Genomic DNA, 72,089 nt, shown 5'->3' with positions numbered 1-72,089 from the left:
TACTACTACAGGTAGTAGTAGATTTTACTACTACTAGTCGTAGTAGGTACTACTTTTAGTACTGGTACTCAGTGGCGGCTCCTGCAAAATCTCTCAGGGGGGGCAAATGTCTGGATGATTGATAAGGATAAGGTCCACCCATGCAATGGATAAATTAACAGCTTAAGCATGTAAAGGCAACTTCACTTCTTTAATATTAATGAAAAATAAAGTGACTCTTACAATACATCTTGTTTGTTTCTATACTCACTATTAATACAATCCACTCAAGTTTCTTTTATTAAAGATTCCACTAGGTGGCGACAAATAATATTGTTGGATGAAACGTGCTTACGTATGATGACGTAAGCACGTTAGTGCGAGCCCTCCTGGAAGCCATAGAGAATGCATTGCAGTGCCCCCCGTTCGAAAAAAAACATCTTTGAATGTAAGTCTATGGGGCCACTCGGGGCGATTCTCAGCCAGAGTGAAATCGCCCAAAAAGAGGCGGTACTCCACAGAACGTGACATGACGCTGATTGGACTATATCCAGAGGCACAGTGACGGCTAGCGTGACTCTGTGGTTGAATTACATTGGTGGTGCGTCGCCCAATCGCCCTAATGAAGAAACCGCCCCTGCTGGTACTACTGTTACAGATGGGATGGTGGATCATAACGTGGTACAGTACCTAAACAGATCATGCTCAGTTACCCATTGCAAATGTATACTGCACAACCATCGGTGTGAAAAGTAAATCTATATTATTGATATATTAAGGAATACCACTCTCTATTCTACTTTATGTATTATTTGTTTGTCAAATAAGAGCAGTTTACACTAGTCTATAAAAATTGTCGCCATAAATACTTTTTTTTTTTAGCAGGAAAGGCTCCACTGAGCGTATTTTTTTAAAGCACACAAATGAGAGCTCAACGAAGTGGATTATATCATTATCATCGTCGTGTGGAAATGTATAGCAGCAGCCAAACACTCTCTGAACGCCATGACATTGATTTTAAATGTGGAGGGAACAAACCGGAGGACCCGGAGAAAAATCCACGCGACCATTATGACCACCACGAGGAGAGAGAAGAGACGCAAACTCCAAATATACAGCAACAGGCATCAGGGTCGGGATCGAACGCACGACTTCCTGTATACCAGGCGAGGTAGTTAACATCTCCTAGACACCGTGGCACCCCTAGTCAGGAAAGCATCCTGACATCTTGACTAGAGAGAGAGGAGGACCAATGCAACGACACAATGAAGGGTGGTCGCCGTAGAATGAGAAACTGCAACACATCCGTGAAGCAGTGGGTTTGGACGTAATAATAATACAACCCATGCAGGTTTTGCCCATTACCACAGCTATATTCTTGTACAGGGAAATTGAGTTTTTAGGTCCATACGGCATACAGCCGTTTCAATACGGGCAAATGCTATTTTTGCCTATTTGTTTGTGTTTCTCCCTTGTGATGGGACTGTAGTATGGACGTTGAGATTTATAAGGGGCACGGGGTGACCAATATGGTCTGAATTGGTCTGTGGTAAGGTAGGGGCACTCATAAGGGGTTGACATGTATGGGAGTCCACTCAGGAGCAGCTCTGATTGGCCGAAATCGGCGTGTCCACGTGATGTCGTAAAACACACACGCACGCGAGTCATTGATCGAAAATGTACCGTTAATGAGAAACAACGTGGACCCCCCCGATGGGAGGCGGCTCTAAATATCGTTAATCGATGGCGTCGTAAACCAAAAGGACCGCTGTTTTGCTTTACATCTTTTAGGACGGAGCGTTGCGCTTACCGTGCTGGTACGTGCGTCTTAATGTGGGCAAGTCTCGTCCCTTGAAGACGATCACTCCTAATTTCAGCACGAGTATGCTTACGAAGGCGAACGCCAATCCAATGGCAGCTGTGCGTGTTGAATAAAAGAAGATAAAAAAATTAAAGATTATACGAGAAAACCAAAACATTCAACTTTCACATTCAGAGGGAAGTCAGTGCAATTCACAGGTGTAAACTTCATCATCATCATCACGTGCAGACGTTTGGAGACAATGTGCAGTCCGTATTCTCCTATAACACGCAGTAGAGTAGTTGTGTTCCTGAAGAACATACCCACCCCAATATCTATATATATAAAAGTCAAAAGTTGTGTGTGGATTTCTGGTGGGGTTTGTGTGTGAGTGTGTGGCGGTGTTTGTTTGTGGCGGGGTTTGTGTGTGGTCACCCGCTTGCCACTCCAACGGTGGGGTTTACGTAAAAAAAAAATAGCGAGGTACAACGCCGTAAGCCCCACGGTGAGCAAGCACTATTCCTTTTTCCCATCCGTCAACTTTAAATTAGTTTAATTAGCGATTTAGTGCGATTTCTGTGCACTTTCTTACATATTTATTTATGACGCGTGCACGACCATACCAACTCACGTGCCTTTGGTGGGGAGGACGGCCCATGCCAAATCGCACTCCTCCAGTGGGAGTGAGGGGGACATTTTCATTCGCGTTAAAAATGCTATAAAAATACACTAAATGCTCAGGTAAATTCGTCACTGTCTCATGTCCGCCCCACCCCGATGCGTGCAGTTATTACTACTATACAGTCGCTAGATGCTACCACTACAGACCTGTAGATATTACTGCAGGGCGGCCGGGGACATCGTGCCTGGCGGGGGGGGGGGGGTCAGGGGTAGCAGCCCAGCCCCAGCCTGCCAAGGTGCCACCTCGGCCGGCTGGACAATCTAGGCGAGGCCAGAGGCTCTGCACAGGACTAGGCCTCACCACGCCACTCTGTCAGGTGAGTACTTTGTGCTATAGAGTCCATAAATACTACTATAGAGTCAGCATGTACTATTGTAGTGATAGCAGGTACCACCACAGTCGGTCTGCACTGCTGTAATCATAGCAGGTACCACCGCAGTAAGTATGCACTGCTGTAATCATAGCAGGTACCACCACAGTATGCATTGCTGCAGTGAAAGCAGGTACCACCACAGTATGCACTGCTGTAATCATAGCAGGTACCACCACAGTATGCACTTCCGTAATCATAGCAGGTACCACCACAGTCAGTACGCACTGCTGTTAGATTTTTAAGAGTAGTTTTGAAATATTTGTAAGACTCGGGCAACGCCGGGTACTTCCCGCTAGTTATATAGAATATATAAAGTGCAGTCCTTGATAACTCGCGAGACTATGCAAAACTAAGGGCCTGAACAAAGACCAAGGCACATGTAGGGTAGCAGCGTCTAGAAGCATCCAGCAGCATCCCAATGCCTCGTGTGACAATGATGATTATGATGATGCTATGCCGAGGCTGCTGTTACAAACTGCTCATTCCTACTTACCCTGCGACGTCGTAGTTCTGTTCACTCAATCGCGTATATCCAGTTTGCATCCGGGTTATAACTAAAAATATATTTCCCTAATATACATTCATCACGTTATATATCCAATTGGCATCATGAAAACGACTGCGTTGTGGCAGAACACGAGTTGCGTCGTCGTTAAACCCGCCACCATCACCCGACACAGCCAGTGAGTGAAGCGTCAGTGTCAGATAACACAAAACGTGGCCAATTAGTATTTCGGCACTAAAACCGGTTGTTGTGTGTTGGAGAGTTAAACCCACAACAGCATTTACAATTGGAGTTACTGTGATGTTTCGCTGGCTGATTACAACAACAACAACCACCAGCTTCATCAGGCAGTATAGAGGGGAGTAAAGGTGATGGCATCACTGAGAAACTATCAGCTGCGAAGATCAGAGGCATACGATCCCGACCCCTGAAGATGCCTGCTGCTGTATATTTGGATACTCTTTGGTTCTTTCGGTAAAGTCACGTAGGTATAAAATAAAATAAATTAAATCATGACGTTTCGATTACAGCACAAGCAATCATCATCTGATAATTATTTATTATTATTTTCTTGCTGTGGTTTTCCCACCTGATGTTGATTGCTTGTGTTGCAATCAAAACGTCGTGATTTAATTTATTTTATACCTACATGACTTTACCGAAAGAACCAAACAGTATGCCTAGATCCTACAAGAACCATAATCCGGCCGTGAGTAGTTGGGCTTTACGCCTGTTGAAGTAAAAGAAAAACATGTTTAATGGTTTTTAGTTTGTACGGCCTAACCTGTCTTATACCCTTGATGGACACCGGTCCGTGAGTCGTCGGGAACACAGCGCTGTGAGTCATCGGCGTCTCTCTTAAGCCCTTCCCTGCACCAACACTCGGTGTCCTGAGCCATGGAGCAGTTCACGACCGCCTCCTCGTCTGAAGACAGAGAGACGCAGACAGCACCTCGTCACTGTTAACGCGAGTAAGGAACACGCGAGTAGCAACGCAGCCGCCTCGGCGTAGCGGCAGCAGCATCGTCACCATTGCACGAGGCACTGGGATACTGCTGGATACTCCTAGTAGACGCAGCTACCCTCTGCAAGCGCCTTCCTCAGTCTTCGTCCAGGCACTGCGTTACGTGGATTGTGCTTCATACCCCCACATTATTTGTTGTTTATTCTAACTCGATTTTTTTTCATAGCGCGGTGTTCTTCAGGAACTCAATTACTACTCCTACTGGAACCGCGTTATAGGAGAACATGGTCTGCACTGGCAGATGTTAGGGGTTTTATCCTTGAGTCTGAGCCAGTTTTACCACTGATTTAAAACGGTGCTATTACAAAGAGATCACTGATCAGTGTGGATTTTGCGAGGTGCCACGGTGACTATGAAATGTTAACTACCTCGCTTCATATGCAAGAGATCGTGGGTCCGATCTTGAACCTGACGATGCCTGATGCTGTGTATTGGGAGCCTGCTTTTCTCTCTCCCCGTGGTGGTCACTGCGTGTATTTTTATCCGGGTCCTCCAGTTTTATTTCCCCCCACATTTAGAATCAACGTCACCCGTTTGGAGTATTTGGCTGCTGCTACAAATGTCCGGACGTGATAATGGTATCAGCCAATTCGTTGAGCTGATATGATTTGTGATGGCCCGGTCGCTATGTAGCTCAGTGGGCTTTATACCTGGTTAAATAAAAGAAATAGTTTTTTTATTTAATACACGCTTTTATTTAACTCACTCTGTCTGTTGTATCCTCAACTATGCCTGTTGTCGTATCCTCTAATCTTGTAACTCAATTTTAACCCACTTACCAATGTCATACTGATGACAATACTATATTCCATCATGAAAAATAACAATATATATATTTTTAAGCAATCTTTTTTATATGTTATGTTTTGGCTTGGGTCTAATTGTCCACGCTCAACTCACGTTGGCTGTAATTGGCCACAGTCCCTTACGTTCTGACAAACCTCGGGGCCACTTCCTGGAGTCGTGGAGTTCTGCCATTACTCGTACGGTACATTTCATTAAAGCGTGTTTAAAAAAAAGAATTTTTAAATATTACTTTTTTGTTTATAGTGATGGACTGGACTCGTAAGAATGTGCAATCGCAATTGATCAGTCTCGCTCGCTTTTTTTGTCAAATCCTTGATGAGTTTTGTTGTTATAGTTGCACGTGCGGTGAAACCAGAATGTGCAGATTAGTCCGACCACACGGAAAATAATAATGATGATACATTTTAAGCAAACATCTAATTACTGCACACACACACACACACATATTCAGATCCGGCAACAGCCTACTTTCTGTGCAGTCATCTCTATACCTGGTCCGCAGCTGCTACATGGCATGCAAATCTCCTCGCTGTTGTCTCTGCTCATGAATGAGCCCTTGGGGCACAGATCGCACACGCCATTCCCTCCACCGCTGATGCAGTCCATGACCTTGTACGTCCCTGGAGGAAGAGGAGTCACTAACGACTATTGAGATCCACAACCCCATCATCATCAGCAGCAACATCATCATCGGCATCAGCGGCAGCAGCAGACGAGGGGGAGGAGGAGGAGCAGGATGAGGAGGAGGATGAGGAAGATGAGGAGGATGAGGAGGATGAGGAGGAGGATGAGGAGGAGGATGAGGAGGAGGAGGATGAGGAGGACGAGGGGGGAGGAGGAGGAGCAGGATGAGCAGGATGAGGAGGAGGAGGATGAGGAGGAGGATGAGGAGGATGAGGATGAGGAGGAGGATGAGGAGGATGAGGAGCAGGATGAGGAGGAGCAGGATGAGGAGGATGAGGAGGAGGAGGAGGATGAGGATGAAAAGGAGGATGAGGATGAGGAGCAGGATGAGGAGGATGAGGAGGAGAATGAGGAGGAGCAGGATGATGAGGAGCAGGAGGAGGATGAGGATGAGGAGGAGGATGAGGAGGAGGAGCAGGATGAGGAGCAGGAGGAGGATGAGGAGGATGAGGAGGAGGATGAGGAGGAGGAGCAGGAGGATTAGTAGGAGGAACAGGAGGGTGGTCACGTTTTTTCGGAGTTCTGCAAAAGCGTGAAAACTTCACATTTCCCAGTGGTTATTTTCTCGTTCTTTTTGTGTTTCACATTTTTTATAAAGTGAAGGTGCTTCCCTCGATGTACTCTTTCGTTATTTGTGGTGCTGTGTTTTGTGTTTATTTGGTCATATTTTGGCGTGTTATTTTTCCTTTGCGAAGAGCAGAGCGTGGTGGCCTGGCCGGAACACTCCGACCTGTCCCACCTTGCCCTCTGCTGCACTGTCTTTCGCTGCTGCGTTGTGTGGTGCGTGTTTCTATCAAGGCCGTAATTGTAATATATATTGGGGGGGACGCATCCCCCCCAATAAATATTCAAATATGCTCAAAATGTCCCCCCCACCAACATATTGCTATAAAAAATATAATTGCTATGCTATGTAAATAAAAATAACAATTTGCTAAACCTTGGCCACAATATCTGGACTTGTCTTCATATAAATCAATGCATAGATTTCTGTTCATATGATTGTGGTTATGGCTGTACTTTAATAATCCCTCATCTCTGCCATTACATACAACAAAACAAGAAAATGTAAAAAAGTAAAAACAGAGCAATGTAATACAATACACTATTAGACATTATTGTAAAAAATATATACAAAGTCCATCCTATGTGTTAGTGAATTAGTTTTCAAATTTAGATATTTTTCTGGGTTGGGACCCCCAGACACCCTGGAAGATTTGGTCCCCCCCAATATTGACTTCATGGCGACGGCCTTGGTTTCTATGGTGTGATTTCGCTATAATCTTCAACACATTTTTGTTGCATCTTGTGCCTTGTCAGACAGCGCAGCCATTATCTCCCCCCCCCCCTCTACAGCAAGAGCAAACGATCGCCTCTGCCAGTCGGGACGGACGCCTCGCGCTCGGGGAAGCAGCGAATGAGCTTCAGGAGCAAGGTTTCACAGCGAGTGACCTAGACGCAAAGTCCCTTGGAAAAAAATTAATGTCTGGGCATCGACGGGCTCATAATTTTGGCCAACGCTGCACGAGGACTACGGAGCAGTTCTTGAATAGGCAGTGGCCACAGGAGCCGCGCCTCAGTCGTGGAGGAGGACGGTGCTCACCTTGCTCCCTAACAAGGACGACCTGGAGGCATCTGAAGAATTGTCGACCAGTGTACGGATTGTAAACTCCTGGCCAAAGCGCTGTCCCCAAAATTCAAGTCGGTGCTGGCTCAGGGGTGGAGAGTGACCAGGCTTGCGCGGTCCCGGGAAGAACCATCCACGATGGCGTCTTCCTTGTAAGGCACTTCATCGCCCTCTCCGAGAGGATGGGGCTCCCACTCGTGCTCCTCTCTCTCGACCAGGAGGAGGCGTTCGACAGGGTTGACCGTGGGTATCTGCTGGGAACGCTCAGGGCTTTTGGAGTCGGTGTCGGATTCATTGGTTTGGTCTGCCTGCTTCTCGCTGAAGCCCAGTGCCTGATCAAAAGGGTGTTCGACAGGGGGTGTCCCATGTAGGGGCAATTGTACACCCTCGTTGTGGAGCCCTTTCTGTGCCTTCTCAGGCAGAAGCTGAGTGGCCTCGTCCTCCACGAGCCGAGCCTCAGAGTGGTGCTCAAACCATATGCCGATGACATCCTCCTCACCATGGGCTCACTGCAAAAACGAACTGGGGAAAGTGCTGTGGGATGCTGGTCGGAAGGTGGGACCCAACCCAATTTCCATAGCAGACCAAGAACATCACGTGGAGCACTGCTTGGTGCCGCCTACAGGACCTTCATGAGGTTCACTTTGACAAAGCCGAACAGAAAAAAACCGTACTAGTTCATGGTCCAGTTCCACCACCAAGACACGCGGAGGACCCACAAGGACCACGCCTGGAGAGTGACCCTCCCCCTTTGATGGCCAAGAGAAACCTCCTTGGAGGAGTTTCTACTCCAAGCCGTCCTACAAGTGCCAGAGGGACTTCAGTTGGAGCCTGGCCCATGGCACCATCACCACCAACGCCTTTCCTAGCGAAGTTCACCGACACTGACCCTCAGTATTTCCTATGCGGCGAGCAGGTGGAAATGGTCGCACACACCTGTAGTACACCCAGGGCAAAGGCTCTGGATTCGCTCTTCCAAGCCCCTGCAAAATATCTTGCTGAAGTTGTCTGCACTTCTCCCTCACAGCACTCGTCTTTGGCCAGAGGGGAGACAGGGGGATCTCACATGCACCAGGAAGGCCTTGTGAATGCCCCGATGAGCTACGCCCAGTGCCGGATTATCCTAGCAGCAAAAGTAGCTAAATATGCTACGGGCACCGCACTTTCAAGGGCCCCATGCTAAATGCTTTCAAGCTATCATTTCCGATTCAGTGATTCTGCACTTACTATAGTACTATACTGCCTTTAATTTTTATGAACGACTGGGTGTTTAAGGTTAGCGATTTGTCATATTATCTGGCTATATAGCAAATGAAAAAATTCAATTACTTTACTATGCAAGTTAAACATTTATGTGTTTTAATATTTATGTTTTTAAAATGTAGGGCCCCTTCATAACATATGCTACAGGCCCCACACTAGCTTTATCTGGCACTGGCTCCGCCAAGCTGGCGATCTGCAGGGCGAGGAAGGTGGCGGTGGACGGCAGCCGGTCACCAAACGCCCGCAGCATCCTTGGGGCCCTGCTCCTCCGCCAGGGTGTGGCTGGGGAGTTCTGCCACTCTAAGCTCAACGGGGATGCCCGAACCTTCTTGGAGCAGTGGGCGGCAGAGGGAGCTGTGTGCTCCGTACTGGACAGTGGAGAGTTGGTTGTGAAGGACTGCGCTGGGCCTCCCCCTCCTGGCTGAAGCTCGTTATTTACATGTATACCGCACACTTGTTTTCATTACGGGCACATCGATTTCATTCGGTGCACTCACGTCCAAGGCTATGGACACTCATGAGCAAAACAACAAAAACGCAATAGGGGAAATGGTGACTGAAGGGTGCTCACGATGGTGAAAAACCTGAGACTGATCGGAAAAAAGGAGGAACAGGAGGAGGAGCGAGGATGGGAGGGAGTAGGGAGGGAGTAGGGAGGGAGGGAGAAAATGGGGAGGGAATGGGGCGGGTGTAAGCGAGCAATTGGAGTTGTTTACAGACACGCGACAGAAAGTTGGTTGAGTGAGACCCGACGTGCAGAGAAGCGGTCGATGCATGTCCGAGTGTGATTCTGTTATAGCAGTACAATAAATAGGTCGGCTAAAATCCTCATTTAATTCGGCAACAATCACTTGTGCCCTGATTGTCATCGTGAGGTCATTGGGACAAAACAAAACTGAGTTTGGTTCCTTTCCACATGAGCGGGGCTGTAACTTGGTGGCAAACGTAAATAAAACTAAACCTATATAACCTCTTGCTGCAGTAGTTCTCTCGCTATATGTCTCCAGTCTCAGCAGTTCGTCTGCTGTATTTTTTCACCTGAAGACGATTGCTTGTGTTGCGATCGAAACGTCGTGATTTTTTTTATATATCTACGTGACTTTACCGAAAGACCCAAAGAGTATGGATTCCTGCAGTCACGAAAGCTTCAAATCAAAATAATATGTAGTTTGCATGTGTAATGACAGGGTGACACCTGCCGGCCTATACGGGTAATTACGGTTATAGATAGTTTATCTTTATTTCAACCAGATAAGGCCCCACTGCGCTATGTCACTCTTTTATCAGCAGCGACCTGACCATGACAAATGATAGCTCAAAGAAGTGACTGATATCTTTAGGTGGACATTTATAGCAACAGACAAATGCTCTAAAAGCACTTTCGTACAGACTCACAGAGACCCACATAGAACCATCCAGACCCCCACAAAAACCCACATAGACCCATAGAGACCCATTACTCAGTTTAACACGTAGGCTTACGCGACCAGTATTATTTACTTCAAGAATGTCTGTGTCCCGCACGTGACGTCACTCCACGTCGGCCAGCCCCCCTCATTAATACTGATTAACAGGTGACGCCCTCCACATGGACCCCCCCTCATTAATAATTATGAGCAGGTGACGTCACTTCACATGTAGCACCCCCCCCCCCCACTCATAATAATCATGAGCGGGTGACGTCACTCCACGTCGAACAGCCCCCCACATTAATAATCATGAAGAGGTGATGTCTTCCAAATGGACACCCCCCCCTCCATTAATATTAATTAGCGGGTGACGTCACTCCATATAGGGGGGAGATGCACCTCCTCCCCCCCTCCTCAGCGTCAATTTACAACCCTCACTACAAAGGCAGAACCCTCACGTCACGTGATCTCCGTAACGCTATTGAGACATAGAAGTAAAAAGGACGTCATGATGAACAAGGGATTATAACCTTCAAATTAAGTAAGTTTGTGTCACCGCGGCCTTAAAAATTGCACGCGAATTAATGCAATATATATCACGTCGCGGTCTGCTTTTCGATTCCGATTTACTGAAATACACCCGTCCTTGGACGGGCAGAAGGCTAGCTCATAATAAAGGCTTTTGGGTTTGATCGCGTAAGTATAAATGTGTCGCAACCGTCCACCACCCGGCATGGCCATTCAGTAAAAAATGTGTCACATTAACAAAACGCCAATTAGTTACTTCTTCAGCCCACCGGTGTGTCTGAAGCGTGAATCCACAATTCTAAATGTCGTGGATATTCATATTCATTTTACTGATTGGCCGTGTCAGGTGGTGGAGGGTTGCGACACATTTATACTTACGCGATCTGACCCAAAAGTCTCTATTATGAGACCCATACTCATCGAGACTTATACTCACTCAACTTTTTTTTTTACCAGGTGCAAGGCCACACTGAGCTGCTGCGTAGCTCTTTTAACACGCTTTCTATTAACTCACTCTGTCTGTTGTTGTATCCTCAAATCTTGCAACTAAATTTGTACCCACTTCCAAATGTGTAAACTTGGTATACTTATGTCATACTGATGACAATACTATATTCTATCATAAAAAGTAAAAAAGAACATATTTTTAAACATTATTTTTTATGTGTTATGTTTCGGCTTGGCTCTAATTGTCCACGGTAAACGGACTTTGGCTCTAAATGACCACGGTCCCTTACGTTATGGCAAGCTTCGGGGCCACTTCCTAGAGTCGTGGAGTTCTTCCATTAAGAGTACTGTATAATTTCATTAAAGCGTGTTTAAAAAAAAGTTTTTTTCAAATAACACTTTTCAAAAGCGACCTGCCCATCACAAATGATGGACATTAATAGCAGCAGCGAAATACGCGCAATGTTGATTCTAAATGTGCAGTGGACACCTACGACCTATCTGCCCATGGATTGTTATGATACACTACACTACACCACTATACACTACGCTATGCACTACACAACTATACACTCCGCTATAATCTACGCTACTATACATTACTCTATACACTATACTGTATACTACACACTACACGATGCACTACACTATACACCATGCTTTCCACTATGCTATACACTACTATGTTGTTCACTACCTGAGCATATCGGCACAAGGCAGAGAGAAGTGGAGAGAAATGGCGAGCGAGAGAGTTTCATTTCATTTCAGTTTCATTTATTAGGTATAGCCCTGTGAGCCATTCGGCTCTTGAATCGGGTGCAACCGCAACAAACAAAAACATGAACAAGAAACATTTTAAAGTGACTATGCGCAAACAGAAAAATCCAGGAAAAAACAGCAAAGTCTTCCAAAAAAAGCACCGTACATCAACGCTGTGTGCAAAAATCCCAGTGGGATGCAAGTCAAACAATAACAACCATAGAGATAGAAAGACACGCAAACTCCAAATATGCAGAAGAGCAGGCAGGCGTTCAGGGTCGGGATCGAACCCACGGACCTCCTGGGCACCTGGTCACCGCAGCAGCAGGTGCAGGGGTTTGTGTCTCGATGCTGCCTCCCCCCCACCCCACCCAGCCGTTTGCTTTACCTGCACGGCAGAGTACGCAGCAGAAACCTTCTGGCGACTTGTAGAACTCGTCGCTGCACTCGTCGGCGAGAGACGGCTCGTGCAGGGAACCCTCCAAGGCGAGCGGTAGCCAGGGAGAAAGAGAGAGAGAGACGCTGACTCCAAATATATTGCAGCAGGCATCGTCAGGGGTCGGGATGAAATCCACGACCTCCTGTAGACCAGGCGAGGTAGTTAACATCTCATCACAGGGACGGAGAGAGAGACGTAGACTCCAATATACTGCAGCAGGCATCGTTCGGGGTCGGGATCGAATCCACGACCTCCGGTAGACCAGGCGAGGTAGTTAACATCTCATCACAGAGAGAGAGAAACGCAGACTCCAAATATACAGCAGCAGGCATTGTCAGGGATCTGGATCGAACCCACGACCTCCTGTAGACCAGGCGAGGTAGTTAACATCTCATCACAGAGAGAGAGAGACACAGACTCCAAATATACTGCGGCAGGCATCGTCAGGGATCTGGATCGAACCCACGACTTCCTGTATACCAGGCGAGGTAGTTAACATCTCATCACAGAGAGAGAGAGACACAGACTCCAAATATACTGCAGCAGGCATCGTCAGGTGTCGGGATCGAACCCACGACCTCCTGTATACTCGGCGATGTAGTTAACATCTCATCACAGAGAGAGAGAAACGTAGACTCCAAATATACTGCAGCAGGCATCGTCAGGTGTCGGGATCGAACCCACGACCTCCTGTACACCAGGCGAGGTAGTTAACATCTCCTAGCCACCGTGGCGGCCCCTGCGCGTGTATCACCGCCGCTGTGTCCGCTGCGAACCGAAACGGCACCGAGGTGGCTTACGCGCGCCAGGCGTGATCACAATGACGTCCCATGACGATGATGATGATGATGATGTTGACGACGACGACGATGATGATGACGACGATGATGACGACGATGATGATGATGATGACAATGACAACGATGATGATGACGATGATGACAACGATGATGACGATGATGATGACGATGATGACAACGATGGTGATGATGATCACGATAACGACGATGATGACAACGATGATGATGACAACGATAATGATGATGACGACGATGATCACGATGACGACGATGATGACGTCACATGACGACTACGATGATGAGAGATACAGAAGCAGAGGGGTTGAGATAAATCCACCTGGCGGCCTATTCATCCAGCAGTGGATTGATCACGGCAGGGGACAATGATGATGGTGGTGATGGTGGCGGTGGTGATGATGATGGTGGTGATGGTGGTGATGGTGATGATGGTGGTGGTGGTGATGATGGTGATAATGATGATGGTGATGATGGTGATAATGATGATGGTGGTGATGGTGGTGATGGTGATGATGGTGGTGGTGATGATGGTGATAATGATGATGGTGGTGATGGTGGTGATGGTGATGATGGTGGTGGTGATGGTGATGATGGTGGTGGTGATGGTGGTGATGATGATGGTGGTGATGATGGTGATGATGGTGGTGGTGATGGTGGTGTGGTGATGATGGTGGTGGTGATGGTGCTGATGATGGTGTTGATGGTGGTGATGATGGTGATGGTGGTGAATTAATGAGTGGTGGCGCAGCGGTTAGAGCTATGCTGCGCTACGAACCCGGCGACCCAAGTTCGATTACCCGCTCACGGCCACCAACACCACCAGTGGCGATTTTAGAACCGGTCCTGGGCCTCCCCTGGATCGACTCAGCCTCAAATGAGTTACCTGGTGCGGTGTGGTAAACATCGCCACTGGGGGAGACAAAGGCGGCCGGGCGTGACTGTTGGCCACCCATCCCCTCGTGTGTCACAGCGCCGGTCGCCTTCATCGGCGCTGCTACTCGCTAACAGCAGTTGCCCCGACAGTCTGTTCCAGGTTACACGGGGGATCTCTGCCTTTGAATTAATGAATGGAGGAGCGGCCCTCCTCACCAGCAGTAGCAGCAGCAGCAGGAGCAGACGACGCATCGCTGTCCACGGGGCCATGCCGCTGTTCTGCTCCTCGTCACCGGACTGCACTCAGAGTCTCCCAGTCACTCGCCACACTTTGTTGACCGCAAAATATGTGGTTGAACGTGGGTGGGTGTCCGTGTGTGTGTATGGTTGAGGGGGGTGGGGGTGAATGTCTGTGTGTGTGTGAGATTGAGCATGGGTGAGTGTTTGCGTGTGTGGATGAGAGATTGAGTGTGAGTGTCTGTGTGTGTGTGAGATTGAGCGTGGGTGAGTGTCTGTGTGTGTGGATGAGAGATTGAGTGTGAGTGTCTGTCTGTGTGTCTGTGTGTGTGAGATTGAGTGTGCGTGAGTGTGTTTGTTTGATAGTGAATGAGTGCGTGGGTGAGTGTGTGTATTTGAGATTGGATGAGTGAGTGGGTGAGTGTGTGTGTCTGTGTAAGAAGTGTGGTTTTTGAGAATGGATTTCTGTGTGTGTGTGAGATTGGGATCTGTGTGTGTATGAGTATGAACGAGTGCCTGAGTCTGTCTGTCTCTGTCACTACTCTTTGCCGAACATCGTCGGCTATGATCGTCCGGGGTGTTCAACAAAGCGTAGAACAAACGAATCACGTTGGCATGGCGATATACAGAGAAGAATCAATGTGACAACAAGCGACGTGTCATGCTCCTTTTCACAATTGGAATGCGGTCAGGTGATTGTGTTTCTATTGCTCACTTGATGTCGTTGAGGGAGATGGTGGAGGGGGGGTGTACCTAGGGTGCCGTAGTGGCTAGGTAGAAGTTAACTACCTCGTCTGGTATACAGGTCGTGGGTTCGACCCTGACGCCTGCTGAGTTTGCGTGCCTCTCTCTTTTTTATGATCAGAGGAAACAAGAAGATGCTCGGTGTCGTCGGCACTTTGCTTCGTTCATAAATTCGTGTCTCTCTCCCAGTGGTCGCGTGAATTCTTCTCCGAGTCTTCCGGTTTTATATATCCCACGATAGAGGTTTTTTGGATCAGATCGTGCAAATACGAATGTGTCGTTAAACCCGCCACCACCCGACACAGCCAACCTGCCAGGGTTCGTTACAAAACGTGGCCAATTCGTTACGAGTACAGCACTTACCGATTGTGTGTTGGTGGAGTAAACCCACTGCAACATTTACAATTTGAGTACCGTGACGTTTCGCCGGTGATTACAACAGCCACAAAAACAACAACAACAACAACAACAACCAGCATCGTCAGACGACAGCCACAGAGTTGTCGAGAATTCCTCCTCCTGTTTCAGCCTCATCAAATCTGTCTGTCGCCTGATGAAGCTGGTTGTCATTGCTGGCAAAACGTCGTCCTCAAAATGTAAATGTTGCGGATTTGCTCTCCAACACAGTGGTGTGCGTCTCATCACAGAGAGAGAGAGAGTCTGCGTTTCTGTGAAGAGATGTTAACTACCTCGCCTGGTCTACAGGTGGTCTTGGGTTCGATCATGAACCTGACGATGCCTGCTGCTGTATATTTGGAGTTTGCGTCTCTCTCTGTCTCTCCCCCCGTGGTCGCGTGGATTTTTCTTACGGATCCTAAATGGGTTTTCCCCTCCACATTCAGAATCAACATCACCACGCGTTTAGAGTGATTTCACTGCTGCTAAAAAATATCCACGTGATGATATAAGCTACTTGGCTGAGCTGCCTTCATTTGTGATGGCCAGGTCGCTTCTACGACAAGAGTTACACAGCAGCTCAGTGGGGCCTTACAGCTGGTAAAATAAAAAAAACAGGTTGCTATTTTTGTCTACCTTAGCTGCAACTAATCCAAAGTTATTTCACAATATCTCATATTTCGTATAGGAGGGCTTTATCTCCAAACTGAACAAACCAGTAAAGCAGCATTGGAGGTTTACAAAAAAGATCACATCCGTCAATAACAAGGCCTTGAAATGAAATATATAAATTGATGTAAGTGATAATAATGGATGTGTAGTGTGATTCAGAGACAGAGTTTCTAGGAGACACTTTCTTTTTTAACAACTTCCACGGTCTCGTCCGCACACTCTCCACTGTATCTCAGCCTAGCCTGTACAAAACACTAGCCGTCTAACACTGACGACGCTGACTGAGATATTCAACTACTATCCTTCATAGCGCAATATCTAGTGGAGTCGTTTAGCGACGATGGAAACGAGATGACAGCAACGACGAGACGAGTCCACTCCCAGAACCAGCAGCCTCGAGCCCCTGCTCTCGGCTCCTTTTATGCTCCCAGCGCAGCCTGGCTCCGCCCTGACCGCGCCTGCCTTCTCGAACCCGCTAGCAGGTTCCAGGGGACTCCAGACGAGGTCCTCCTTGACCCTTGCCCTAGTTCCTCCGCTCTGCCAACGCACCGTGCATACGCTCACCGGCGTGCGTAGTCTGTCTACGACAGTTGCCGCTGCTGTCCACCAGCCGGCGTTACTACACTACATATGTATGGTGTGTGGAACTTCTTTACACTACCATACGTAGCCAACCGTGCTCATCTGTAGGTCTCTATGGGTCTGCGTGTCTGTGTGTCTCTGTGTATGAATGGTATGTTGAACTTCTTTGGCACCTTACATAGCAAACCATGCTAATTGGAGGTGCTATGAAGAAGGGACACTGCCCAAAACGTCGTCTATGATATTTTGGTGCCACTGTGGCTAGAAGATGTTATCTCCCTCGTCTTGTATACAGGAGGTCGTGGTCTTCTTGGTTCTTTCGGTAAAGTCACGTCGAAGGGAAGTAATACAATAATAAAAATAAAACATAATAAAATTATTCTCACGACGTTTAGGCCACAACGCAAGCAGCCATCCTCAGGTGAGAACCAGGTTTGTCGGGGAGACGCTGTCTCTATTTTATTATGTTTTATTTGTATTATTTTATTATTTCCATTCTACGTGACTTTACCGAAAGAACCAAGAAGATGAATCCCTGCAGTCACGAAAGCTTTAAATCGAAGGATGTCGTGGGTTCAACCCTGACATTGACCATGCCTGCTGCTGTATATTTGGAGTCTGCATATCTCTCCCTCTCTCTATCTCTCATCATCACGGTGGCTAGATGTTAACTACCTCGGCTAGTATGGAGGAGGTCATGGTTTCGATCCCGACCCCCTAACGATGCCTGCTGCTGTATATTTGGAGTTTGCGGTGTGGCGAGATGTTAACTACCTCGCCTGGTATACAGGAAGTTGTGGGTTCGATGCCGACCCCTGAAAATGCATGCTGCTGTATATTTGGAGTTTGCATCTCTTCTCTCCCTCTCTCTCCCCGTGGTCGCGTGAAATTTTCTCCGAGTCCTCCGGTTTTTCTCCTCCACATTTATTTATCTTCATCGCGCATTTAGATTAACACGTAGTAGTAGTAGTACTTGGCTTTCGCGACCAATATTACCCACAATAGAGGTTTTTTGGATCAGAGCGTGCAAATACGAATGTGGCGTTAAACCCGCCACCACCCGACACAGCCAACCTGTCAGGGTTCGTTCAAAACGTGGCCAATTCATTACGAGTACAGCACTTACCGATTGTGTGTTGGTGGAGTAAACCCACTGCAACATTTACAATTTGAGTACCGTGACATTTCGCCGGTAATTTCAACAACCACAAAAACAACAACAACCAGCATTGTCAGGCGACAGCCGCAGAGTTGTCGAGAATTCCTCCTGTTTCAGCCTCATCAAATCTGGCTGTCGCCTGTTGAAGCTGGTTGTCATTGCTGGCGAAACGTCGTCCTCACGTTGTAAATGTTGCGGATTTGCTCTCCAACACAGTGGTGTGCGTCTCATCACAGGAAGAGAGAGAGTCTGCGTCTCTGTGATGAGATGTTAACTACCTCGCCTGGTCTACATGTGGTCTTGGGTTCGATCATGACCCTGACGATGCCTGCTGCTGTATATTTGGAGTTTTCGTTTCTCTCTGTCTCTCCCCCCGTGGTCGTGTGGATTTTTCTTACGGATCCTAAATGGGTTTTCCCCTCCACATTTAGAATCAACATCACCACGCGTTTAGAATGATTTCGCTGCTGCTAAAAAATATCCACGTGATGATATCAGCCACTTGGCTGAGCTGCCTTCATTTGTGATGGCCAGGTCGCTTCTACGAAAAGAGTTACACAGCAGCTCAGTGGGGCCTTACAGCTGGTAAAATAAAAAAAACAGGTTGCTATTTTTGTCTACCTTAGCTGCAACTAATCCAAAGTTATTTCACAATATCTCATATTTCGTATAGGAGGGCTTTATCTCCAAACTGAACAAACCAGTAAAGCAGCATTGGAGGTTTACAAAAAAAATCACATCCGGTAATAACAAGGCCTTGAAATGAAATATATAAATTGATGTAAGTGATAATAATGGATGTGTAGTGTGATTCAGAGACAGAGTTTCTAGGAGACACTTTCTTTTTTAACAACTTCCACGGTCTCGTCCGCACACTCTCCACTGTATCTCAGCCTAGCCTGTACAAAACACTAGCCGTCTAACACTGACGACGCTGACTGAGATATTCAACTACTATCCTTCATAGCGCAATATCTAGTGGAGTCGTTTAGCGACGATGGAAACGAGATGACAGCAACGACGAGACGAGTCCACTCCCAGAACCAGCAGCCTCGAGCCCCTGCTCTCGGCTCCTTTTATGCTCCCAGCGCAGCCTGGCTCCGCCCTGACCGCGCCTGCCTTCTCGAACCCGCTAGCAGGTTCCAGGGGACTCCAGACGAGGTCCTCCTTGACCTTTGCCCTAGTTCCTCCGCTCTGCCAACGCACTGTGCTCACGCTCACCGGCGTGCGTAGTCTGTCCACGACAGTTGCCGCTGCTGTCCACCAGCCGGCGTTACTACAGTACATACGCATGGTGTGTGGAACTTCTTTACACTACCATACGTAGCCAACCGTGCTCATCTGTAGGTCTCTATGGGTCTGCGTGTCTGTGTGTCTCTGTGTATGAATGGTATGTTGAACTTCTTTGGCACCTTGCATAGCCAACCATGCTAATTGGAGGTGCTATGAAGAAGGGACACTGCCAAAAACGTCGTCTACGATATTTTGGTGCCACGGTAGCTAGAAGATGTTATCTCCCTCGTCTTGTATACAGGAGGTCGTGGGTTCAACCCTGACATTGGCCATGCCTGCTGCTGTATATTTGGAGTCTGCATCTCTCTCCCTCTGTCTGTCTCTCATCATCATCACGGCGGCTAGATGTTAACTACCTCGGTTGGTATAGAGGAGGTCATGGATTCGATCCCGACCCCCTGACGATGCCTGCTGCTGTATATTTGGAGTTTGCGGTGTGGCGAGATGTTAACTCCCTCACCTGATATACAGGAAGTTGTGGGTTCGATGCCGGCCCCTGAAAATGCATGCTGCTGTATATTTGGAGTTTGCGGTGTGGCGAGATGTTAACTACCTCACTTGGTTTACAGGAAGTTGTGGGTTCGATGCCGATCCCAGAAAATACCTGCTGCTGTATATTTGGAGTTTGCGGTGTGGCGAGATGTTAACTACCTCGCCTGGTATACAGGAAGTTGTGGGTTCGATGCCGACCCCTGAAAATGCATGCTGCTGTATATTTGGAGTTTGCGGTGTGGCGAGATGTTAACTACCTCGCCTGGTATACAGGAAGTTGTGGGTTCGATGCCGACCCCTGAAAATGCATGCTGCTGTTTATTTGGAGTTTGCGTCTCTTCTCTCTCTCTCTCTCTCCCTGTGGTCGCGTGAATTCTTCTCCGAGTCCTCTGGGTTTTCTCCTCCACATTTAAAAATCAACATCGCGCATTTATCTTCTTGGTTCTTTCGGTAAAGTCGCGTAGAAGGGAAATAATAAAATAATAAAAATAAAACATAATAAAATAATTCTCACGACGTTTCGTCCTCAGGTGAAGAACAGGTCTGTCGGAAAGACAGCGTCTCAATGAAACACCACCAGGCTTGGGGAGTACATTCCACAAGTAATGACTAATCCTATATCTGCATTTCCCATAAATATGCTAAATTCCTCTTGATATGCAAATTCTTTTGTCAAGGCGCTCTTCCCCCTCCAACCCAGCTTAAATATACGCTCCAAGCCTGGTGGTGTTTCATTCAGACGCTGTCTTTCCGACAGACCTGTTCTTCACCTGAGGACGGCTGCTTGCGTTGTGGCCGAAACGTCGTGAGAATTATTTTATTATGTTTTATTTTTATTATTTTGTTATTTCCCTTCTACGTGACTTTACCGAAAGAACCAAGAAGATGAATCCCTGCAGTCACGAAAGCTTGAAATCGAAATCGCGCATTTAGTTTAACACGTAGTAGTACTTGGTTTTTCCGACCAATATTACCCATGAGAGAGTTTTTTTATCAGATCGTGCAAATACGAATGTGTCATTAAACCCGCCACCACCAGACATAGCCAACCTGTCAGGGTTCGTTACAAAACTTGGCCAATTCATTACTATTTCGATTTAAAGCTTTCGTGACTGCATGGATTAATCTTCTTGGTTCTTTCGGTAAAGTCACGTGGTCGCGTGGATCTTTCTCCAGGTCCTCCGTTTTTTCCCCTCCACATTTAGAATCAAGGTCACAAATTTAGAGAGTATTTGAATTTCCACGTGATGATGATGATGATGATTATATCAGCCACTTCGTTGAGCTATCAATTGTTATAGCCAGGTCGCGTCTGCAAAAGAGCTACATAGATCAGTAGATCCTTACCTGGTGAAAACAAATAGCGGTAATACATCACACAAATCCTTCCGATGATAGGAAGACACTGGAGCTATGTACTTTTAAATCTAGATTGAAAACGAATTTCTTTGGAACAGATTATTGTGTTTAGTTTGTTGTCCTTCCCCCGCACATCCGATTCACACGGTTGGTTACATACGGTGCAAAATAATTTCAACATACACACACACACAGAGACCCACAGACACCCATAGACCCATAGAGATCCACAGAGACCCAAATATTAGCACGGTTGGCTATGGACGGTGCGAAAGAAGTTCAACACACATATGTAAAATAAACAAAGATCCACCGTGCAGCCTTAACAGACTGCTGGGGTAAGTGATGTTCGCGAGCAGCAGCGCCAATGAAGGCCGGCACGCCACACCAGGGGGTAGGTGGCCAGCACCACACCCGGCCGCCTTTGTCTCCTCAGTGGCGATGTTTACTACACACCGCACACCAGTTTCTAATTTGAGGCTGAGTCGATCTAGGGGAAACCCATGACCGGTTCAGATAACACTGCGTAACACATTTTTTTGTTCCTGGCTAGTAAGTGTTATTTCCTAATTGCTTATGCCTCAAAAGTACAGAAAATTTATATTATTCCACACAAACTTTGCTTTTGTGACCAGGACAGTGATACTTAGAGATTTCCTATTTTCCAGAACATTACAGATATATTCAGTGCTGAGTAAACTTGAAGTAACTTCTAGAACATTCTAGAAATGTCCAGTAATATAAATAGTAGTATAAATACAGGGGCCTTAAGCCCACCAGTTCAGTTTAATCCCAACTGCCTTAGTGGATATATATCTGCATTTTTCTGAGATGGCATCCAGAGGCTGCAAGCATCCGGCAGACGAATTTTGCTATGTCTGCGGCCAATTTAGTTCAAAGTTCAAAGTTAATTTATTAGGTATAGCCCTGTGAGCCATTCGGCTCTTGAATCGGGTGCAACCGCAACAAACAAAAAAACATGAACAAGAAAACATCTTAAAGTGACTATGTGCAAACAGAAAATCCAAGAAAAGACAGCAAAATATTGCAGAAAAATCACCGTACACCAACCCTGTGCAAATATCCCAGTGGGATGCAAGTCAAACAACAACAACCACAAGACAACTTAGATTAAGGCCATCAGTCTAACTCTGTACTACAACAAACAAACATGGCCAAACCAAAAAACTTTTCGAAAATCACCAAAATAATACAATAAAAGCAATGAAACAGTGGTCATATGAACTGTGACCGAATTTTCACAATAAACGACGTAAACAACATGTACTACCAAACTCTGCAGCCATAGCTGGCTGCATGAGTCACTCCACAACAGTAGGAGCATCAGTCGGAGTATCAACATTTTTCAATGCACCTTTAAGATCAGCACACTAAATAAAAACACAGATCATACTTTGCATACTTTGCATACTTTGCAGCGATCATCCGGAGCGAAACATTGTATTTTAGGCCAATAAATTGCAGTGGCAGCTAGGGGTGTACAACTCCTCTAGAGCAGTTTTGAGTGAAGATCTCATAGGTAGTGATTCAAGTTGCAGTTTATTGGCAATAGCATTCCAGACCCTGGGGGCATCAATAGCAAAGGCCCTTCTTCCAGTATTTGTACGCAATAGGGAATGTGAAGCTGGTAAATGAGCGAAGACCTTAGGTCACATTTGTTCTTTGAAACAGAGAGGAGATCCAGCAGGTAATCTGCGGGTTTTTTTGTAAGTACATCATGAATAAATAAGATATGATGCACAAGCCGTCGAACATTGAGAGATGTTAAGTTTGACCCAATGTAGAGATCACAGTGGTGAGTCTATATGGGCAGTTCAATGCAAATCTTAAGGCCGAGTGATACATTGAGTCAAGACATGAGCGAAAACGTACTCTGTGGAAGCATCTGCTAAGATGTGTGAGGCCTAAAATGAATATTTTGGCATGCCTGTCGGGGATCAAGACAAACCCTGGGCACCTCTATTCACCTGCGAGCAATGCAAACAAAACTCTAGAAGGTAAGATGGACAATTGTTGCTCGAAATTAAGTTATAAAAAAAAATGTATTGTAAAAATGTTTTTTTATACAGTATTTGACAATTTTCAATGTTATTGAAAAAATATATCATATATGAAAAATGTTGTGAGAAGCTCTTACACATTAGTCATGGGTGAAATAAATGTAATTTTGTAGGATGGTACAGAGGGGAAAAAAATCCATGAAGTTCGCTATTCCAAGAATTTGGCGGGAACCCACTGACCACTCAAGCAACTACTACTTCTGCATGGTGGACCCTTCCAAACGTCGGACTGACAAGAATGCACCTGCTATCACGTATCTGGACCTTCCTTCATCTATCGCCAAGGTGCCACACTGCCATGAGCTCCCCATACCCACTCATCCGGAGAGAGAGCAGCCATCTTTAGAAGAGAGCAAGTCAGAGAGAGAGAAAGACGTTGTAGATCCAGATGACAATTTCACAGGTGGAGCTGAGGAGAGAAACCCATACTACCCCAAGCAAAAAGACCTCAACGACTTGATCAGAGATCTTGGTCTCACCAAGTACAATGCCGAGCTTTTGACGTCTAGGCTCAAGCAGTGGAACTTGTTAGATAAAAGTGTGCAAGTCGCAGATCAGAGGAAGCGTCAATGACCTTTTTGCAGCTTTTTCACCCGTTAACATGGGCTCTGCTTATGCCACAATGTGACCATTCTGTTCGAGGCAATTGGAATCGCCTGTAACCAAAATGAGTGGTGCCTCTTCATTGACAGCTCATCCAGGAGCCTCAAAACCGTACTGCTCCATAATGGTAACAAGTACCCATCTCTTCGCCTGGCTCACTCGGTGCACCTCAAAGAGGATTACAACAGCATCAAGACCTTGCTGGATGCCTTAAAGTATGATGAGTACGGCTGGGAGGTCATCGGAGACTTCAAAATGGTGGCATTCCTGATGGGTCTCCAAGGCGGTTTTACTAAGTTTCCCTGCTATTTTTGCCTTTGGGACAGCACGGACACCAAGGCGCACTACCACAGGCAGGACTGGCCACAACGGACCGAGTTCTGTGTGGGGAGGAACAACGTCAAGTGGGAGCCACTGGTGGACTCCCGGAAGGTGCTGATGCCACCACTGCACATCAAATTGGGCCTTATGAAACAATTTGGCAGAGCTGTAGATAAGGAGTCAGTAGCCTGCAAGCACTTTCAATACTTCTTTCCTAAGCTGTCTGAGGCAAAGGTCAAAGCCGGTGTCTTTGTCGGACAACAGATGAAGAAGATCCTGGAGTGCAATTAATTCCCAAAGAAGCTCACTTAGTCAGGAGAAAGCGGCTTGGGACAGCTTTGTCGCAGTGGTTCGTGGCTTCCTGGGCAATCACAAGGTCGAAAACTACGTGGAGCTGATTGAGACTCTGGTGAAGAACTCTGGCACAATGAGCTGTATGGTGTCCCTCAAAGTCCATATCCTTGATGCTCATCTTGATAAATTCAAGGAGAACATGTGAGCGTATTCGGAGGAGCAAGGCGAGTGCTTCCACCAAGATATACTGGACTTTGAACGCCGCTACCAAGGACAGTATAACGAGAACATGATGGGAGACTACATTTGTGGGCTGATTTGTGAAAGTTATTTACAGTATAATCGTAAATCTCGAAAAACTATTTACTTCTAAATCTTTTGTAGTCATTTTTGTATTACTTTAATATAAATACATGTTAATTATGATTCATATGTTTTTTTCTGACTTTGTGAACTAAAATACACAAATTTGCCCGTTTTCTCATTGCAAATAGGTAAATTTCATAATATCAATGTTCTGGTCACTAAAGCAAAGTTTGTGGGGAATAATAGCCATTTTCTATACTTTTTAGACATAAGCAATTACGAAATAACACTTACTACCTAGGAACAAAAATTGTGTTACATAGTGTAATCGTTGGCCGTGAGCGGGAATCGAACTCGGGTCAACGGGTTCGTAGCGCAGCGTAGCGCTTACCGCTACACTACTGCCGATGGCTCTTCTAAACAACCCATCGTGCTAAATAAAGACAAAGATAAAGCTCCCCCGTGTAGCCTTGTAACAGACTGTAGGGGCAAGTGCTATTAGCGAGCACCTACGAAGGCCGGCACAGCACATGAGGGGGTGGGTGGGTGGCCAACACCACGCCCGGCCTCTTTTGTCCTCCTAGTGGCGATGTTTACACATCGCACCAGGTACTCATTTGAGGCTGAGTCAACCTAGGAGAGGCTCATGATCGGTTAAGATAATCGTCAGTGGTGTTGGTGGCCGTGAGCGGGAATCGAACTCGGGTCGCCAGGTTCGTGGCGTAGCGTAGCGATAACCGCTACACCACCACTGATGGTTCATCTAATCAACCCATCACGCTCAGCACACAAACACCAAGTGGCTCGCCGCAAATGAGCCACGATGCCTCGCCGCCGATGTCGTCAAGGAGGATAAACTCCACTCATCCACGCAGCAGTGTCTTTTTATTACAGTATTACATGCAAATGTACAATGTCTTCTTAGTCGTGAGTTTAACAATGGCAAGACCCAACCGTGGTCCGTCCGTTGCTCACCGAGCTGCATTGCCTTCCGCTTGCCAAACGAATACAGCAGCAGCCTTGTTATCGGGGTCGCGCTCATTACACACACACAAAGTCGCTCGCCACCAAATAAACCGCAACTACTCCGCCGATCATCTCGTCAAGGAGCGTTTAAACCATCATCGCTCAAACTCCGCTCTCCCTCGCAGCGTACAGCCAACTCAGTGGCGGCATGCCGTGCAGTTGCTACATCGTCAAGGCTCGTATATTGCAACTCACTACTCTACAGGACGTCTGGGAAAAAAAAAACATTTTCAACCTGCAGGTTGTGTCCAAAATGATTTGGCACGTGGTCATGACGGGGTAACGCAAGATCCGAACCGTGTGTATCCGGTGCTCACCGACCTGCATTGGCTCCCGGTTGCCAGACAAATACAGCAGCAGCAGCAGATTTGTTATCGGGGTCGCGCTCATTACACACACAAAGTCGTCCTCGACCAAATGATCCGCAACGACCCCGCCGATGATCTCGTCAAGGTAGCGTTAAACCATCATCGCTCAAACTCCGGTCGTCATCCTCACGGCAGTAGCAGCAGCGGCTTCTGGCTGGCACGTCGCTTTTAGATGTGCGGTGCTTCTGCGGCCGTCTGGAACGCTCTTCCCTTCCAATATTAGGAAGCCCCTGGGAGCTATGGTGCACTTTTAAATCATCTACATTGACAATCTCATTCCTTTACAACTGCTGGTTGTTGTTGTGTTTAGTTTGTTGTCCTTCCCCATCGCACCTCCAATCAGCGACGGGTTGGCTATGCACGGTGCAACAGAAGTTCAACGTACGTACCTACACACATTTTCTAATGCTGACCGTGTGCGCATTTAAATGCGGTACATATGTAGAGGAGTAAAATAGGGACGTGACGTCATGTGTGCCGTTCAGTGCGATGACGTCACGTCTCCTAGAGTACTTAAGGGAGACCCCGTGACGAAAGCAGGGTCACTGTGGGAACTGGGTAGAGTAAGAAGGGTGAAGAGGAAACCAGGGGTAGAGAGGGATCGAGTAGCGAGTCTGGGGAGAAGCCGGTGGTAGCCGATAGAGGTGCTTCTCTCTCCGGTCGGTGGAGTCGGCAGAGTCCCCGATCCGACACGAGAGAGACCAGAGCTAGCCGGGCAGGGACCAGGACTCAGTGTAGGAGCCCTAGCCCCTGGGAGTTGTGTACCCTTGTGTGTTATTGTTAACCAGTAATAAACCCTTGGCGAAAGCCCATAACTTACCTCCGTCTCCGAGTGCGTCCGTGGCAGCTCCTCAACACATATGTAGTGTTCCAAATTAAGAACCGCTAGACTCACGAGCAGGGGGGGGTCTCAGGGAATGCGTTCATAAGTGGGGGATTCCTCCCGTCCACGCGGTCCTCGGTCCTATGTCAGGTGACCTAACTCCAAAAAGTAATTTTAAGAAACTTTTTTAAACATGCTTTTATGAAATGTACTAGTAATGGCAGAACTCCATGATTCCAGGAAGTGGCCCAAAGCTTGCCATAACGTTAGGGACCGTGGCCAATTACAGCCAACATCAGTTGACCGTGGACAATAACATAAAAAAGAATGTTTAAAATATATTTTTTATGATAGAATATAGTATTGTCATCAGTATGACATAAGTATACCAAGTTTGCAGTCGATACCACATTGGGAAGTAGATAAAAATTGAGTTACAAGATTTGAGGATACAACAACGACAACAACAATGACAACAACAGAGTGAGTTAAAAGAAAGCGTGTAAAAAGGCGACGCGGTGTCGAAACGACGTAAGTCGAGATCCATTCTCCCAGAGAAACGACCACACGATTTGGGGTTACGTTCCTGACCAAGGGTCCGATATGAAGCTGTTATTATTTTGTTTAAGACGGTGAACACAAAGAGCACATTGAATCAACTACCAATCGTGTATCGAGTACAATGACAGTGTTTAAAACGGTTTCTTGCGCCTTTTTTTGTTCCGTAAGGATGACGTAAATCAAACGAATCTAAAATGCACCATTGGAACCTCATTTGCCAGTAGAAAAATATGATAATTGTTTTTTACCCTTTTATCTGGCAACAAAACTGACACCTTTTTTTACAAGGAGTCATATTTGCATAGACCACAATACCTGCAGTCGGAATGCAAACAAAAAACATAACTCTGATATTTAATGTATGCACATTATACATTATCAGAGTTGTGTTTTTTGTTTGCATTCCGGAATGCAAAAAAAAACATAACTCTGATAATTAATGTATGCACATTATACATTATCAGAGTTATGTTTTTTGTTTGCATTCCGACTGCAGGTATTGTGGTCTATGCAAACATGAATCCTTGTAAAAAAAGATGTCAGTTTTGTTGCCAGATAGAAGGGTAAAAAAAACAATTATTAAATCTAAAATGCTTGAGAATCGCTAAAAATTCACGGAGGTTGAGCAACGGAGCGTGTCGGACGGCAGACTGACTGGGCCAAGGAACTTCACGTTTAAATAAGGGTCGGCTTCATTACCCTTAATAGATGTATTTTTTGGGTTATATCGCGTAAATATATAAATGTGTCATTAAAACCTGCCACCACCTGACACAGCCAACTAGTAAGGGTTGTCACGTAAACAGAACATGCCAATTAGTCACTAGTACAGCACGCTGGTGTGTTGGAGAGCCAAGCCACAACATTTACAATCTGAGTACGATATATATTCATGCGATCTAACCTAAAACAACCTCTATTATGGATGATATTGGTCGCGAAAGAGAAAAATCCACGCAGTGACCACCACAGGGGAGAGAGATTCGCAGACTCCAAATATACAGCAGCAGCAGATATGGCCAGGGTCGGGATCGAACCCACGACGTCCTGTATCCAAAGCGAGGTGGTTACCATCTCCATAGGCACCATGGCGCCCCCATCTGGTTCAAGCCAATTGCCTGACTGCTACTGACGATGAAACTAAACTATAAACTAGTTTTATTTTATTTACTTTATCAGGTTAAGACCCCACTGAGCTGTTATGAAAACATTTCAGCTCGCGGCCTGACCACAAAGGATAGTCCAATTAATATCCTATAATAATATGAATATTCTAAATTTATATTAATATCCTATAATATTAATATCCTCTAGTGGGTATTAATATCTTATATTAATATCCCATATTGAGATTAATATCCTGTAATATTATCCTATATTCTTATATAAATTTATATTAATATCCTATACCATCCTATATGAATATCCGATAGTAATAATCCTATATTATTTATTTATTTTACGAATAAAGTAGAATCGATAGAATTCGCTCCATTGAATCCAAAACGAAAAATCGATTTCGATATTTCACTGAAAGAATCTAAAAGTCGGATTCGGTCGATTGAATCCAACCTAACGGGAAGAATCGATTTCGATAAATATTGTTCGGAGTCCGGAATCGCTAAACTTAACTTTGCAGAGGAAACAATTCCTCGATTATATCTTTGAATCTGTAGGGGAAATCGCCACAGAAACTTTCAGAAGAATCGATGCCTCAATAAACTCTTGGGAATCGGTTGGAAGTAATCGCCACCCTCAAACTTAACAGAGGATTGGAATCCTCGATTACATCGTTACAAATCCTTGTCGTTTAAATTGTGTAAATATATTTAAAGCGATGTATTTACCCTTCCTATTGCTTTGTACTCCTATCGCTGTTGTTTGTGTCTGGTATTGTTTGTTCTTGTAACGTTCTGGCCCCGTGTGCCTTCTACTGGAACATCTCTAAACAAAGAGCTTTACAGCGTTTCAGATTTCCCACTCCTACCACAGTATAAATTATGACTTGTCCTGACAGTCTGTTAACAGAATAGGTTTAGATAATTTTGGCAGCTCTACATTCCTACAGTGGTGGTGGCGATGATGATATCAGCCATTCGGTTGAGCTGCTATCATTTCGGCTTGCCTGCCGGACCGATCTCAGTGGCCGGCTACACCATCGCGTCAACGGCGGAACGCTTTCGTTTCGTCGCACGAGTGGGGCCTCCTTCAGGCAATGCATGGTCGTCGATCTGCGAGCTGATCTCGCTCGGGACAGCCGGATAGTACGGCAGGTGTTCGGGTGGAATCGAGAAGTACTTCTTCGATAGGGAGGCCAGCTTCTTATTTGATAGGCTGCTGACAGGAGCCGTCGGCAATCGGATCGACTCAAACGTCCCCTCCTCGATCGTGTTGACGTTGGTGCCAAAAAGATCCTGTAGAATGGATCGCCGAACGAGATCGATGTTCTCCGGCACGATCAGCGGGACGCAGGTGACCTCGTTGTCCGGAGTCGAACTCAGGTGTCTCATGCTGAGCACTCCTTCATCGACCTCAAAGAAGTAGTTGGAAGTGTATCGGGGCGGCATAGACTTGAAGTGCTTCTTCAAAAGACTCTCCCAGCCCGTGTAAAAAGGGCGTTGGGCATCCTGATGATCGATGAACGTCGCCTCGACACTGTTGATCAGGTTGACAGTATCGACGATATCCGACGGCGTGTAGAAGTTCTTGCCCTTCATCGAATTGCGACACCATGTAACAACTCGATCGGCTTGGTTGTGCGAGTGCCCCGGCATGAGGTACAACAGAACGACTTTGCGGTAGAACAAGAGCGACAGCAGCGCAAAGAACATTAACACGACTTGAGACTTGTTCTGGCCAACACAGTTGTCCAGAATCACCACCAGGGTCTTGGGCATCGCCCCCGGGTTCTTGGCGAGCAGCCGCATGTGGTACACGAAGCGGAGACTACACAATGCGTCCGCATCCTTTCTTTGGGCGCGCTCATCGTAGAAGATCACATTGTTGATGCCGCTCGTGATATCCGCCAGCACGAAATTCTGCAACATCAGGTTTGAATTAAAGTAATCGGCGGATGGCCGCATGTGACCATAGTGTGGCATGGCGAAGCTACCGCCAAATTCCTCAATCTGAATCTGAATCGTCGGCAGGTGACTCGATTCGTGAGCAGAATCGACAACGTCGGGTTCGGCGTCGTCGTAGTGGTCCAGAATTATGGTGACGGGGATGTTCTGATCAGGAGCGTGCTGCTTTATGTACTCCTTGACGAAAGTGGACACCGTCCGGCGCTGGTCGATGGCCGCATCGAGATGCAAATTCTTCTCCTCCAGTAGGCGCTTGCGCTCATCTGCTGGAAGATCCTCGCACGCGAGCCGGACGTCGAGGCGAACGCAGCAGTCGCAGACGTCTTCCGTGGTGCGCGTCAAGCGCAGTCCGGGATAGAACATGTGAACGTATTGAATCCATCGCGAATATGACACGACTCGACACCCCTTGACTGCATCCAAATTGGCCTTGTATCGGCGATAAAGCTTGGTCCAGGTGATGTTGGGCTCAACAAAGTACTGTCGAGGCCGACGATGAGAGCAGGGAAAGTCATCCTCGACCTCCCACGTGTAGGCATTCTCCTTGATGGCGTCAAGATCATCATCAGCAAGGGCGTGATGTGGAACTTTTGGCGGGCGTCGCGTATGCAGCGTTTCGATGCCATTCTCGAGGACTTTCCGCAATCGATGGATCCTGGAACCGCCGACCGGGATGATTGCACGAATCACGCTCTCCGACAGGCCCTGCTGAAGCATCTGCAAGACAATCCTCTCCGACTGTTGCCATTCAGATCCGTTCCGGTCGGTCTCCATTAACTGCCAATCGTCCCGAATTTTGCGAACAGCGTCATCACCGAGAATGCTGATGGCGCGGGCCATTGCAGTGTCCTTGCGATTGCAACGTTCACGAACTTGACGAAGCGGGATGGTTTGCTGCGATCCACCACTGCCGCCCGCCCGACGACTGCTTTCGCTGCCAAACAGAGTTGACAATTGTGAGGACGAAAGTGCTGTCACGCGAGACGACGCAGCAGGTGATGGCGCTGTCGCCGGCACCGATGATGTCTGGCACGAGGCCGTAGCCGTCGACGTCGACGCTGGGAACGTGCCATTGGAAAGGCTCACGTACTCAATGATGCGCTCCCTCCACCGACTCGCGACGAAATTGCTGCCGAATGTTTTCCGGAAGTCCTCGAGAATGGCCAGCGATTCGCCAAAGGTGGACGCGGGCAGGGATTGCCAATGATCCTGCCCATACCCGAGCATGGAGTGCATTCGCTTGTTCAGCTCTGCTGCCCTTTTGTTCTCGCTGCGCTTGGACATGATGGCAGAATGGTCGACGCCGGGTGGGTCGCGGTGTTTATGTACACGGTGGGACGGAGTCGCCAAAAATAAATAAATTACGATTTTGACTTACGTTCGTTCAGGATCCCCGGGGGTCCCGCCATGAGGTTCAAATGTCCACGTGATGATGATGATACCAGCCTCTTGGTTGACCTGCCATCATTGTGGTGATGGCAGGTCGCTTTGTCTGAAACACAGAGCTACACAGCAGCTCAGTGAGGGGACCTTACACCTGGAGAAATAATAAAAGTGGTTTAGAGTTTACGGCAAAAGAGCTTCACAGCTCATCGGATTGCTCCTGCTGTCTATCAAAATCGAGATTCTGATCGCCTGAGGATTTCGATTCCCGAAAGCTTCCGATTCCCGGAATATTGATTCTGAATCGATTCTGCCTGCACTTAATAGCAAGAATCGCTCAAAACCTTCACGAAAAAATGAATCGATTCCTGGAATCGATTCGTGTTTGGAGGATAGGGGACAGCGTGTTGAAGAATCGATTTTTCGTAAACAATTCAGCGGGTAGGAGAGCAAATCGTTGAGATAATGAAATCGCTTAATAGGGAGCGGAGTCGTCGTGATTGTGGATCGATTCTTAGGGGGCAGATTCGTCGAGCTAGTGAATTGATTGTTGGCTGGAGGGAGTGGAAATCCCGGGATAGGGAATCGATTCAAGGTTGTGGAATCGTCGAGGTAGCGATTCTATTCTCGGTTTGTAGGGGGGGATCGATTTAATAAAGAACGTATTCCTAGGAGCCGGAATCGTTGAAATAATTGATTCCTCGACTCCCTCCACCCCACTCCTTTCCCCTTACCTACTCCTCCTACCCCCTCCCCCACCTTCCCCACCCCTCCCCCACCCTTAACCCCTCCCCCCACCTCTCCCCTCCCCCCTCCTTATCTCTCTCTGTGCGGCCGAGCGAACGTAGGCTGCGTTGAAACCTCGCGGCATCTTCACCACCACTTTTATCACCTTCCTTGTGTTGTGTTTAAGTCTTCTATGATCATCACCACTACCATCACCACTACCATCACCACCATGACGACTACTGCCACTACCATCACCGCTACCGCCACCATCACCACCACCCAGGGCCGGATCATAGTCCCGTGAGGCCCCTCGGCACATGTCATTTTGGAGGCCCCCACACCCCTCCCTCGCTTTCCTATATTGGTGTCCTTCTTGCCTTTCTCCTCGCAAAATCGGGTCCTGGGTGTACACCCACCACTGGAGTGGAAGAATGGCAGGCGCATCTTACAGATGGCTAGATGGTCAGAGGGCAGATTAGCTCCACGGTAGGTCCTGGTATCAAGGACATGAGCTCGCATCTGTTGGTCCGTCACTATGTAGTCCAGCAGATGTTCTTGCTTGGACCCGGCATGCATCCATGATGTGTGGATATGCCGATGCCAGAAGAGTGTGTTGGTAATTACAAGCCCATGGGCTGCACAAACAACTAGCAACCTCCTACCGTTGTTATTGAGCTGATCTGGCCCATACCTTCCAATCACTCCAGACCAGGTGCCTGCATCATGACCAACTCGGGCATTGAAGTCACCCAACAAGATGACTCTGTCCTGAGTGGCCACTTTAGCCAGCACCTGTGACAGCAGGTCATAGAAGGCATCTGACTCATCGGCTTTGCCTGCATCCCTCCACGAATGTTCGTCTTCAGTGGGGGCATAAGTAACCACGACCACCACTCCTCGCTTCCGGTTGATGGGAAGGCGAGCCCAAAGTATCCTGGGGCTTACAGCTTCCCACACCTCACCGCCACACTCCCACGTCCCCTTCATTCTTTTGTTCAGAATAAGAGCCACACCCTGTTGTTTGGCAGTCTCCTGCCCCGACTAGAGGACTGTCCACCCCTCATGGTGGGAGGAGCCAGAACCGGTCCACCGGACCTCCTGAATGCCACAGAGATCCAGGCGGTACCGGTCTAGTTCCCGACAAAGAAGTGGCGTACCAAGCAAGAAAACAGGCATCTGTCTGTGGCTTTTCCTACCAAGAAATGTCTTATATACCTGCCCGACACAGAGATAATTATGTGGCTTGAAATTCAAAAGATAACTTTTGCCAAACAACCAACAAAGGTTTCTGATAAGTCAGTGAAATTACTTGATGGATACTATGCACATAGGCCACACGCCATAAAAAAAAGACCTCGTAAGAGCTGTCGACAATTTGCATGTCAACGTTAGCATTATCTACTTCCGTGGATCTTAAAACAGACGGTCTGTGTAATAAAACACTACGTCAAGCACTGCTGGTCTCCGTTTGTCTTTTATTCAAGTTCTTTCTCCGCACCCCGCTGGTCTCCTCCGCGGACCAGCGTCGTCTCGCGCGCGCCCCGCACGTGATTCCTCCTCAGCTCCTCCACTCGTCCTCACACCCCGCTGGTCCTGACAAGGGACCAGCATCTCCTCTCGCGTGCCGCGCACGCTCTTCCGTTAGCTCCTCCTCGCACGCGCTCTCCTGTCAGCTCCTTCTCGCGCGCGCTCTCCCGTCAGTCGCTCCGCTCCTCCCCGCTCCGCACACCGCTGGCCGACGGTGTGCCGAAGCCCCATCAGCCACGTGGCTGATGGCGCAGCGGCCACCCAACGTGGTCCCCCTTCTTCACTCCAACAACTGACCCTGATCCCTTCCGGGCTCCCCCCTATATCTTCTCCCCCACGTGACCCTGACTCCTCCCCTTCCGAATCGTCAGATCCGGCCTTCCCATACTGGGCTCCGCCCCCCAATACCCCGGGCCGTGTGATTGGGCCAGAGCCCAGTAGCAACCCCATTTACGCTCGCATTACATATGGAAAAAATGAATGGTTGGCTACGTATAGTGCGAAAGAAATTCAACGTACAATACATAACAGCTCCGCATAATCGAAGAAGAGAGACAACCTTGCGGGTGATGGCTCTTCTAAACAACCCATCGTGCTCAGCATACACAAGTAGCCCGCCGCTAATGAGCCACGATGCCTCGCCACCGATGTCGTCAAGGAGGATAAACTCCGCTCATCCTCACAGCAGTTTTTTTTTATTCCATGGCTACGTGCAAATGTATAGTACGTCTTCTTAGTCATGAGTTTAATAATGGTAATTGTTTTTATACATATACAAGCTTTACTACCCAGCTTCGCGCGGGACTATGGATTCACCACGCCCGCGCCGCCTTCACACACCAGTTACTTGTTCAAATAATCGTCACCGGTGTTGGCCGTGAGTGGGAATCGAACTCGGGTCACCAGGTTTGTAGCGCAGCGCGCTAACCACTACACTACCGCTCCCCCCCCCACACACAAACGCGAGCGCGTCCATAGGTACACAAACACGCGCTTGCTGCAGACACACACAACTTTCAGGGTGCGTACGGCAGTAAATGACTCAATAAACCAATGCTGCGCAAAGAACGTCTTAGACCTGCAACACATTTGTATGGCACTTTACTCGCACAGAGTTGGAGGGGGGATGCGTGACATGAGCAGGCACACTGCGTTACGCTTCCGCATGCGTGGGTCACATGACAGATGTGACGTCACAGCTCACTTGCCGTGCAAAATATATGCATTATTGCGCCCCTTCCCCCAAAAAAATACAAGTCTATTTTTATAATTTGTGCATGGTGTACAGTCTGGAAAGTACCCACATGGCAAATTTCAAGTTTGTTGCATGTCTGGAAGTACGCTAAACATTTTGAACAGACACACATATTCACAAATTTTCCTTTTACATATATAGACGAATTGTAACACATTTTTGCAAGACCCGAACCGTGGTTCGTCCGGTGCTCGCTGAGCTGCATTGCCTTCCGCTTGCCAGACGAATACAGCAGCAGCCTTGTTATCATGGTCGTGCTCATTACACACACAATGTCGCTTGTCACCAAAGGAACCGCAACTATCCCGCCGATGATCTCGTCAAGGCAGCGTTAAACCATCATCGCGTGAACTCCGCTCGCCATCCTCGCTGTAGCGGCTTCTGGCTGGCGCGTCGCTTTCAGATGTGCATCGCTTCCGCGGCCGTCTGGAACGCTCTTCCTTTCCGATGTTAGGAAGCCCCTGGGGAGCTGTGGTGCACTTATAAATCAGCTACATTGACAATCTCATTCCTTTACAACTGCTTGTTGTTGTGTTTAGTTTGTTGTCCTTCCCCATCGCACCTCCAATCAGCGACGGGTTGGCTACACACAGTTCGACAGAAGTTCAACGTACGTACGCACATTTTATAACGCTGACTGTGTGCGCGTTTAAATGCGGTACATATTTATTGTGTTCCAACTTACGAACCGCTCGACTTACGAGCAGAGGCGGGGTCTCAGGGAACATGTTCGTAAGTGGGGAACTGCCCCCATCCACGTGGCCCTCGGACCTACGTCCGTTCACGTATCTCCAACAAAGGCGACGTGGTGTCGAAACGACGTAAATCGAGACTCATTCTCCCAGAGAAACGACCACACGATGCGGAGGGGGGGGGGGGTTACGTTCCTGACCAAGGGTCCGATATGCAGCTGTTATTATTTTGTTTAAGACGGTGAATACAAAGAGCACATCGAATCATCTACCATATCGTGTATCAAGTACAATGACAGTGTTTAAAAAGGTTTGTTACGCCTTTTTTCGCGTTCCGTAACGATGAAGTAAATTAAACGAATTGAAAATGCTTGAAAATCGCTAAGAATTCATGGAGGTTGAGACTGACTGGGCCAAGGTACTTCACGCTTAAATAAGGGTCGGCTTCATTTCCCTTAAAATAGGTTTTTTGGGGGGGTGAGATCGCGTAAATATACATGTCGTTCAAACCCGCCACCACCCGACACCGCCAACTAGTAAGGGTTGTCACGTAAACAGAACATGGCCAATTCGTCACTAGTACAGCACACCGGTGTGTTGGAGAGCCAAGCCACAACATTTACAATCTGAGTACAATTTACACGATCTAACCCCAAACAAAAACTATATTATGGATTATACTGGTCGCAAAAGCCTGCTACGTGTTAAACCTTAATTACCATATCCGGCAATGAAACACAGGAGATGCATTAAGCTTATCATGGTCGTGCTCACGCGGAACGCTGCTAACCGCTACACTACCGCCCACCACAATACATAAATAAATACACACGGATACATACAGAAATAGACCAAATAGACACACGCAGATTCAGGGCATCAAGTACTGCATTAACCACACATGATACATGTGGCAAAACATGCAAACAAACGTGGCTCTAATAGGAATAATAATGTACACAAACTGATTGGCCTACTACACGGGAGACATCCGCCTCGTCTCACCACCAGTGTCAGTAGACCAGAGAATGCGAAAAGGCGACCAGTACAAGGACAATGCCAAATATCAGAGCACTCAAGTCCAGTCCGGCGCTGCCACCAACATGGTGTCGAACTCGGACACCGCCTCCCCCACCCACGTCATAAGGGAGCCGGCTCCCTTGCCTATAAACATCTGATAGCCTTGACTCTGCTGCTGCTGAGACACTGAATATCGAAACCCGGTCCTTGAATTTTAACTGGGGCAGTTCACCAGCATAAGTTGAAGCAAATTGCCAGACTGCTGCTACTGCTGATGAGACACTGAATATCGAAACCCGGCCCTTGCCTTTAAACATCTGGGGCAGTTCAGCATTGATTCCAGCAAATTGCCTGACTCTGCTACTGATGAAACTAAACTACTCAACTAGTTTTTACGTGTACCAGGTGTAAGGCCCCACTGAGTAACTGTGTGGCTCTTTTTATTACACGTTTTTTTTTATTAACTCACTCTGTCTGTTGTTGTATCGTCAAATCTTGTAACTCAATTTTTACCCACTTCCCAATGTGGTATCGACTGCAAACTTGGTATACTTATGTCATACTGATGACAATATTATATTCTATCATAAAAATAAAAAAAGTATTTTTAAACATTCATTTTTATATGGTATGTTTCGGCTTGGGTCTAATTGTCCACGCTCAACTGACGTTGGCTGTAAATCACCACGGTCCCTTACGTTATGGCAAGCTTTGCGGCCACTTCCTGGAGTCGTCGAGTTCTGCCATTACTAGTACGTTACTTTTCATTAAAGCGTGTTTAAAAAAAAGTTATTTTAATATTACTTATTTTGAAGCGACCTCGCCATCACAAGTGAAGTATTGGAAATGACGGCAGGAAACTCCTTTGACGGGAACACACTTCTTTTATTAAATCTTGACTTGAACGATACAACGCGTGGCCTCTCTTCTTCACAGTACGGTCACCATACAACGATACAACTCGTGACCTCTTCTCTCCGCTCCACACTTCTCTCGACTCCCGTAGATTCTGTGCTGCTGGCTCTCTGTGCCTCGTGTAGACTCCGCGCCTCGGCTACACTCTTCTCTCGTCTCGTGTAGACTCTGCGCCTCTGCTACACTCTTTACTCGTCTCGTGTAGACCTTACGCCTCCGCTACACTCTTCACTCGTCTCGTGTAGACTTTACACATCTGGCTACACACTCTTCAGTACCCGTCTCGTGTAGACCTTACAACTCCGGCTACACACTCTTCAGTACCTATCTCGTGTAGACCTTATACTCTCTCTGGCTACACCGTATGCATTACTCGGCTCGTGTAGACCTTACACTCTCTCTGGCTACACCGTATGCATTACTCGGCTCGTGTAGACCTTACACTCTCTCTGGCTACACCCTGTACATTACTCGGCTCGTGTAGACCTTTCTCTCTCTCTGGCTACACCTTGTACATTACTCTCCATTACTCTACATTACTCTCCCTTACTCTCCTCTCCGGGCTCTATCTCTGCACCTTCGTCTTCATTCCTAGATGGTTCCACTTCCTCCCCCTACTCCTCTGTGCATCACCTTATATATCCCTTCCTCCCGGGAGACGGAGCGGATGCGGACCTCAACGTCGGCACCGCTCCTCAGTTACCCAATCACCATGCGCTATCTCTACGATCCGTTTCCGCCCAGCGCGTGTTTCCACTCCTCGACCAATCACACCGCGCTGCCACCCGATCACTCCCTCTCAGCGCGTCACCGGCACACAGCCAATCAGCAGCACTACCCCCACCCGCGCTGACGCCTGCTCCTCCCCGTCAGCGCGCGTCACCACACACACACCCGTACATACGCGCTGGCACACGACGTATACCCCCAGCGCGTATCACCACTACACAAGTGATGGCAGCTCAACCACCTAGCTGTTATCATCATCATCACGTGGAAATGTATAGCAGCAGCCGAGTGACTCTAAACGCATGGTGATGTCGATTCTAAATGTGGAGGGAACCAAACGGGAGGACCCGGAGAAAATTCCACGCAGTGACCACCACAGGGGAAAGATGCAGACTCCAAATATACAGCAGCAGCCGACATGGTCAGGGTCCGGATGGAACCCACGACCTCCTGTAAACCAGGCGAGGGAGTTAACATCCCATCAGAGGGAGAGAGATACATAGACTCTAGAATCTAGATATACATCAGCAGCAGCAGGCATAGTCAGGGTTGGGAACGAACCCACGACCTCCTGTATCCCAGGCGAGGTGGTTAACAACTCCATAGGCACCATGGCGCCCACATCTGGTTCAAGCCAATTGTCTGACTCTGCTACTGCTGATGAAACTAAACTAGAAACTAAACTAGAAACTAGTTTTACTTATTTTACTTTATCAGGTTAAGGCCCCACTGAGCTGTTATAAAAAAAAAACATTCAGCTAACGACCTAACCACGAAGGGTAGTCTAATTAATATCTTATAATAATATGAATATTCAAAATTTATATTCTTTGTTTCTTTCGGTAAAGTCACATAGGTATAAAATAAAATAAATTAAATCACGACGTTTCGGGCGCAACACAAGCGTCCGTCATCAGCAAACCTTCCAGCTACTATCAAAGGTTTGTTCATAAAGCCATCCAGATATATAAACATAGACATAACTTCAACCGAGAAGATGGATACAAATTGAGCAATCATTGGAAGGATGTTATTAACCAGGTAAAACCTTAACTGCTCTATAGTTTGCCTTCATATCCGCATCCCCAGTTTTCTGCAGCCTCCTACTCCCAGCCCCGGCATTTTGCCGTGCTTGCAGCACCCCATTCCTCCTACCCCACACCCCCCTCTCTATCTCTCCTCCCTCCATGCTATGTGATGTCGGGTCCACACGGCTCTCTCACGAGGTTTTGACCACTCTCATGGCCGAGGTCTCAACCATAATTAATTCAAGACCCCTGATCCCCGTCTCAACCGACCCGGAGTCACCATTCATCTTGACTCCTGCTACACTTCTTACCCAGAAGACAGACGTTCTCACAGCACCTACCGAGGAGGCCAGCACTGCAGACCTCTACAGACGTCAATGGAGACAAGTGCAGAACTTCGCGAACACGTTCTGGCGTCGCTGGAAAAACGAGTACCTTGCGACACTCCAAGTGCGCAACAAGTGGCAGTCTAACAGACCAGACATCCAAGAAGGCGACCTCCTTCTACTGAAGGAAAACCAAGTCAAACGGAATGAGTGGCCAATGGGCCGCATCCTCAAGTCGATTCCAAGTGCCGATGGAAAAGTTTGAAAAGTCGAGGTTATGATTGCGAAGCAAGGTGTCGCAAGAACTTTCGTCAGGCCCACAGTCGAGACAGTACTACTTCTCTCTCGCAAAGATATGGACAAATAAGTTGACCCGTTGAAGTTGTTATACATTTGTTTAGATAGGAAATAAATCGTGGTATCTCTTAGATACCAGACGGGGAGTGTTCTGTCTCACGGCAGGAGTTTTGCCTCATGGCAAATGGGGGGGGGGGTACACAGGAATTTCCAGTTTTTTATGCTAATTTTGGTCACGTGACCAGGAAGTTGCGATTTAAGATTCCCGCTTAACCACGCGGGCGTCGGCCATTACACACATAATTCAAGATGGCGGCACACATCGCGTCCCAGTGAAGCCAGCCGCAAGTGTCCATTGTGGGACTTTAAGAAGCATTGTCTGTAAGTTCGTTTATGTTCTTATAATATTGGCAATGCTGTTATAATGTTAGAATGACCGTTATAATGATGTAAATGCCTTTATAATGCCGTTAAATTGTTATGATAAATACGAGGCCTAGTTAACAACGAAGCCTGCAACTTTCCTTATTGTGAATGTTACTTGTAATTTAATAAGTCGAGTCAAACTTGTACCCAAGTAACTATATTGCGATCCTGAGAGCAAGGATGACGAAATATCTCATCCACAATTTAGTGTTTTGTGTAATACTGTACATTTGGGGTGCAGTGTGATGAATACACGATGTGCCTTTATGTAACAGCAGCTTATGCTCTTGTATAGTTATTCAGTGGTAATGTAGGGGCCTGGTCCATCCAGGGTCTATTGTTGAGAAACATGTTATCTAAGACAATGTTCTGATGCTGTGGTGTTCATTCATTGTGTTGGTGTTTCCGGGTTATAACAGATGCTGTATCTATGCTGTTTTCTCACCAGTTTTACCTCGTTAAAATCAATAAATGACGTTTGGAGTCGGATGTTCACCCTGGCTCTGAGGGTTTATTGGACGCAAGGTTATCTACTCAGCTAGCGGTGCAACGCAGCGCACAGCGAGGCCGAGACATGCCTATGTGACTTTTACCGAAAGAACCAAAGAGTATGGATCCCTGCAGTCACGAAAACTTCAAATCTAGATTCTAAATTGATATTAATATCCTAAAACAATATTAATATCCTCTAGTGGTCATTAATATCCTATATTCCTATTAATATCCTATATTCCTATGATACTATCCAATATTAATATCCTATTTTATTAATATCCGATAGTAGTAATCATATATTATTATTTATTTCTTATGTTAAGAATATAGTGGAATCGTTAGAATTCGCTCCTTTGAATTCAAACCGAGGAATCGATTTCGATATGTCGCGGCAGGAATCTAAAAGTCAGAATCGGTCGATTTATTCCAACATAACGGGAGGAATCGATTTTGATAGATATACGGGAGTTAAAGAGTCTCGAATCGCTACCATTAACTTTATAGTGGAATCGATGTCTCGATTTATATTTGAATAGGTAGGAAGGAATCGCTACAAACTTTAGAGGAATCGATTCCTAGATTACAGCTTATGATTCGGTAGGGGGGAATCGAATTCACCATGGAAGTGGAGAAGGATGGCAAGCTACCATTCTTGGATGTTCTGTTTGAGAGAAGGTCCAATGGCTCTTTGGGACATTCTGTCTACAGGAAGGCCACCCATACAGATTCCTATCTGAAGTCTGATTCCCACCACCATCCGGCACAAAATAATTCCCTCATAAAAACACTATACCATAAGGCCCACTGCATCTCTGACGAACACCACCTGACCAGTGAATTGGAACATGTACACCTGGCCCTTAAGATGAATGGATATTCAGACCGTTCTATCCGCAAAGCTGTTTCTCCCACCATGGAGAAACAACCCCTTGAGACTCCGATCAAAACCATCACGTTGTCATACATAGCAGACGTTACCAAAAAGATTTCCAAAATTCTAAACAAACACAAGATCCAGGTCCGTTTCCGTACAGTACACAAAATCCGTAAAGGATGTCATTCCTGACTTACAGTACCCGGTGTCTACAAACTGAGTTGCATTTGTGGTGATTGTTATATCGGGGAAACGAAACGACATGTATCTGATCACATTCGCGCGCACAAGTCAGATTTAAAACATGGTAGGACGAATTCTTCTGCCATAGCTGATTATTATTTCAACACATCGGGTTCTCATGATATTGTTTTCTCCGATACCAAAGTACTCTGCAAGCCGTCTGGATACTACCAAAGATTTGTCCATGAAGCCATCCAGATATACAAACATAGACACAACTTTAACCGAGAGGATGGTTTCAAATTAAGCAATCATTGGAAGGATGTCATCAACCAAGTCAAACTTTAGCTGCCTTATTATTTTACAGCCATATCCATATTTCCAGTCTTTTACTCCCAGCCTGATACACCACCATCACTAGGAAATTTTGATGTACAACAGTATTTCAATAGCGCAAAAAAATTGTCCCCCCCATCCCACTCTCCCCCGCCTCCCCCTTCCCTCCATTCCCCCCCCCCCACCACTTTCGTCATACGTTCACAGTACCCACACTCACCCTCCCCTCCCCTGGCATCACAAAGAAAAAAGATGGTTATCTATCGGCTTAACTCATGCTAATCCCCTGCCCAACCCACCGCAATGCCACATGCCCCCACCCCTTGACTCCTCCCCACCCTAAATAGCTCTCTTCATACGCTACAGTCATTTTGCTGGAGCGGTTACACCTGATGACAGATGCTTGTGTTGCTTCCGAAACGTCGTGATTTAATTTAGTTGTTTTATTTTTTATTTGATTTGATTTTGTTTTCACCTACAGTAGAACCTCTGGTCACGAACGCTTCTGACCACGACCAAATCGGGTTCCGACCAAAAAATTCACAAATTTTTTTCATCTGGTCACGAACACAAACTCAGGTGGCGATCAAACACGGCCATGGCCGATTTCCCCTTCCGCGCCATTTTTTTGTAAGCGCCAAATTTCCTGTTGTTTGTTTACAAACAACAGCGACCCACGTGTGGCCGCTTGCTCAGTCAGTCTCGCTTAGTAATTGGTCTCGGTCAGATGTGCACTCATTCGCTGTGAACTCTGTGCAGTATTTTGTGTATTTTTGCATTAATTTTGCAATTAGCCATGGCCTCTAATCAAGTGAAGAGTGGTAATGTTGGTGAGAAGGTTTTAAAGAAAATTGAAATCGAAGTGAAGAAGGAAATTATTATTGAATTGCTCATACGAAAATTCTCTCTCTCAGAATCGACCGACTGATGTAGCAGACAAAACAATCATCTTGTTGAACGATTCTAAACCTTGACGCGGCAATGTTAGTTTTCTCTGTTGTTCAAGGTTTTCTCAGTGTTAATCAATGTTTTTACATTCAGTTTACTATTACACTGTGAATTCTATGGCATAATTAAGTATTTTTGTGCTTAAAAATCTTTAAAAAAACAATATTTACATACAGTTCATAGGAGTCTGGAATGGATTAATTATATTTACATACACTCCAATGGGGAAATTAGGTTCGAGTCACAACCAAATCGGGTTGCGACCAAAGTTATGGAACGAATTATGGTCATGACCAGAGGTTCAACTGTACGTGACTTTACCGAAAAAACCAAAGAGTATGGGAATCACCACCCTGAAATTTTACAGATGAATTGATTCCTCTATGACGTCCAAAGAATGGATGGGAGGGAATGCTGTAGTTACAAATAGTTGTCGTTTTAATTGTGTAAATATATTTAAAGTGTTTTGTTTACCCTTCCTATGGCGTTGTACTCCTATCGGTGTTGTTTTGCGGCTTGTATTGTTGTTGCAACGTTCTGACCCCGTGTGCCTCCTACTGGAAAATCTCTAAACAAAGAGCTTTATAGAGTTTCAGATTTCCTACTCTTGCCACAGTATAAATTATCACTTGCCCTGACAGTCTGTTAACAGACTAGGTTTAGATAATTTCGGCTTGGCTGCCAGACCGACCTCAGCGGCTGGCTCCACCATCGCGTCAACGGCGGAACGCTTTCGTTTCGTCGCACGAGTGGGGCCTCCTTCAGTCATCGGGTGGTCGTCGATCTGCGAGCTGATCTCGATCGGGACAGCTGGAAAGTACGGCAGGTGTTCGGGTGGAATTGAGAAGTACTTCTTTGATAGCGAGGCCAGCTTCTTGTTTGATAAGCTGCTGACAGGAGCCGTCGGCAATCGGATCGACTCGAATGTCCCCTCCTCGATCGTGTTGACGTTGGTGCCAAAAAGATCCTGTAGAATGGATCGCCGAACGAGATCTATGTTCTCCGGCACGATCAGCGGGACGCAGGTGACCTCGTTGTCCGGGGTCGAGCTCAGGTGTCTCATGCTGAGCACTCCTTCATCGACCTCAAAGAAGTAGTTGGACGTGTATCGGGGCGGCATCGACTTGAAGTGCTTCTTCAAAAGACTCTCCCAGCCCGTGTAAAAAGGGCGTTGGGCATCCTGATGATCGATGAATGTCGCCTCGATGCTGTTGATCAGGTTGACAGTATCGACGATATCCAACGGCGTGTAGAAGTTCTTACCCTTCATCGAATTGCGACACCATGTAACAACTCGATCGGCTTGGTTGTGCGAGTGCCCCGGCATGAGGTACAACAGAACGACTTTGCGGTAGAACAAGAGCGACAGCAACGCAAAGAACATGAACACGACTTGAGACTTGTTCTGGCCAACACAGTTGTCCAGAATCACCACCAGGGTCTTGGACATCGCGCCCGGGTTCTTGGCGAGCAGCCGCATGTGGTACACGAAGCGGAGACTACACAATGTGTCCGCATCCTTTCCTTGGGCGCGCTCGTCATAGAAGATCACATTGTTGATACCGCTCGTGATATCCGCCAGCACGAAATTCTGCAACATCAGGTTTGAATCAAAGTAATCGGCGGACGGCCGCATGTGACCATAGTGTGGCATGGCGAAACTACCGCCAAATTCCTCAATCTGAATCTGAATCGTCGGCAGGTGACTCGATTCGTGAGCAGAGTCGACAAAGTCGGGTTCGGCGTCGTCGTAGTGGTCCGGAATGACGGTGACGGGGATGTTCTGATCAGGAGCGTGCCGCTTGACGTACTCCTTGACGAAAGTGGACACCGTCCGGCGCTGGTCGATGGCCGCATCGAGATGCAAATTCTTCTCCTCCAGTAGGCGCTTGCGCTCATCTGCTGGAAGATCCTCGCACGCGAGCCGGACGTCGAGGTGAACGCAGCAGTCGCAAACGTCTTCCGTGGTGCGCGTCAAGCGCAGTTCAGGATAGAACATGTGAACGTATTGAATCCATCGCGAATACGACACGACTCGACACCCCTTGACTGCATCCAACTTGGCCTTGTATCGGCGATAAAGCTCGGACCAGGTGATGTTGGGCTCAACAAAGTACTGTCGAGGCCGACGATGAGAGCAGGGAAAGTCGTCCTCGATTTCCCACGTGTTGGCATTCTCCTTGATGGCGTCGAGATCATCATCAGCAAGGGCGTGATGTGGAACTTTTGGCGGGCGTCGCGTATGCAGCGTTTCGATGCCATTCTCGAGGACTTTCCGCAATCGATGGATCCTGGAACCGCCGACCGGGATGATCGCACGAATCACCCTCTCCGACAGGCCCTGCTGAAGCATCTGCAGGACAATCCTCTCCGACTGTTGCCACTCAGATCCGCTCCGGTCGGTCTCCATCGACTGCCAATCGTCCCGAATTTTGCGTACAGCGTCATCACCGAGAATGCTGATGGCGCGGGCCATTGCAGTGTCCTTGCGATTGCAACGTTCACGAACTTGACGAAGCGGGACGTTTTGCTGCGATCCACCACTGCCGCCCACCCGAGGACCGCTTTCGCTGCTGGACAGAGTTGACAATTGTGAGGACGAAAGTGCTGTCGACGTAGCAGATGATGGCGCCGTTGTTGCCGATGATGTCTGGCACGAGGCCGTAGCCGTCGACGCTGGGAACGTGCCGCTGGAAAGGCTGACGTACTCAATGATGCGCTCCATCCACCGACTCGCGACGAAATTGCCGCCGAATGTCTTCCGGAAGTCCTCGAGAACGGCCAGCGATTTGCCAAAGGTGGACGCGGGCAGGGATTGCCAATGATCCTGCCCATACCCGAGCATGGAGTGCATTCGCTTGTTCAGCTCTGCTGCCCTTTTGTTCTCGCTGCGTTTGGACGACATGACAACAGAATGATCCACGCCGGGTGGGTCGCGGCGTTTATGTGCGCGGTGGGACGGAGTCGCCAACAATAAATTAATGACGATTTTGACTTACGTTCATTCGGGATCCCCGCGGGGTACCCGCCATGAGGTTCAAATGTCCACGTGATGATGGTGATGATGATATCAGCAGCCTCTTGGTTGACCTGCCATCATTGTGGTGATGCCAGGTCGCTTTGTCTGAAACAAAGAGCTATACAGCAGCTCAGTGAGGGGACCTTACACCTGGCGAAATAATAAAAGTGGTTTAGAGTTGACGGCAAAAGAGCTTCACTGCTCATCGGATTGCTCCTGCTTCTGCAGTCATTCAAAATCGAGATTCTGATTTAGATTCCCGTAAGCTTTCGATTCCTGGAATCTTAATTCGGAATCGATTCCGCCTGGCAGTTAATAGCGAGAATCGCTCGAAACTCTTCGAATCGATTCGTGCGTGTTCGGAAGAGGATGGAAGGGGAGGGGGCTGCGAGATGAGGAATCGATTCTTCGTAATTGATACGGCGAGTTGGAGAGTAAATCGTCGATATAATGAATAGCTTCTTAAGAGGAAAAATTGCCGAGGTAATTAAATCGCTTCATATGGGGCGGAGTCGTCGTGATTGTGGATCGAATCGATTCTTGGCTAGAGGGGGTGGGAAAATCCCGGGATAGGGAATCGATTCCAGGGGTGAAATCACCGAAGTAGCGATTCCATTCTTGTTGCGTGTGGTGGGATGGGACTGAATCGATATAATACTTTATTCTAAAGTGCCGGAATCGTCGAATTAATTGATTCCTCGATCCCCTCCTCTACCCCCCAACCCCTCTCACCCCGCCCCTCCCCCCACGCCCACTCCCCCCCGCCCCTCTCCTTCCCTCCCCCACCCCTCCCCACCCCTCCCCCCACTTCAACCCGTCTCCTCCCGCCCCCCTCCCTAACCCCCCTCCCCCCACTCTCCCCCCGCCCCTCCCCACCCCTCCCCCCACCCCAACCCCCCTCCCCCCGCCCCTTCCCACCCCTCCCCCAACCCCTCTCCCCCCGCCCCCTTCCCCCACCCCATCCCCCTCTCCCCTCCCCACCCCTCCCCCACGTCAACCCGTCTCCCCCCGCCCCTTTCTCCCCCGCCCCTTTCTCCCCCCACTCCCCCCCCAGCCCCGCCCCTCCCCCACCCCTCCCCCCCCACCCCCCTCCTCCCCCCCGCCCCGCCCCCCTCCTTCTCTCGCTGTGCTGGCGAACGGAGGCGGCGTTGGAACATCGCGGCCTCATCGAGGTCGGCGCCTTCACCGACAATTTTATTTGTATCGCCTTCTTCATCTTCTCCTTCATTCTTCTTCATTCTTCTTCATTCTCCTTCATTCTATTCTTTCCTCTGTTTCAATCAAATTTGTTTCGTGTTTAAGTATTTAAGTTTAAGTCTTAACCATTAAGAATGGTGTTAACCATTCACCATCATCACCACCGCCGCCACCACCACCATTACCACCCTTTACTCTTTAACCAAAACTACCATCAGCATCACTGTCACCACCATCACCACCTCTACCACCACCATTCACCACCCCCATCACCACCATCGCCACTACCACCCCCATCACCACCATCGCCACTACCACCACCGCCATTACCACCCTTTACTCTTTAACTAAAACTGCTGCCTCAACAGCGAAACTCTCTCCTCCTCATCCCTCCCCTCCTCCTCTCTAAATGTGTAAACGAAGGCGAGCGGAGTTCGGCCTCGTTCAGCGAGCCCGCTCCGGCCATTGTGGGCCCCCCCTAGGCCTTGACCCACGTGGTTGGTGGTGGTAGTGGTGGTGATTGGTAGTGATGGTGGTAGTGGTGGTGATTGGTAGTGGTGGTGGTGATGGTAGTGGTGGTGATTGGTGGTGGTGATGGTCACCACCACTACCATCATCATCACCACTAACCACTACCATCACTACCATCACCACCACTACCATCATCACCACTAACCACTACCATCACCACTACCATCACCACCACTACCATCATCACCACTACCATCATCACCACCACTACCATCACCACTACCACTACCATCACCACTACCATCATCATCACCACTAACCACTACCATCACCACCACTACCATCACTACCACTACCATCACCACCACTACTATCGCCACCATCACCACCACTACTATGGCCACCATCACCACTACCGTCATCACCACTAACCACTACCATCATCACCATCATTACCACCACCATCATCCAGTGATAGCGATTATCTTGCACCCAGGTTACTTGGGAGCCTCCCCCCCCCTAGGTTGACTCAGCCTAAAATGGTGTGGTGGTGTTTAGTGAGCGTCGCTAACTGCGGAGACAAAGGCGGCCGGACTTAGTATGTGTGTGTATTTATGTATGTGTATGTATGTGTGTGTCTGTGTACTGTATGTGTACTGTATATCTGTACTGCATCTCTGTGCTGTGTATGTGTACTTCATGTGTGTACTGGATCTATTTGCAAAAAATGTATTGCTTTAGTACTTTTAATGAGTACTGCATCTGTACTGCTGCTGTGCACTGCATCTGTGTACTGTATCTGTTTCTGCACTGTATATACTGTATATGCGTGTGTACTTTGTAAACTGTGCGTGTATTGTATGGACTTGCTGTGTACTGTATTGCGTGTAGTGTGTATTGTATGGACTGTGTCCACTGTGTACTTTATATGCCTACTGTGTATACTGGATGTGTGTGTAGTGTGTGTGTACGTTGTATGTACTGTATGGACTGTGTGTCCACTGTGTACTTTATATGCGTACTGTGTGTATACTGGATGTGTGTGCTTTGTGTGTGTAATATGTATGTGTACTGTGTGCTATATCTGTACTGTGTGTGTACTATGTGTGTACTATGTGTGTGTCCTGTGTGTGTGTAGACCTCCCTCCCACCGGCCCCATCACCATGGTCATGGAAACCCCTCATCCCCTGCACGTGGGGAGAGAGTTTGTGAGGCAGTATTACACCCTGCTGCACCAGGCTCCTGACTTCCTGCACCGGTGAGTGAGTGGGTGAGGTCAGTGGGCGGGCGTGTGGGTGAGTCGGTGAATGAGTGAGTGTATGGGTGGGTGAGTGGGTAGGTGGGTGGATGAATGAGTGAGTGTATGGGCGGGCGGGTGAGTGAGTGACTGGGTGAGTGAGTTACTGAGTGAGTAGGTGAGTGATTGGGTGAGTGAGTGAGTGACTGGGTGATTGAGTAAATAGGTGAGTGAGTAAATAGGTGAGTGGGTAGGTGGGTGGATGAATGAGTGAGTGTATGGGCGGGCGGGTGAGTGAGTGACTGGGTGAGTGAGTTACTGAGTAGGTGAGTGATTGGGTGAGTGAGTGACTGGGTGATTGAGTAAATAGGTGAGTGAGTGAGTGGGGAGCGGTAGAGTAGCGGTTTGCACGCTGCACTACAAACCTGGCAACCTGAATTCGATTCCCGCTCACGGCCAACACCGGTGATGATTATCTGAACCGTTTCTGAGCCTCCCCTCGGTCGACTACGCCTCAAATGAGTACCTGGTGTGGTGTGTAAACATTGCCACTAGGGAGACAAAGGCGGCCAGGCGTGGTGTTGGCCACCCACCCCCTCGTCTGCCACAGTGCCGGTAGCCTTCATAGGTGCTCGCTAACAGCACTTACCCCAACAGTCTCTTACAGGCTATACGGAGGATCTTAGTTTTTGTGAGTGACTGGGTGAGTGTTTAACACGTAGTAGGCTTTCACGATCAATATCATTCATAATACAGTGTTTGTTGGGTTAGATCGCGTAAATATAAATGTGTCGTGAAACCCGCCACCACCTGACACAGCAAATTCGTCAGGGGTTTGTCACGTAAACAGAACATGCCAATTCGTTACTAGTACAGCACTAACCGGTGTGTTGGAGAGCAAATCCACAACATTTACAATCTGAAGTAACGACGTGTGGCCAGTAATTACAACCAGCTTCATCAGAATAGGTGTTTCCCCTTGTTTCTGGCAAACAAAACTGAAGCTTTTTTACAAGAATCTTGTCTGCATTAACCACAATACTTGTGGTCAGAATGCAAACAAAAAACACACTCTGGTAAGCTTCATCAGGCGACAGCCAACACACCGGTAAGTGCTGTACTAGTCACGAATTGCCCATCTTCGACACTAAACCTTACTAATTGGGCTGTGTCGGGTGGTGGCGGGTTTGACAACACGACGTTTTTTATTCACTCGATCTAACCCTAAAAAAAACCTGTATTAAGGATTGTTTAGATTATTTTGCTGCTCTACATTTGCACGTGATAGTGATGTCAGTCACGTTTGTTGAGCTGCTTTAATTTAGTTATGGCCAGGTCCGCTTCAAAAAAAATAAGTTAATTAGCTCAGCGGGCTTTACCTAATGAGATAAAAAATATATTACACTATGAGACCTCCTTTACCAGTGGCAAAATATAGTAGTAGGTTTTTACCCTTTCAACTGGTACAAAACTGACACCTTTATACAAGGCATCATGTTTGCAATAACCGCAACACAAGCAGTCAAAATGCAAACAAAAATAAACAACTCTGATAATGGTAATGATATGCACTGTCCTTGAAGTTGATTGGTCCACACCCGAGACAGCTTTTCTTAGAGCCTAGTCTCCATTGGTGTTGGACCAGATGACGCCAATACGCGTACAACTCAAAAACAGTGCACTATCAGAGTATAGAGAGCTCGGGGTAAGCATTTACACTGAGACCTTCTTTACCAGTGGCAAAATATAGTATTAGGTTTTTACCCTTTAAACTTGTACAAAACTGACACCTTTATACAAGGCATCATGTTTGCTGGTCTCATAGTGTAAATGCTTACCCCGAGCTCTCAATACTCTGTGCACTGTTTTTGAGTTGTACGCCTTTTGGCGTCATCTGGTCCAACACCAATGGAGACTAGGCTCTAAGAAAAGCTGTCTCGGGTGTGGACCAATCAACTTAAAGGACAGTGCATATCATTATCATCAGAGTTGTTTCTTTTTGTTTGCATTTTGACTGCTTGTGTTGCGGTTATTGCAAACATGATGCCTTGTACGAAGGTGTCAGTTTTGTACCAGTTTAAAGGGTAAAAACCTACTACTAAAAATGTATTAGTTTAGAAACAAGCATTGAGATTATTTATATTATGTTGATGCTATAAATGTGCACATGATGATGGTGATATCAGCCATTTTGTTGAGCAGCTATGATTTAGTGACAGCCAGATTTGTCGTCCGATAATGCTGCTTGTAATTACTGGTGAAACGTCCTGCTCAGATTGAAAATCTTGTGGGTTTACTCTCCAACACACCGGTGTGCTGTACTAGTAACAATTGGCATGTTCTGTTTACGTGACAAACCTTACTGATTGGCTGTGTCGGGTGCTGGCGGGTTTAACGACACCACATTTATATTGACCCGTGTTGTGGGTGGGTCTCTCCGCAGGTTCTATGGCAAGGACTCCACCTTCGTCCACGGGGGAGTCGACGCAAACGGAAAACCTTCAGAGCCTGTGGTGGGGCAAATGGTGGGTACAGCCTCTATCCATTTCTCTCGCTCTGTGTCTCTCCCACTTCGTGTCTCTCCATCAGTCTCTCTCTTCGTGTCTCTCTTATCTCACTCCCCCCCGTGTCTCTCCTCATGTCTCCACGTCTCTCGCTCCCCCGTTGTGTCTATCTCTTCCCATATCTCTCCTCGTGTCTCTCCCCCCTTTGTCTCTTCCCTGTGTCTATCTCTCGCCTTGTCTCTCTCCCTACCCGTGTATCTCTTCCCATGTGTCTCCCCCTCTCTCTGTGTCTCTAAGGAGATCCGCGCGAGGATCGTGTCTCTGTCTCTCTCTGTCACTCTCTCTGTGTCTGTCTCACACTGTCTCTCTCTGTGTCTTCACGTCTCTGTCTCACACTCTCTCTGCATCTCCGTGTCTCTGTGTCTATCTCTAGGAGATCCACGCCAAGATCGTGTCTCTAGCGTTCCGCGACTGCCGCACCAAGATCCGTGCGGTCGACTCGCAGGCGACGATGGGCGGTGCCGTCGTGGTGCAGGTGCTGGGGGAGCTCAGCAACGCCGGCGGTGCCATGCGCAGATTCCTCCAGACCTTCATTCTCGCGCCCGAGGTGAGCGGATCGCTCGCTCACCCTTAGCCCGCCCGCTCGTTCGCTCATTCATTCGCTCACTCACTGGCTCGCTCACCCACTCATTTGTTCACCCAGTCGCTTGCTCATCCGCTAATTAACTCGCTCGCTCATTCGCCCGCTCGCTCATTCATTTACCCGCTCGCTCACTCGCTAATTCACTCGCTCATTCACTCACCCGCTCACTTACTCGATCACCCGCCCACCGTCCCCTCTGTCTCCTGCGGTGAGCAGGGCTCTGTTCAGAACAAGTTCTTTGTTCAGAACGATATCTTCCGCTACCAGGACGAGGTCTTCACGGACAGTGACCACAGTGAAGGTACAGAGACACACACAGAGAGAGATAGATAGATAGAGAGATATAGATATACAGAGAGATGCAGAGATGCATACAGAGAAAAATAGATTTACAGAGATATATAGACAGAGAGAGACATATTTTCAGAGAGATGTATAGATGGTGGAGAACAGGTCTGTCGAGAAGACAGAGTGAACAGACCTGTTCTCCACCTGAGGACGGCTGCTTGTGTTGTGGCCGAAACGTCGTGAGAATTGTATTTTATTATGTTTTATTTTTATTATTTTATTATTTCCATTCTACGTGACTTTACCGAAAGAACCAAGAAGATGAATCCCTGCAGTCACGAAAGCTTTAAATCGAAAAAAAACTATTTTTACTTTACCAGGTAAGGCCCCACTGAGCTATTTAGATATTTTTTTGAAGTGCCCTGGCCATCACAAATGATAGCAGCTCACCGAAGTGGCTGCTTTTCATCATCATCATCACCACGTGGAGATTTATAGCAGCAGCCAAATACTCTCTAAACACGTGATGTTTCTAAATGTGGAGGAAAAAAAACCAGGGGACCCGTAGAAAAATTCACGACAACACATAAAAAGAGAGACCCAAACTCGAAATAGTATGCAGCAGGCATTGTCAGGGTCGAGATCGAACCCACGACCTCCTACATACTAGGTGAGGTAGTTAACATATCGTCATACTGCAAACTAAAAATATACAGCAGCAGGCATCGGTCAGGGTGGGGCATCGATTCCATGAACCCCTGCACACCAGGCAAGGGAGTTAACATCTCGTCATACCGCAAACTCAAAATATACAGCAGCAGGCATCGGTCAGGGTGGGGCATCGATTCCATGAACCCCTGCACACCAGTCGAGGTAGTTAACATCTCGTCATACCACAAACTCAAAATATACAGCAGCAGGCATCGGTCAGGGTGGGGCATCGATTCCATGAACCCCTGCGCACCAGGCGAGGGAGTTAACATCTTATCATACCGCAAACTCAAAATATACAGCAGCAGGCATCGGTCAGGGTGGGGCATCGATTTCATGAATCCCTGCACACCAGGCGAGGTAGTTAACATCCCTGAGCCACCGTAGTGACGCCGGTTACCCACAATGCCGTGGTGCGTCTGTCCCCCGTTGCCTCTGCAGACCTGGAGGAAGAAGAGGAGGAGGAGGAAGGGGAGGGAGACTCTGAAGTGGAGAACGGCTCTCCTCTCTACGAGACTCACTCACCCGGGTGAGGGGATTCACGATGGCCGTGTTGGTGGGGTTCACGATGTCCGTGTCGGTGTGAGTGGGTTCACGATGGCCGTGTCTGTGTGAGTGGGTTCACGATGGCCGTGTAGGTGGTGGGGTTTACGCATGCCGTGTCGGTGTGAGTGGGTTCGCAATGGCTGTGTGGTGGGGTTCACGGTGGCCGTGTCGGAGACACTTGATATCCTAGGTTCAAGCCTTGGGTCTGGGGTCATCTGCGTGTGTGTGCCTGACTCTCGCTCACAGCCACCAATACCAGTGACAATTATCTTAACTGGTGCTGAGCCTCGCCTCGGTCGATTCAGCCTCAAATGAGTACCTTGTGCGGTGTGTAAATGCGGCCGGGCGTGGTGCTGGCTTCATAGGTGCTGCTACTCCCTATTAGCAGCGCTTGCCCCAACAGTCTGTCAAGGCTACACGGATGATCTTTGTGTTTATCTTCCTTCTGGTATACAGGAGGGTTCGATCCCGACCCTGATGCCTGCTGATATATATTTGAAGTTCACATCTCTCTCTCTGTCTGTGGTGGTCACTGGGTGGATTTTTCTCCACATTTATATTCAACATCACGCGTCTAGAGTAATTTCGGTGCTATACATTTTCACTTGATAAAAAGCCACTTTTTGAGCTATCATTTGTGGCCACGTCGCTTCTAGAAAAGAGCTGCATAGCTTAGTGGACCTTATTTAGTAAAATAAAACATAGTTTTGTTTTAGTTGAGACTGAGATGACGGGCAGATGCACCAGCTGTGCCCCCTATTGTGCCAACTTGCTGCGTTTTATCCGCCCAGCACTCCACCCACTGTTGTGAGCATGGCTCCTCTGCCTTCCGTTGTTGCTGGAGGGCGACTGCCTCCAACTGCCCAGTAGCGTCCTTCACGAGCCTCCTCCACAGAGGCCGATCTTGACACCGCTGGTACTGGTCAGGTCATCAACAAGTTCACTCGGCTCCGCTTCCTCCCATACCGCATCAGCTCCATCTCTTCTCCAGGCCGTGTTGTGCAAGTTTAACCTCCTCTATCCGGCTGAACAAAAGCTGTTTAGGCATGCGCTGGCTGTGCATGCGGGCTACATGACCCAGCCAACGCAGCCTCTTTGCCTGCCCGAGGAGCTCACCGATGATGGGATTGTGTCCAGATATTTCAAGGATTTGCAAGCTGATGATTTTGCTGCTGCTAATGCTCAATTATGCTGTTGCTGATGTTCCCTCTCTTTAACAGCAACGCGCCTTCCGATATGACACAACCTATCTCAAACAACACCCAACATCATTATCAGCAACAACAGCATCAGCAACAACATCAGCAGCAGCAGCAACTTCATCAGTTGCCAAAGGATGAGATGCAGGGAGACGCGGCCGGTAGAGGAGGTGTTGCTGATGAGGTGGTGGAGGCGGAGGTGGAGGAAGAGGCAGAGGAGGAGGTGTCACCAACGACTATTGAGACCCACACTGCATCATCAACATCAGCAGCAGCAGCGGCAGTGGTAGCAGCGGCAGCAGCAGTTGCATCGGCAACAGCAGCAACAGCATCGGCAGCGACAGCAGCTGTGGAACCTGCACCACCAAAGGTGAATTGGTGGGTGGGTGAATTGGTGGGTGGGTGAGTGAGTGGGTGGGTGGGTGGGTGAGTAGGTAAGTGAATTGGTGGGTGAGTGGGTGAATTGATGTATGAGTGAGTGACTTTGTGGGTTGGTGAGTGAATTGGTGGGTGAATTGGTTCCTGAGTGGGTAAGTTAATTGGTGGGTGAGTGGGTGAATTTATGTGCGTGAGTGAATTTGTTGGTGAGTGGGTGGGTGGCTGAGTGGGTGAATTGGTTGGTGGGTAGGTGAATTGGTTGGTGGGTAGGTGAATTGGTGGGTGGGTGAGTGAGTGGGTGGGTGAGTAGGTAAGTGAATTGGTGGGTGAGTGGGTGAATTGATGTACGAGTGAGTGGCTTTGTGGGTGGGTGAGTGAATTGGTGGGTGAGTGGGTGGGTGAATTGGTTCCTGAGTGGGTAAGTGCATTGGTGGGTGAGTGGGTGAATTGATGTGCGTGAGTGAATTTGTTGGTGAGTGGGTGGGCGGCTGAGTGGGTGAAGTGGTGGGTGAATTTGTGGGTGAGTGGGTGGGCGGGTGAGTGGGTGAACTGGTGCATGAGTGAGTGAGTGAATTGATAGATGAGTGGGTAGGTGAATTGGTGGGTGAGTGGGTGGACGGGTGAGAGGATTAATTTGCGAGCATGCGGGTGATCAACAGTTTTAGTAGTAGCAGCAGCAGTAGTAATAGCAGCAGCTTTAGAACAGTGACTAGGAGACGACTGACCATGTAACCGCATCGTTGTTCATGCCCCCCCCCCCGTGCCCCCCTGTGCCCCCCCACCTACCAAACAGCCATTTTCTTGGGCATCCGTGACCAGCAAAAACCTCTCCCAGGGAGGGGGGCAACCCGCCCAGACAGCCACCACCTTCGTACATCACAAGGTGGTGCCAACACAGGTGATGGTGGTGGTGACGTGGGTCTATGTGTGGGTGTCTGCAAGTGTGTGAATGAGTGGCATTTGGACACGTGCGAGGAGCTGGTAACCCCCCTTCAACCTAAGTACCACTAAACCACGTGGAAAAACATCGAACAAAGCTTGTGCCATAGGCCCCGGGGGTGTTTATGACGTCTATGACGTCTCCTAGCCAAACCCCATTTGGCGGAGCTAGGAGACTGCAACTTTAACTCTCACATTAACATCTCTCACATTGACATAGCCACCTCAGGGCACCCGCTGTGGATGCCTCTCAAGGGTCTTACATTAACGTGCTAATTTTTACCTGGCAGCCCTTTGATTGGTGGGAAAACCCACCACCGTCGTGGTCACTGGCCACCACTTTTTTTCGATTTAAAGCTTTCCTGACTGCAGGGATTCATCTTCTTGGTTCGGTAAAGTCACGTAGAAGGGAAATAATAAAATAATAAAAATTAAACATAATAAAATACAATTCTCACGACGTTTCGGCCACAACGCAAGCAGCCGTCCTCAGGTGAAGAACAGGTCTGTCGGAAAGACAGCGTCTGAATGAACGCCACCAAGCTTGGCAGCGTATATTTAAGCTGGGTTAGAGGACTTTGAGACCCCCCCCCCACCTCCTATGCATTCCACAAGTAGTGACTAATCCCATATCTGCATTTACGGAGCATTTTTGTGTCTTGCGGGAGGGGAAATCCCTCAGCCTGGAAAACATCATGGGGCAAATTGAGGACGATCCTGCTGAGGCTGCGGTGCCTCAAATATTGGAAGTAGTCACCCCCTGTGAGTAGCTGGCTGAGGTACCATCTGTTGAAGTACTGAAGGTGATCCAGAGTCTGTGGCCGGGAAAGCCACCGGGCAGAGATGATCTCCCAAGTGAAATGCTGAAGGAGGGTGGCATTTATGAGACATCATAATAACAGCCTGAACCACTGGACAGGTTCTGCAGGATTGGAAAGATGCCCTGGTGGTCCCCCTCTTTAAGAAGGGGGGGACTGCACAGACTGTAACAACTACAGGGGCATCTCACTTCTCAGTGTGTCGGGAAAGGTCCTGGCAAGGATTATTCAACATCGCCTTGCTAAGCATGCTGAGGGGAGGCTTGTGGAGCCCCAATGTAGTTTCAGGCCAGGGCGGTCCTGCACAGATACCATATTTTCTGTCCGTCTGCTACAGCAGAGGTGTAGGGAATTCCAACAGGACCTACATCTCTGCTTTATTGATCTGATCAAGGCCTATGCTACCATCAAAAGGCCTGGGCTCTGGGTTGATCTTTGTGCTTTTAGAGTCCCTGACTCTGCTCACAATCATTCATGACCTTCATGATGATGAGCAGACTCAGGTAAAACTACGTGGTCAGGAGTCAGAGCCATTCCCTGTTCAGCTCATGGTGCGACACCTTTTTTGCCCATGTAGTTTGTGACTCCTTCGATGGCTGTACCGGAAGAATCTCCATCTGGCACAGGTACAATGGAAGGCTGATCGATGCCCGAGTGCGGTCAGGGGATGGCTCCCTATTGGTCAACCATGTTATGTATGCTGATGATCTGGTGATTGCTGCTCACTCAGAGGGGGAGTTAGAGGCACTGCTGCTGAACCTGGAGTGTGCACTAAGGTGGGGGCCTTACCATCAGCCCCCCCAAATCAAGCACCTGCCTGAGTATTAAGTGCCATCAGACACTCCACCCCCACAACTCCCAATTGGTGATGGGGCAGGGTGCTTATGACCACCTCCGGTTTGACAGCAGAGGTCTCACTCCGAATCAGTCTAACGGCATTATCTTTTCATAGGCTGCGTAACGCTGTGTAGAAGCTACCTGGTCTGTTGCTCCACACGAAGCTTTGGGTTTTCTCAGCCACGGTCATTCTTTCCCTTTTCTATGCTTGAAAAACGTGGACCCCACCCCTAATGGAACATCTGTGCCACTTAGAAACATTTAGGCTCGCCTACCTACAATCCATTCTGGGTTGAACCTGCAGACTGGGTTGCGTAAGGAGCTCACAAATCCTTGAAAGATCTGGACAAAGTTCCATCGGTGAGCTCCGGCAGGCAAGGCTGTGTTGGCTGGGTCATTTAGCCCACATGCTCAGTGCATGCCTAAACAGCTTTTGTTTAGGCGGTTAGAGGAGGCTAAACGGGCGTGGCATGGGATTAAAAAGAGATGGAGTGATGTGATACAAGAGGATGTGGAGCTGAGTGCACTTGCTGATGACTCGTACTAGTGGATTTCAAGATCGGCCTCAGTGGAGGAGGCTTGTGAAGGACGCTACTGGGCAGTTGAAGGCAGTCGCCCTCCAGCAACAACAGAGGGCAGAAGAGTGACGCTCACAACAACAGAGCGGAGTTACCGGGCAGTTAAAGCACAGCAAGTTGGCACAGTCGGGGGCACAGGTGGTGCATCTGCCAGTCATATCAATAAACCTATGGCACCTGGGGTCTATCCCATGACCTGCCAGCGGGCGTTCAACACATTACTTGGCCTTAAAGTGCACTTAGCCTTTCACAAGTGGCGCGGCACCGTCACTTCGTTGCGAATGGTGGTTGTTGTAGCGGTTAGCGCTACCCTGCGCTACAAACCCGACGACGCGAGTTTGATTCCTGCTCATGGCCCATACCAGGGACGATTATCTGAACCGGTCCTGGGCCTCCCCTAGGTCTACTCAGCCTCAAATGAGTACCTGGTGGTGCGGTGTGTAGTAAACATCGCCACTGGGGGAGACAAAGGCAGCCGGGCGTGGTGCTGGCCACCCACCCCCTCGTGTGCCACAGAGCCGGTAGCCTTCATAGGTGCTCGCTCACAGCACTTGCCCCAAAAGTCCGTGACAGGCTACACGGTGGATCTTTGTATGTGTCTGTTTGAGTCTGTGCGAGAACCATAGACTTGGGCTGAGACTCGCAGACTCGATGGTGATTTGCGTACATTGTCTGTGTGTCTCTTTCTCTGTGTCTGTGTTTCGTGAGTACAGGCCAATGTGGAGCCCAAACCCGAGCCCCCTCGTGGCCCCCGAGGGGAGGGGCGGCCTGGGGGTCCCCCCCTCCAATCACGGCCCCCACCCCGGCAGGGTAAGTGGGGTGGATGGGTGGGTGTGTGAGTGTGTGAATGGATGGGTGGGTGCGTGGTTGAGTGCGTGGTTGGGTGCGTAGTTGGGTGGGTGAGTGGTTGGGTGGTTGGGTGGGTGGGTGGTTGGATGGGTGGTTGGGTGGGTGGGTTGGTGGTTGAGTGGGTTGGTGTGTCTTGACACAGACACCTGTGTCGGAATGATTGGAAAGGCATGGGCCAGATCAGCTCAATTACAACGGTGGGATGCTGCTAGACTTCTGTGCTGTCCATGGGCATATAACTACCAACACGCTATTGCGTTATCGGCGCATCCACACGACATGGATGCACGCCGGGTCCAAGCAAGAACATCTGCTGGACTATATAGTGATGGAACAGTGGATTCATACCCACATGGGTATAGAGCTTATCTGCCCACTGACCATCGGCTTGTCATCTGCAAGATGCGCCTGCCATAGATTTGACTTGCCGATGACCGGTACCAGCGGTGTCAAGATTGGCCCTCTTTTGAGGAGGAGGCTCGTGAAGGACGTGACTGGGCAGTGCCAGGCTAGGTGCATCTCGAGGCTGGTGGACAGTTGGGAGGCAGTGTCGCCCTCCAGCAACAGCGGAGGAGCGATGCTCGCAACGACGAGCGGAGCGTCGGGCGGCTAAAAAGCAGAAAGTTGTCACAGCTGAGGGCACGGGCACCACAGTGGCTTTATGGATGTTAACTACCTCGCCTGGTACATGGGAGCACGTGGGTTTTGATCCCAACCCTGACGCCTGCTCTATAATTCGAGTTTGCGTCTCTCTCTCCGTCAACGCTGCCGTACATTTCGACGTGATGATGATAAGCCGCTTCGTTGAGCCGCCATTTGTGATTGCCACGTCGCTTCTGAGCGATACAGCTCAGTGGGCCTTACCTAGTCAAAGACATAATTGTTTTAGTTTAAATTGCTCATCTGTTGCCAATCTTTAAATCCATGGCATCTGCAGGGTCTCTCCCGTGACCACCTCCTCCTGCACCTAGCCTGGCACAGCAGTCAACCCATGGCACCTGCAGGGTCTGTCCTGTGACCTCCTGCACCTAGCCTGGCACAGCAGTCAACCTATTCCACCTGAAGGGTCCGTCCCGTGACCTCCTGCACCTAGCCTGGCACAGCAGTCAACCCATGGCACCTGCAGGGTCCGTCCCGTGACCTCCTCCTGCACCTAGCCTGGCACAGCAGTCAACCCATGGCACCTGCAGGGTCTGTCCTGTGACCTCCTGCACCTAGCCTGGCACAGCAGCCAACCTATTCCACCTGCAGGGTCTGTCCCGTGACTTCCTCCTGCACCTAGCCTGGCACAGCAGTCAACCCATGGCACCTGCAGGGTCCGTCCCGTGACCTCCTGCACCTAGCCTGGCACAGCAGTCAACCCATGGCACCTGCAGGGTCCGTCCCGTGACCTCCTCCTGCACCTAGCCTGGCACAGCAGTCAACCCATGGCACCTGCAGGGTCTGTCCTGTGACCTCCTGCACCTAGCCTGGCACAGCAGCCAACCTTTTCCACCTGCAGGGTGCGTCCCGTGACCTAACGGCGGCTATTCTGTCCTACCAATTCAAACTTTTTTATTTATTTTACCGGGTGTAAAGCCCCACTGAACTGGTGTGTAGCTCTTTTTCAGAAGGAACTGGGCCGTCACAAATAATAGCTCAACGAACTGGCTATCATCATCATCGTACTGTGGAAATTTATAGCAGCAGCCAAATACTCTCTCTCGACGCACGGTGGCGTTGATTCTAAATGTGGAGGGAAAAAAAACAGAGGACCCCGGCCAAAAATCCACGCAGTGACCACCATCGGGACAGACGCAGACTCCAAATACACAGCAGCAGGCATCGTCAGGGTCGGGATTGAACCCAGGACCTCCTGCATACCAGGCGAGGTAGTTAACATCTCCTAGTCACCGTGCCCTCGGTGTTTAGATAGCTAAACGCTGTCCCAACGGTATACGTGAAGATGGTGACCTTCTGAAACTTCATTGTGTTCCTTGAAACGATTCGCGTACGTCTTAGAAAGTTCAATTCCGATTCGGCAAATGAAAACTTTAAAAAAAATTGTTGGTAAAAAAAAGTGTAAAACGGCACTCAGGCTCTCTCTGTGTCTCTCCCTGTCTCTCTCTCCCTGTATCTGTCTCCCTGTGTCTCTCCCTGTGTCTCTGTCCCTGTGTCTCTTTCTGTCTCTTCCCCTGTGTCTCTCCCTGTGCCTGTCTCCCTGTGTCTCTTTCTGTCTCTTCCCCTGTGTCTCTCCCTGTCTCTCCGTTGTCTGTCTCTCCGTGTGTCTGTCTCTGTGTCTCTCTCTTCGTGTCTGTCTGTCCGTGTCTCTCTCTCCTTTCCATGTCCCTCTTACTCCATCTCTGTGTGTCTCTTTCCGTGTCTCTCTGTTTCTCTCGCCGTGTCTCTCTCTGTCCGTGTGTCTCTCTCTGTGTCTGTCTGTGTGTGTCTCTGTCCGTGTTTCTCTGTCTCCGTGTCTCTCTCTGTCCGCGTGTCTCTGTGTCTCTCTGTCCGCGTGTCTCTCTTTGTGTCTATCTCTCTCCATTTGTCTCTCTGTCCGTGTGTCTCTCTGCTGGCAGTGAGAGGAGGCGGTGATACAGATCCGTCCATGGATGGGGAAGCGCGACGTTTCCCTCGCTACGCAGACTCACAGCAGCTGTTTGTGGGCAACCTCCCCTACAGCATGGAGGAGACTTCCCTTCGAGACTTCTTCTCCTGTGAGACCACTCACAGAGACACGGACACACTCACTCAGACTCACATAGATACAGAGACTCACTCAGACTCGCATAGATACAGAGACTCACTCAGACTCGCGTAGATACAGAGATTCACTCAGACTCACATAGATACAGACTCACTCAGACTCGCGTAGATACAGATATTCACTCAGACTCACATAGATAGAGATTCACTCAGACTCACGTAGATACAGACTCACTCAGACTCGCGTAGATACAGAGACTCACTCAGACTGACGTAGATACAAACTCACTCAGACTCACGTAGATACAAACTCACTCAGACTCACGTAGATACAGAGATTCACTCAGACTCACATAGATTAAGAGACTCACTCAGAGACTCACTCAGAGACTTACTCAGAGACTCACTCGTTCAAGTAGAGATTCGCTCACGTACTTCACACACGGAGAGATTCACTCACATATGTGTCTCTCTGTGTTTCTCTTTCTATCGGTATTTCTCTCTCTCTGCCGTGTGTTCCTGTAGCTTACGGTAATGTCTATTGAGGCAATTCTATCTCTCACTGTTTCTCTGTAGATATGTATTAGTATATTTAACACATAGGCTTTCGCGACCAATATTAATCATAATAAACGTTTTTGGGTTAGATCGCGTTATTTAAAAACTTTAAATGTTGTGGATTCACTCTTCAACACTCCGGTGGACTCAAGTAGTGAACTATTTTGTCTTTTGTCAATGTGACACTTTTTTGCTGATTGACCGTGTCGGGTGGTGGAGGGTTACGACACATTTATAAATAACGCGATCTAACCCAAGAACGTTTATTATGAATGTATTAGAATGTCTCTCCCTCTCTGTATAGACATTTATCTCTTTCAATTGATATACATCTGTCTATAGATATTTTTCTCTAGATATTAATATATTTTTGTCCCGATATTTATCTCTGTATTTCCATGTTTCTCGATAGATATCTATCTCTGCCTCTATACACACTTATCTCTATAGATATTTATCTCTGGATATGCATTTTCTCTCTGTACAGATAATCTTCTCTCTCTGTATAGATATCAATTTCTCTGTATAGACATTGATCGTTCTTCCTCTTTCTCTCAGCGTATGGGACGGTGCTGAGCGTGCGCATCAACACCCAGGGCGCCTCGGCAGTGACGGGGAGGAAGCTGCCCAACTACGGCTTCGTGATCTTCAGCGACGCAGACTCTGTGCAGAAGATCCTCGCGGCCAAGGTGGGAGAGGGGGAGAGGGGTGGGAGAGGGAGAGAGAGGGGGAGAGAGGGTGGAGAGAGGGTGGAGATAGGGTGGAGAGAGGGGGAGAGAGGGGGAGAGAGAGGGAGGGGGAGAGAGGTGGGAGAGAGGGGGAGAGGGGTGGGAGAGAGGGGGAGGGAGGTGGGAGAGGGGTGGGAGAGGGGTGGGAGAGGGGTGGGAGAGGGGGGAGAGAGGGGGAGGGAGGTGGGAGAGGGGTGGGAGAGGGGTGGGAGAGGGGTGGGAAAGGGGGAGGGAGGAGGAGAGAGGTGGGGGAGGGAGGGAGAGAGGGGTGGGGGAGAGGGTGGGAGAGAGGGTGGGAGAGAGGGTGGGAGAGAGGGTGGGAGAGAGGTGGGAGAGAGAAAGACAGAGAGCGAGTTTTAAACCATTTTTATTGCTGCCAACAACAAAAGCACTGGAGCCGATTGCGATACAAAGTCACATTGAGTCCACGTGTGCACGTCGCAAACGCTACCCGCGGGCACACGGCACCACACGTGCCGCGCGTACCACAAACGGTGCGTCGACACGAGCGACGAATGAACCCATTAAAAGTCAAATCAAGAACGCCGTTGGCGCTGGTCAGAGGTGCTCGACCGTCCGCCCCCACCCCCCACCGTTCAAAGAACCACTGCGTGCGTCCCCGGCGTTGCGAGTGGTACGGAGTGGTCCAGCCAGAGCCTTGCCTTGAGCCAGGGCCCCACCTTCCCCCCTCAGCATCGCCCCCCCCCCCACCGCCAGAGCGGCTGTCGGTTGTCGCCTCGCGGCGTCTTTTTCCCCCCCTGGTCTCGTAAACCCGCGCGCCATCTTCGCTTGGACACAGACGAAGTTTGCAAGATCGTGGCGCTTATTAGCCGGGTGTAAGGCAACCGCCACATCCCGTGTATGAAACTGCTTTTGTAAAAAGGCACCTCCAGTCTCCTGAAAATGGACCCCAAAAGCCGGAACATTGCGGGTTGAGCCGCGGGACACCCCAAATACTGACGGGGCCAGATCCTCCCTGGCTCAGCAGAACGCGCACACAACAGTCCGGTGCTCCTGGGGGGATTCGGCTCAGCCACACGGCCGAGGGCACCGTCGGGTGAGCCGTCCTCTGCTGGAGGTCACTGCGGCATTTGGCTACGAGAGGCTTGTACATCTGCTGCCACTGGGTGGCGAGAGAGGGAGGAGAGAGGAAGAGAGAGATTAAGAGAGATGGAGAGAGAGATGGAGAGAGGTTGAGAGAGGAAAGTGGAGAGAGGGAGGAAGCTGCTCAACTACGGCTTCGTGATCTAGCAGCCATGGTGGGTGGGTGTGAGGAGTCGGGGTCCGGATCAAACCCACGACCTTCTGCATACTAAGCGAGGGTGTTAACACCTGGGTGGTGATGGTCTCTGTTTCCTGATGTCTAACCGGTGGTGGTGTTGGTGGAGGTCATGGTGGAGATAATGATGGTGGTGATGGTGCTGATGATGGTGGTGATTATGATAGTGGTGATGGTGATAGTGGTGGTGTGATGATGTTGGTGGTGTGTTGATGGTGATGATGATGGTAGTGGTGTTGGTGATGGTGGTGGTGATCGTAGTGATGATGATGGTGGTGATGGTAGTGGTAGTGATGATGGTGGTGATGGTCATGATGGTGGTGATGGTGGTCAGGGCCGTATTATCCAACTGGCCACAGGGCCTACGAAAAACATTTTGGCTATGTCATTTTTGGTTGTTTGATAAAAAAAAGTCAACCTTATGTAGTGTTTAATAGTGTAATGTATAGCGTAGTGTATATCAGTGTAGTGTTGTAGTGTATAGTGTAGTGTATATTAGTGTGTGTTGTGTAGTGTGTACGTACGCATGTTACACTTCTTTCCAGCACTGATCGTTACCCGTGGTGCATTATGGTTGCACTTTGGGCTCCATTACAGTGCCAGATCAAACTCGTCCTCTAACGAAGGGCTAGACTCATCAGTAGTCTGGTTCTTTCCAACGTGATGAACAATGGCACACTCATCAGTAGACGTATAAGACTTATCAGTAAACTTATCAGACTCATCAGTAGTCTTATGAGTATAATTATCAGTAGAACTATCAATAGATGTATCAATATATTTATCAGACTTATCAGTAGACTTATCAGACAAGTCAGTAGACTTATCAGTAGACGTATCAATTTACTTAGATTCATCAGTAGAGTTATCAGTAGACATCATACTTTTCACTAGACATCAGACTCACTCACTCACCCACATACTCACCCAGCCACTCACTCACCTACTCGCCCAGCCACTCACCCACTCACCCAGCCATCCACTTAACCCACTCACACACTCACCCACATACTCACCCAGCCACTCACCCACTCACCCAGCCCTCACCCACTCATCCACTTAACCCACTCACTCACTCACCCACTCAGTCATCCACCCACCAGGGCAGTATTATTCAATAGGCCACAGTAGGCACTGTGCCTAGGGCTTACTCACCCAGTCACCCACCCACTCACCCAGTCACTCACTCACCCACCCACTCACTCAGTTTAACACGTTCGCGACCAATATTATCCATAAGAGGTTTGCTTGGGTGAGATCGCGTGAATATAAAAGTGTCGTTAAACCCGCCACCACCCGATACAGCCGATGGGTAAGGTTTGTCACGTTAACAGAACGTGGCCAATTCGTTACTGGTACAGCACTGCACCGATTCTGTGTCGGAGAGCAAATCCACAACTTTTAAAATCTGAGTACCGCGACGTTTCGTCAGTAATTACAACCACCTTCATCAGGCGACAGCCAGATTTGTTGAGAAATAATCTTCCTGTTTTGTTCCTTAAACAGAGTGGATAGACATGATGACGTCACTTGTGAGCCCTTCACGTGCGAAGTGGTGGAGGCTGGAGGGTAGATAGATAGATCGTTTATTGTCATTGTCACCAGTACAACGAAATTTAAAATGCTCACCAGTCAGGGCATCATTCATAAATTTAAATTAAATAAAACAAGAAAATAAAAATAAAATTAAATGAAAGATAATCAATTTATACTATATATAAAAACAGCCCAAGTATACCCACATACCCACATAAGGTTACATTTTGTCATTGCACATCTCTATTTCACAGTCAATTGTAAACACTATTACTTAATAATTAATTAGCATTATTGAGTGTGGTGATCACTGTAGGATAAAAGCTCTGTTTGAATCTGTTTGTCCTTGTTTTGACTGATCTGAATCGTCTGCCTGATGGCAACAGCTCAAACAGTGAGTGTCCAGGGTGAGAAGAGTCCTTTATAATGTTCTGTGCTTTTTTGATGCAACGTGAACTGTGTAGTTCTTCCAGTGTGGGGAGATGGCAGCCGGCGATCTTTTGGGCTGTGTTGATGACCCTCTGGAGCGCTTTCCTCTGAGCCACTGTGCAGCTGGTGTACCATACACAGATGCAGTATGTAAGAATGCTCTCGATGGAGGCTCGGTAGAAGGACACCAGCAGTTTCTGTGTGATGTTATTGTTCCTGAGAATTCTCAGGAAGTAAAGTCTCTGCTGGGCCTTTTTCAGAAGCTCAGTGCTGTTGGCGCTCCAGGTCAGGCCCTCCCCAATGTGGACTCCCAGGAAGCAGAAGTCTGCCACCCTCTCCACACAGTCCCCGCTGATGATTAGTGGTGGAGTGTCCGTTTTCTTTCTCCTGTAGTCTATTATGAGCTCCTTGGTCTTTGCGGTGTTAAGGAGCAGGTTGTTGCCCCTGCAGTATGCTGTCAGCCGCTCCACCTCGTCCCTGTAGGCAGACTCATCCCCCCCAGAGATGAGCCCCACCACTGTGGTGTCATCAGCAAACTTCACAATGGTGTTGGTATGGTGGACGGCGGCACAGTCATGTGTGTAGAGGGAGTAGAGCAGGGGGCTCAGTACACAGCCCTGGGGGGAGCCGGTACTGAGGCTCAGGGCTGTGGATGTATGACGGCCCACTCTGACCCTCTGTCTGCGGCCCGAGAGGAAACTATATATCCACATGCAGGTGGAATGTGGAATCCCCAGGTCGCCCAGTTTTTCCACCAGTTTGTGTGGGAGGATGGTGTTGAACGCGGAACTGTAATCCACGAAGAGCATCCGCACATAGCTCCCCTGCTGCTCCAGGTGTGACAGTGCAGCATGTAGTGCTGTGGCCACGGCGTCCTTCGTGGATCGGTTCGCTCTGTAGGCTAACTGGTGGGGGTCAAGGTTTCGGGGCAAGCTTCCTATGATGTGACTCCGGACCAGTTTTTCAAAGCACTTCATCACCACTGGCGTGAGTGCTACTGGCCGGTAGTCGTTGTAGCTGGAAATGTGGGTTTTTTTGGGCAGCGGGACTATGGTGGAGGACTTTAGGCAGGTTGGTGCAGTGGACTGTTCCAGAGACAGGTTGAAAATCCTTGTGAAGACTCCAGCCAGCTCGTCAGCACAGTCGCTCAGCACACGTCCCGGGACGCCATCAGGTCCCGCAGCCTTCCTCGGGTTGACGGCCCGCAGCGTGCGCCTCACCTCATGCTCCTCTACTGTGAGGTTTAAGCTGCTGTGGACCGTGAGGTTTGGTGATGCTGTCCCTTGTGGTATCACCTCAAAGCGGGCAAAGAAGAGGTTCAACTCCTCTGCCAGAGCGTTGTCACCATCAGCAGCTCCGCGGTTGGCCCTGTAGTTGGTCAGGTGCTGGACTCCCTGCCACACCTGCCTGCTGTCATGACTGTCCAGGCGTTCCTCAATCCTCCTCCTGTAGTCTGCTTTGGCCTTGCGGATGCCTCTCTTCAGGTTAGCTCGGGCTGTACTGTAGAGAGCTTTGTCTCCGGAGTTGAAGGCGATGTTCCTCTCCTTCAGCAGTTGCTGACCTCCCGGGTCATCCAGGGCTTCTGGTTGGGGTAAACCCGAACGCGTTTGTCCACAGTGACAGTATCTATGCAGTTTTTAATGTAGCACAGTACACTATATGTGAACACCTCCAGGTCCTGATGTTCGAAGACCCCCCAGTCGGTCCTATCAAAGCAGTCCTGCAGTTGCTGGGTGGCACCCTCAGGCCAGATGGCGACAGTTTTTGTGATGGTAGGAGCCGTTTTCTTGATGGGGGCGTATGCAGGGATCAAAAGCAGGGACAAATGGTCAGACTGGCCCAGGTGTGGTAGTGGTCTAGCCCTGTAGCCTAGTTTGATGTTGGTGTAGACCTTGTCCAGAATCTTAGTTCCCCTAGTAGAACACTTAACATGCTGGTGGAATTTAGGGAGTGCTGCTTTTAAGTCTGCATGGTTGAAATCCCCTGCTATAATCAGCACAGCGTCAGGATACTTGCTCTGCTGAATGCTAATGCTGCCATGTAAAAGTCCAATAGCTGAGTTAGTATTAGCATCCGGTGGGATGTAAACAGCAGTTATCATGACCACAGTAAACTCTCTTGGGAGGTAAATCGGCCTGCATTTAACAGTCACATACTCCAGATCTGGGGAGCAGTGGCTGTCTACAGTCACAGTGTTAGTACACCAGCTCTTATTCACGTACACACAGAGCCCCCCTCCTCTGCTCTTACCGGAGTCTACTGTTCTGTCCTGGCGCTGTGCTGTGTAGCCTGCGAGCTCAATAGCAGAGTCCGGGATGGATGAATGAAGCCAGGTTTCTGTGAGGGGGGGGGGGTTAATGAATGCATATTAAATTTCGATTTAAAGTTTTCGTGACTGCAGGGATTCATCTTCTTGGTTCTTTCGGTAAAGTCATGTAGAAGGGAAATAATAAAATAAAAATTAAACATAATAAAATACAATTCTCACGACGTTTCGGCCACAACGCAAGCAGCCGTCCTCAGGTGAAGAACAGGTCTGTCGGGGAGACAGCGTCTGAGTGAAGAAACAAACGCTGTCTCCCCGACAGACCTGGTCTTCACCTGAGGGGACGGCTGCTTGCATTGTGGCCGAAACGTCGTGAGAATTATTTTATTATGTTTAATTTTTATTATTTTATTATTTCCCTTCTAGGTGACTTTACCGAAAGAACCAAGAAGATGAATGCATATTAATTACAATGAGTATCCATTGCCAGCTGGGTTATTAAAACAGGATGATGGTATCTGTGTGTGTGTCTCCTGCAGCCCATCCTGTACCAGGGTGAACACCGCCTCAACGTGGAGGAGAAGAAGCGGCGTGGATTCCGGGAGGGTGGAGGTGCAGGAGGAGGTGGGGGCCGTGGAGGAGGGGGGAGGGGCTATGGAGGATCCCGGCCCTCGACGGCCCCCAGGGTTGGTGGGGGGGGGCTGTCAACCCCCCACCCGGCTGAGTGAAGAAACAAACATGGAGAGGGTGGGTGGGTGAGAGGGTCGGTGAGAGGGTTGGGTGGGTTAGTTGACTCGCTAACCCACCCACTCAATCACTCACCCACCCACTCATTTACTCATCCACCCACTCACCCACTCACCGACTCACTAACTCACCCACTCAATCACTCACCCACCCATTCACTTGCCGACTCACCCACCCACTCACTTGTTCACTCACTCACACACGCACTTGCTCACCCACCCACCAACTCACCCATTGAACTCGCCCACCAACTCACCCACTCATGCACACTCAACAAAGACAAAGATCCCCCCCCTCCCCTCTGTACAGCACTTGCCCCCACAGTCTGTTAAGGCTATACTGGGTGTGGGGGGAACTTTGTCTTTGGTGAGAGGGAGGGGGTAGAGGGGGGGGTGTTTTGTGTGGCCCTGACAAAGACAAAGATCCCCCACGTAGCCTGAAACAGACTGTAGGGACAGGTGCTGTTAGTAGCGAGTGGCAGCAGCGCCTATGAAAGCTACCGGCACTGTTGGCACACGAGGTGGTGGGTGGCCAGCACCACGCCCACCCGTACTCATTTCAGGCCGAGTCGACCTAGGGGAGGCCCAGGACCTGTTCAGACATTCGTCTCGCCTCTGGCGTGTTGGTGGACGTGAGCAGGAATCGAACTCGGGTCGTAGCCGTCAGCGCAGCCGCTAACCGCTGGCCCTGAGCACACAGGGTTTTCAGCAACAACCACCAGTTAGCATCATCATCATCCGTGGTGAATGCCGATCGGATGCGGGAAGAACAATCTGGGAGTTGAAATTCCAATTTAATCGAGAGAGATGATGATGATTTTATTATATTGCGGTAAAGACATTTATATTTTGGCAGAGGTTCCCTGTATGCGCACGAAACATTTGAACAGAGAAATGTCAATGTAAACCCTTTCCCGTACCAATAATGTTCGTACAGATCAGCGCGGTTGGCTTCGTGCGGTGCGAAAGACGTTCAACATCCTTATACAGAGGCCCACAGACCTATAGAAACCCACATAGGTCCACAGATTAGCACGGTTGGCTACATGCGTTGCTAAAGAAGTTCAACATCCATACACAGAGACCCACAGACCCATAGAGACCCACGTAGATCCACAGATTATCACGGTTGGTTACGTACGTTGCGAACAAAGTTCAACACACAGCTGACGTTAAAAAAATCCCTGTGACCTTGCTCCACAAGAGGAATCGGCCATCATGCGCCGGCCAGAGTCGGGGCCGTCCAAACGTTGATATTTGACAAGTGTGATTAAACTGCAAATTACCATCGCATGATTCTGGAAAAACCACATGGCAGCAGGGATCATCACCCATAACTGTACTGGCAGCAGACGAACGCACATGGGCAGCTGCTACTGGGGTGCCCTCGAGGCTCGACTCAGCAGCGATCATCGCCCCCTACTGACTAACGCACCGAGGCAGCTGCCACTGGGGGTTCCCCCTATGCTAGACCACACAGCAGAGAACGGCTCCGTTAGACGGCGCAAGTTCACTTCTGCGTTTTTTCCCATCGGGTTGTGCCTTCTTCACACGAGCTCGTTCCATTGAACGCTGTCGTATTTTCCGGTGGTCTTTTTTGTTGTTGGATGATATAATAATTATATATTTTTTCTTTTCAAATTCTCTAACCCCCTTGATTTGACGGTGTTTCTGTGTCGACTTTAAACTAAAACAACGAAAAATAATAGTACGCGCTTTTTTGTCTTTGAGCCAAAAAATAAAGATGAGCACGTTTGTTTGAGTTTATGAAATTATGGCGAGTGGTTGGATGGGTGAGTGGACGGGTGGGTTAATGATGGAGTGGATGGGTCAATGGGTGGGTGCCTTGGTATTTTGTGCCACCAAACACTCCACCCCCTCAGCTCCCCATTGGTGATGGAGCAGTTCTGGATAGAGTGGAGAGTTTCGCATACCTGGGCAGTGTGTTTATGACCAGCGCCGGTTTGACATCAGAGGTCTCGCTGAATCAGTCGAGCGGCATCTTTTCATCAGCTGCACAATGCCGTGTGGAAGCTACCTTGTTTGTTGCTCCGCAAGAAGCTTCA

General features: G+C 48.6%; 4 protein-coding genes across 4 annotated transcripts in view; 1 reads left to right on the top strand and 3 right to left on the bottom strand.

Moving 5' to 3' along the window:
- The window catches only part of LOC144733189 (uncharacterized), a 15,266-nt gene extending 1,415 nt beyond the window's left edge, over positions 1-13,851 (bottom strand). The window contains exons 1-4 of the mRNA XM_078614982.1: positions 12,277-13,851; positions 5,663-5,791; positions 4,125-4,265; positions 1,790-1,897 (exon numbers count right to left, since the gene is read on the bottom strand). Of these exons, the coding sequence (XP_078471108.1) occupies positions 1,790-1,897; positions 4,125-4,265; positions 5,663-5,791; positions 12,277-12,550 (652 nt within the window). The 5' untranslated portion in view covers positions 12,551-13,851. The remainder of the gene's footprint in view (positions 1-1,789; positions 1,898-4,124; positions 4,266-5,662; positions 5,792-12,276) is intronic.
- An 11,574-nt stretch (positions 13,852-25,425) lies between these two features.
- On the bottom strand, positions 25,426-32,076 carry LOC144733032 (uncharacterized). The gene has a single exon (XM_078614756.1). It carries the CDS (start codon positions 31,700-31,702, stop codon positions 29,486-29,488), a length of 2,217 nt encoding a protein of 738 aa, XP_078470882.1. The 5' UTR covers positions 31,703-32,076; the 3' UTR covers positions 25,426-29,485.
- An 11,420-nt stretch (positions 32,077-43,496) lies between these two features.
- On the bottom strand, positions 43,497-46,847 carry LOC144733030 (uncharacterized). The gene has a single exon (XM_078614755.1). It carries the CDS (start codon positions 46,484-46,486, stop codon positions 44,207-44,209), a length of 2,280 nt encoding a protein of 759 aa, XP_078470881.1. The 5' UTR covers positions 46,487-46,847; the 3' UTR covers positions 43,497-44,206.
- Positions 46,848-47,721: 874 nt separating this feature from the next.
- LOC144733029 (ras GTPase-activating protein-binding protein 1-like) lies at positions 47,722-71,778 on the top strand. The gene is made up of 12 exons (XM_078614754.1): positions 47,722-47,772; positions 49,407-49,527; positions 51,950-52,031; positions 52,444-52,617; positions 52,870-52,954; positions 54,094-54,181; positions 55,419-55,767; positions 56,569-56,673; positions 59,661-59,757; positions 62,355-62,492; positions 63,598-63,728; positions 69,817-71,778. The coding sequence occupies exons 2-12, from the start codon at positions 49,433-49,435 to the stop codon at positions 70,003-70,005; spliced, it is 1,533 nt and encodes a 510-aa protein (XP_078470880.1). The 5' UTR covers positions 47,722-47,772; positions 49,407-49,432; the 3' UTR covers positions 70,006-71,778.
- The last annotated feature ends 311 nt before the right edge of the window (positions 71,779-72,089 follow it).

Source organism: Lampetra planeri, chromosome 45 (genome assembly GCF_965212315.1).
Source record: "Lampetra planeri chromosome 45, kcLamPlan1.2.h2, whole genome shotgun sequence".
Lineage (NCBI taxonomy): Eukaryota > Metazoa > Chordata > Hyperoartia > Petromyzontiformes > Petromyzontidae > Lampetra > Lampetra planeri.
The sequence above is the reverse complement of the archived record's forward strand: the minus strand, read 5'-3'. Positions and strand labels throughout refer to the sequence as shown.

Bases quoted from the DNA above. Each gene is read 5' to 3' on its own strand.
- LOC144733032 (XM_078614756.1), bottom strand. From the start codon at position 31,702: ATGTCCAAGCGCAGCGAGAACAAAAGGGCAGCAGAGCTGAACAAGCGA.
- LOC144733030 (XM_078614755.1), bottom strand. From the start codon at position 46,486: ATGTCGTCCAAACGCAGCGAGAACAAAAGGGCAGCAGAGCTGAACAAG.
- LOC144733029 (XM_078614754.1), top strand. From the start codon at position 49,433: ATGGTCATGGAAACCCCTCATCCCCTGCACGTGGGGAGAGAGTTTGTG. The intron at 54,182-55,418 runs GTGAGGGGATTC...TCTCTTTAACAG, and splicing joins TACGAGACTCACTCACCCGG to CAACGCGCCTTCCGATATGA. The intron at 62,493-63,597 runs GTGAGACCACTC...TCTTTCTCTCAG, and splicing joins CCTTCGAGACTTCTTCTCCT to CGTATGGGACGGTGCTGAGC.